This window comes from Mauremys reevesii, unplaced genomic scaffold (assembly GCF_016161935.1).
Source record: "Mauremys reevesii isolate NIE-2019 unplaced genomic scaffold, ASM1616193v1 Contig121, whole genome shotgun sequence".
Classification (NCBI taxonomy): domain Eukaryota; kingdom Metazoa; phylum Chordata; order Testudines; family Geoemydidae; genus Mauremys; species Mauremys reevesii.
In genome coordinates this window covers 64196-135495 of record NW_024100740.1, presented here as the reverse complement: position 1 = coordinate 135495, position 71300 = coordinate 64196, and the positions used below count along the sequence as shown (strand labels likewise).

Here is a 71300-nt window from a genome sequence, read left to right as displayed (position 1 = left end):
GGACCTTGGCTTGCCTCCTCCCAGACTTTTTCTAGGTCTATGTGCTCCATTTCATGGAATCATAGAATATCAGGGTTGGCAGGGATCCCAGGAGGTATCTAGTCCAACCCCCTGCTCAAAGCAGGACCAAACCCAACTAAATCATCAATAATATACTCACATCCAATGTTCTATATGATGACACAGCTCTCCCCACCCTGATTTTTTTTTCTGAAATGATGCCTGGGGTGTGGGGAGGGAACGCAGAGAAACTGAAAACGGACACGAACAGAGAGAAGGGCGAAAGTCCAGCCGCAGCCTGTGTGCACAGCGGTTTCCCTGGAAAAGCCAGTATTGCCTGAAGCGCGCTGTTAGCAAGAGAAGCTGTTAGCAAGAGACGCTGTTTCCTGCTGTTCTATTCCTTCTGCGTTGAGAGCTACAGGACTTTGCACGTTCTTGGTCAATCAGTAAAAACACAGCCAATAAATATATCCGTTACCAACCATGTAAATCCTGCACGTAGGCGGGGCGTTAGAGCAGGTGGCGCCTGCTAACCTGACTCGAATTTCTCCTCCCAACAGCTAGATCCTCAGGGCCCCAGACTTTGACTAGATGCTCTGGTCAAAACAGCTTTTGGGAGCCCAAAGCCGCTCCAGGTGCCGCTCTGGATCTTTAGATCTTTGCAAATTTGACCCTTCGGAGCCTTCTGTTTATTGGAAGACAATAGCAATTAGGCTTGTAATTACCTGAGTCGCTTTGGATACAGAGATTTGCAAAGGCGCCTAAGGGAGTTGGGCGCTTATTGCTCACTGGAGTTCCATGCCTCCTTTCTCCTGGCCCCTTTGAGGATCCCAGCCTGTAATTTAATTATCTGAGCTCCCTTCTCTTCCTGCCCAGGACTCTCAGAGTCGGGGAGGTTTCGGTTCAGCTCGTCCTGCATTTCCTCTCGCTGTGCCTCTCACGGCGCAGTAATACACCCCCGAGTCCTCCACCGCCACCTTGGTGATGCGCAGCGGGACGGACCGGCGGGAGGAGTCAATGGACAGTTCAAACCGCCCCGATGTCTCCGCTGAGTTGTAGCCAGAGATCACAGCTCGAGGGGCAGCTCTGGGGCTCTGATAGTACCAAATAACTCTGTCATAGGCAGCGACACTGTGGTTACAGGGGAGGTCAGCGCTGCCCCCCGCCAGCAAAGACAGCGCAGCAGGCTGAGAAACCTTCGTGTCCACCGCTCCGCCTGGGGAAAAAATAATAACAACAGAACATGAAAAATCCCCCAGACATAGACAGGGAAACTATCAACAGCAGCAGCAGCGTGAAGTGTCATCGAGAAGGACACCCGGACACAGGCGAAAATTAATAAATTAAGAGGGGAATAATGCCCAGAAATGCCACGTGGGAATCTGACTCACTGGAAACAAGGATCAGCACAAGCGTGGAGACCAGGGTTTTAAGCATCTTCTCTGTGGAGATTCGGTGTCTCTGCGCTTCTGCACGGAGCGGCTCCATTTTCTCTCCACTCAGGCACCCTTGCCCCCAGCCGTGTCAGAAGAAACGAATTAGGCCCTTTCCCCGCAGAGGGAAGCCGAGCTCTGTCTTCTGAGGGTTGAAGGAATCCGGGAACGCTGCTTCCGCTCCAAATTAAATTCTGATTCCTGGCGTCAAGCATCAAATCTCTCTGTGCTTGGTTGGTAGCTACCTTTCTGCTGCGCTGCCAAAAAGTCTGGCCGGGCCCGGGAGGGGGCGGGGCGGGGGGGGCGGCGTGGGGAGGAGATGGAGCGAGAACTAGATGTCTAGAAACACCAGAAAGTGGTCTCGTTTCTGGAGCGTTCCTGTCGGTGCCGCAGCGCCCTCTGTCGGGCTCTGGTGTGAACTGCACAGGGGTACGGGGGAGCAGAAGTGCCGGCTTCCACAGAGGAGTCGCGGTTTCTAAAGGAAGGAGAGTGGGGGAGGGGCTAGGTTAGTTTTGTTTGTTTATTGTTGCTATTGAAACGTGGATAATCTTACAGCTTTGAAGCCAGAGATATTTTGCATTCGGCTCCCTGGAGGGAACATGTTTTCCCACTGGAAATGTTTACTAACGAACTTTCCTTTAGAAAGTATATCCCATAGGGAGAAAGGGAAAGAAAATGAACGTGTATCTCGGATTTGTTGCAATCTAGTTACCACAATAAACACATATGGAGTGACTCTGGATTTACGCTGCTATTCACACAGCTGTCCCAGGATCTGCAGACCTGGGTTCCAGTCCCCAGCGCCTTATGATATGGCCCCCATTGACTCCACTGGGGCTCTCCCCATTTATAACAGCTGAGGGTGGGTCCCTTTGGCTACCAGGGATTTACACTGCTTTGCACCCGCTGGGGATCTGCCCCTGCAGCTCCTCCGCCAAGATGCCTGTCAGAGGATGAGGGTTTCTGCCCTGAGCCCAGCTCTGCCCGTGTCACTGTGCATCCACCGCACAGAGGTAGCTGCCTGAGTCCCCCAGCTGGGAGTCGGTGATGTGCAGGGAGCTGCGTTTCCCACTTTCCAGGTGCTCGCCTATGAACCGCCCCACAGAGACATTCTGATTAGAGCTCGCGGTCAGCAGATAGGTTGGCCCTTGCCCAGGCAGCTGCTGGTACCAGTAGAAGGTTCGGTAAGCACTGGTGAAGGAGCAGGACATGGTGGAGACCTTCCCTTCCCCAGTGACCAGCGACTCAGGGCTCTGAACCACTTGGGCTTCGCAGCAGGAGACTGGAGGGGAACAAAAGAACAGTTAAAATGTAGGCGAGGGTGCGTTACTTTGCCTGTCTACCTATCTGACCATTCTTCCCTATGTGCTATCTCCCCATCCTTCTCTCTGAAGCACCCTTCCGTCCATCCATTGTCCCATGCACCCCATCTCCCGCTACCTAGAATCTTCCCCGGTCTTGAAAAGCGGCAAGAAATGCTAACAAAGAACCCCAGGGCGATATGACTCTTTAAATAGATCAGACGAAGTTTGTCCCATTGGCAGCCCCTCTTTCCCATACATAGGTGCTGTAACTCTGAATCAAATAGAGCCGTGAACTGAATCAGATACGTCTTCAGTCGTTCCTAGTTCAATGTCCTACAAGCGAAGCAGCTGGCTTAGAAGAGCCCAGCGTGTTCTGAGCAGAAACTTACAGTACAAAGGAAGAAAGACCAAGGGGACTTTCAGCTTCATGATTCTCAGGAGGGATGAGATGAATTTCTGACACCTGTAGCAACCAGGAACTGAGATGCAATGGGTGCCTGCCTCATCTCTGCCTGATTTTTTTTTCATTCTCAGACACAGCATGTGACACACACACTAGCCTACGATCCTGTAGATGCCTCAGCTTGCTGACCTCAGCTGCCTTCTCGGAGCTGTACAATCACAGCGTAGAAAAATGCACCCAGCATGAGGCGATTCCTTGGGAATATCTGAACAGCACCATCTGCGATGAGGAAGGAGGGACTGTGATGTTACGAATATAATATCCCATTGAAAGTATGACACATGGTAGTTAAAGTGTTAAGCAAAATTCTGCAGGCTAAGTGACCCAGAGTCGACCTGTAGAGGCATGTGAGAATAGTATGCAAGTGATAATTTGAATTATTCAATGCTAGTTATAATAGAAAACCTGCATTGTTAAAGTAGCAGAATGGTAGGTGTTTACTCAGGTCTTGCGATGTAAACAAACAATTGTTGTCTGTTACTATCGCTTTGACTCAAGATCCAAAAGGAATATTAACATTTATGTTTACACTTTATTGAAATAATATTATTGTATATATATTTCTCTGAAGGTTGTGGTAACCTATATATGAACTGATTAATGGATCGATTACCCTATGCTAATTGCCAGTGATGTTAGGAAAACAAGGAATCGCATCAAAATAATATTTTATGCAGGACTGAATGGAGGAGAAGCTTCTGGAAATGTATACGGATCCTGGGACATGATCCTTTTAGTCTCATATCTGCTTGGATGCTCCTGGGGAAAGCTGCAAGCCACAAAGAATGAGATCCTAGAATTCCTGGGGCCCCATAATGGACATTGACTTAATAGCTCTGGACTGATCTGAAAAGAACTGTCTGCACTTACAAAGCTCAACGACTCTATGTATCTGAACCTCAAGAATTAAATTCAAGTTTGTATGTAAATTGATCTTTTAACCAACACTAAATCTCTTTTCTTTTTTAAATAAATTTTAGTTTAGTTAATAAGGATTGGTTATAAGCATGTATTTTGGGTAAGATCCAAGTTATAAATTGACCTGTGTGGGTGGCTGATCCTTTGGGATTGGGAGTACCTTTTATTTTATATAATGAAATAAGATTTTCAGAAATTATCATCATACCTTTGACATGTGTGTCTGGATGGAGGCCTGAGGTTGGGTACTTTAAGGGCACTGCATTGTTTGGACTTCTGAGTAACCAGTGAGGTAATGCAGAAGCTGTTTTGTGCTGGCTTGGTAAATCGAAATATTGGAATATCCACCAGCTTTGGGGGTTTGTCTGCCCCATTTGGGGTGCAGTTCACCCTGATTCAGTGACCTCAGTTGGCTCTCCTGGGCATCATTGTCACAGAGACCAGTGGCTATCATGCTAGCCAAGGCCTGGGTTCGTGTCCTTCCTCCACCCCAGGCATTCTGGGTGGCTTTGGGTAAATCACTCAGGGCCACATTTTTAAAGAGTTGCCCAGTGGGATTTTAAGATGCACCCAGGGCTCCTAATGCTTATAGATTTCAAAGGCTGTTTGGCACCAAGGCACTTCTGAAAAATCCCACTAGGTACCTAGAGCCCTTTAAAAATCTCCCTCTCTGTGCCTCAGATACCCAGCTGTAAAATGGGGGTAACAGCACTTTCCCACCTCTCACAGGTGTTGTATGGACCCATAAAGTGAAGATTGTGAGGTGGGTAGACACTCTGGTAATATAGCCAGAGAAATATCTAGTGCAGGCAGTTTTAGGCTGGAATGGTTAAAGATTTCTGAGGGAGTTAGTAGCCCAATTTCCCTTGAATTCCACTGGGAGTTGAGCAACTAATTCCTCTGGGCTCCTTTGAAAATATTTTAAAATGTGCTTTTCTCTCCCCCCTCCCCCCACCCCCATCCAAACCCTGCAGTATCTCAGCACCACACAGACATGAATGGATTTAGCCTGGGAGTTTCAAAGGCACCAAAGGGAATTAAGAACCCATGTCCTGTTGAATTTCAGTGAAGTTTGGCTACCTAGATCCTATAGGTCTCTTTGGCAACCCAAACCTCAGCCACACAATGGCACATTTCTTGAGGTTTTTATGAGGTGAAAGGGTCTAGCAATGGTTATTCTCAGTCAGGGGAAACGGGGCAGATTTTCAAATACTTCTGATACTAAGGAGGCCAAAAATGACCAGGTTTCAGCAGATAAATATATGTGTGTGTGTGTGTGTGTGTGTGTGTGTGTGTGTGTGTGTGTGTGTGTGTGTGTGTGAGAGAGAGAGAGAGAGAGAGAGAAGTTGTGTTTGATAATTTGAGAGTGTGTATTTGTGTTTGATCTGCATGTGAGTGAGTTTGGTATGTGTGCTAGCTTGTGTGTGCATGAGTATGTCATTTTGTGAGTGTGCAAATAAGAAAATTTGACATGTGTGTGAGTGAATGTGTGGGTGTTTGATGTATGTAAGAAAACCTTTGGTATATTTGTGATGCTGGGTGTGAGTGGCTTTGTGTGCATCAATTGTGAGTTCACAAATGTATGAATTTGATGTCTGTGAGAGAGAGGGAAAGAGAGAGATTTTATGAGTTTGTGTGTGTGACAGAGAGATTTCGGTGTGTGTCTTTGAAACACATAAGTAGTTGTATGTCCAAACAACATTCCAATGCCCAGGCTGAAATGAGGATGTGCCTTTATATTTGATAGTAAAACTGTGGTGAAAAACTCCTGCCCAATTTTTCATTAGTTCCTGCAGCTGTCAAATTGAAACGAAATGGCAACTAGATGGCAGCACATGATCACAAGCCCGGTTGCTTTCAGAACAGGGTATGCCCCATTTTTATTACATTTTCTTTTCAGATCAACCCAGCAGGGCCTGAGGCAGCTCTGCTATTTTGCTCTCGGTTTTAGGTGATGAGGAACCGTTCACTTTCAATGCAGATTATAGTTCCTTGTGATTTGAAATCACAGGCTGAGATTTTGAAATCAGGCTAAGGGAATTAGATGTCTGATTTCCATTCAAATTAATGCAGACTGAACATCCACATTGTGATTTCTGAAACAGCCTAAGGGATTTCAATGTCCAAGCTCTCTCTTGAATTTTAATGGAAGTTGATCATCTAAATCCTCTAGGCCCTTTTGAGAATGCCAGCCTCAGTATCAATTTGTAGAAGCAGCAAAGAGTCCTGTGGCACCTTATAGACTAACAGACGTTTTGCAGCATGAGCTTTCGTGGGTGAATACCCACTTCTTCGGATGCAAGCAGTGGAAATTTCCAGGGGCAGGTGTGTATATATAAGCAAGCAAGAAGCAAGCTAGAGATAACGAGGTTAGATCAATCAGGGAGGATGGGGCCCTGTTCCAGCAGCTGAGGTGTGAAAACCAAGGGAGGAGAAACTGGTTCTGTAATTGGCAAGCCATTCACAGTCTTTGTTTAGTCCTAAACTGATGGTGTTAAATTTGCAGATGAACTGGAGCTCAGCAGTTTCTCTCTGGAGTCTGGTCCTAAAGTTTTTTTGCTGTAAGATGGCCACCTTAAAATCTGCTATTGTGTGGCCAGGGAGGTTGAAGTGTTCTCCTACAGGTTTTTGTATATTGCCATTCCTAATGTCTGATTTGTGTCCATTTATCCTTTTCCTTAGAGACTGTCCAGTTTGGCTGATGTACATAGCAGAGGGGCATTGCTGGCATATGATGGCATATATTACATTGGTGGACGTGCAGGTGGATGAACCGGTGATGGTGTGGCTGATCTGGTTAGGTCCTGTGATGGTGTTGCTGGTGTAGATATGTGGGCAGAGTTGGCATCGAGGTTTGTTGCATGGGTTAGTTCCTGAGCTAGAGTTACTATGGTGCGGTGTGCAGTTGTTGGTGAGAATATGCTTCAGGTTGGCAGGTTGTCTGTGGGCGAGGACTGGCCTGCCACCCAAGGCCTGTGAAAGTGTGGGGTCATTGTCCAGGATGGGTTGTAGATCCCTGATGATGCGTTGGAGGGGTTTGAGCTGGGGACTGTATGTGATGGCCAGTGGAGTCCTGTTGGTTTCTTTCTTGGGTTTGTCTTGCAGTAGGAGGTTTCTGGGTATACATCTGGCTCTGTTGATCTGTTTCCTTATTTCCTCGTGTGGGTACTGTAGTCTTGAGAATGCTTGGTGGAGATTTTCTAGGTGTTGGTCTCTGTCTGCGGGGTTAGAGCAGATACGGTTGTACCTCAGTGTTTGACTGTAGACAATGGATCTTGTGGTGTGCCCGGGATGGAAGCTGGAGGCATGAAGGTAGGCATAGCGGTCGGTAGGTTTTCGGTATAGGGTGGTGTTAATGTGACCACCACTTATTTGCACCGTGGTGTCTAGGAAGTGGACCTCCCGTGTAGATAGGTCCAGGCTGACCTTTAGGACCAGACTCCAGAGAGAAACTGCTGAGCTCCAGTTCATCTGCAAATTTAACACCATCAGTTTAGGACTAAACAAAGACTGTGAATGGCTTGCCAATTACAGAACCAGTTTCTCCTCCCTTGGTTTTCACACCTGAGCTGCTGGAACAGGGCCCCATCCTCCCTGATTGATCTAACCTCGTTATCTCTAGCTTGCTTCTTGCTTGCTTATATATACACACCTGCCCCTGGAAATTTCCACTGCTTGCATCCGAAGAAGTGAGTATTCACCCACGAAAGCTCATGCTGCAAAACGTCCGTTAGTCTATAAGGTGCCACAGGACTCTTTGCTGCTTCTACAGAACCAGACTAACACGGCAACCCCTCTGATACTTAGTATCAATTTGGGAGTTCTTTTTCCAGGAATGACTCAGCTCTTGTGCCCAGGCGGTGATGTTTGCCCCTATGCAGAGAGGCCAATGCAAGCCCTAGATTACAATTAAGTCCATACACTGAAGTCTCAAGTGCAGATAAGTGTCAATCCAGGACTGAATTTCAGCTGGGATTTCCAAAGGAGCCTAGAGGAGTTAGATGCCAAGCATACATTGACTTTGAACAGAACTGGGGTCCCTAACTGCCAAGGAACACATCCCAGCCTTCCCCCCATGAGATATTAATAAATTCCTTGATTCATTGATTCTAAGGTGGGAAGAGCTAGTGATCATCTAATCTGACTTCCTGCATTAACAAAGGCCAGAGAATGATAGTTGGGATTCCTGCACTGTCCCAGCCCATGTCTTGTGGTTGACGTAGAGAAGAGACTCCTAGTCTTGATTTAAAGATTTCAGATGATGGAGAATCCACCATCTCCCTGGGTAAATTGATTCAATGTTTAATTACCTTCACTGTTAAAAATTTGCACTTTCTTCAAGTCTTTTAATTTGTTTCACTCCGGCTTCCAGACATGGGATCTTATTCTCCTTTCTCTTGTTCCATCTCCACGTTGTGGTGCTGCCTTTTCCCAGAAATCAGGTAGAGGTTTTCATCTCCAGGAAGCCAGCTGTGGCAGGTCTCAGTCCACTTCATAGCTCTCCCCCTCACACACCGCCACAAACCCCTTTCTTGCCTTTGGTCTTTTCCTAACTTCACCTGCGGGAGTCAGTTTCTTACAGTAGCGGAGAGGTGTCAGATTTTTGTTCAGGGCTCCCTATCAATTTCAACACTTTGTCTCTACTGAAAGCGCAGAAGTATATGGCCGCATCCCCCAACTCCAGAGCCGTGATCCTCAAACTGACGGAGCTTTTAGACTTCTCCAAATTGACAGACAATCTCTCCCCTGCCTCATTCCTCTTTGTTCCTCCAGAATATGGCTGAAAAAGGAAAATAAAGCTTTCTCCAGGGGGCTGTTTGTACCAATACAAATAATAGCTGCTAGTAACCGTTTCATAAGTGCAGTCCAGGGAAACGGACTCACGCTCCACCCCTGACACTGAAGGCTGGGTCTGAGTTACAGCATCTTCCATGCTGGAGCCTGGCGAAAAGAGAGGTTAGTCGGAGGATGCTGAAACTGAGGTCAGTTCTTGATTCTGAGATTTTTAAAGGAAATGTCAGGCTGACCTGAAGAGGTCATGTAGAGCCCCCCCCCCCACCTTCTGAGGCCATGAGACCATCCCTGACAGGTGTTTGTCTAACCTGATCTTCAAACCCTCCAACGATGGGGATTCCACAACCTCCCTACTTAACGTGTCCAGAGTTAACTCTCCTTATGGTTAGAAAGTTTTTCCTAACATCTAATCTCACTCTCCCTTCCTGCAAACTAAGCCACTTACTTCTTCTCCTGCGTCTGTGGATATAGAGAAAAACAGATCACCCGCCTCTTTATTTAGACTCCCAGAATCAATTGAAAATCAATTTCAATGGGATTTGGGCACCTAAATCCCGGCCTGAGAGCATCCCTTCTTGCAGAGGAAGAGGAGAAAGCTCTGTTTAAATTCTAAGCAACAGTAATGAAGGGGGAGGCACATGGAGAATCTTTCAGAAATGGGATTTGAAATCTTACTGAAAAGCAAAATCAGCACAATGGCAGAGCCCGGGATCGTGACTATCACCCCAGCATCTCGGACCATGGCCATCACTTCAGCAGCTTGTCTCTTCTGCAGGGCACTGCCGCTTTTCTCTCCAGCCAGCCTGGGAGAATCACGCAGGTGGCAGCTCCTGTCCTCCACCTGCAGCCCTGGGCAGAGAGAGGGGAGAACCCTTGTCTGAATGGTGAAGATTAGAAATCAGGCAGTGATGTCACAGCTGGGGGTGTGAGTGACTCCTGCGGCCAAGTATGACCCTCCCCTCCATTCCTCTCAATACCTGCCCTGCAGCTGAACCCATAGGTGCTGGAACTAAGGGTGCTGGGGAGAGAGGGGGCTGACGCTCCACCTGGCTTGAAGTGGCTTCCATCATATCCAGGTTTACAGTTTAGGTCAATGGTTCCCAGCACCCCACTGTGCACATTGCTCCAGCGCCCCTGGCTGAGCCCCCCACAGGCCTCACCGCGTATGAGGGGGCTGGCAGGAGAACTAGACCTTGGGAAACCGGTGGCTGGAATAAACCGGTGCCCTGTCTATAGAGAGAAATGCTGCTTGTGCTGCGGCGCCTTCTGGGAGACAACAGCCCAAACCGCAGAGAGACCCAGAGCCAGCAGAAAACTTGCCCACCATCTCTTTCCCAAGTGAGCTGCTCGTTCCAAAAGCTGGGAACGTTTTTCCCTTTGCTGCTGGTGGATTTTTCCATTGCTGCAAATGCTGGATGTTGCCATGTGGTCCAGAGAAGGGACTTTTCCCTGTAAAATTCTATTTCCTAAAGAAAAATTCCCCTCCAGGGTTTACCTGTTGTTTTTAATTTTTGTGGCCATAGGTTTTAAGGACTGTTAAGCAGGAAAGAACGGCACTAGGGACTCTTGGCCCTACATCTGCTTACCTCAGTGAATGTAAATCCACAGTGATGCCAATGAAGTTACTGCATTTGATAAGCAGTGCGGTCTGGTGGATAGCCCACTGGAATGGGGTTCAGGGTTGCTAGGTTCTATCCCCGGCTTGTGACCTTTGGAAACCCAATCCCCTACTTCCAGCCTTTCTCTCTCATCCATTGAGCTTGTGAGCTCTTTCCGAGCAGGGACTTTCTCTGTGTTTATGGACAACAGCTGGGGATCTGGTCCATTGACTCCAGATGAGCTATGATGCATCCACACCAGCTGGGGATCTCTGCACCTGCATCTCCTCCACCAAGCTGCTTTGTAGAGGATGAGGGTGTGACGGGTTGGATCACAGAATCCCCCTGGGACTGCCAACTGATGTGCTGAGACTACCTCTGGGCCCATTTTCCCTGCCAGTTTGGGACTTCAGAACCTTGTGTTCTTTAAGCCAGACATACTGTCCTGCTACAAACACAGACCCAGGTCTGAACAACATCCCACAAACTGCAGGCTTAACTGAAAGCAGGTTAAGAAGTGTTCCTGTCTCCAACACTCAGATGCCCAGCTCCCAGTGGGGTCGAAACCCCAAATAAATCCATTTTACCCTGTATAAAGCTTATACAAGATAAACTCATAAATTATTTGCGCTCTATAACACTGATAGAGAGATATGCACAGCTGTTTCCCCCCACCCCCTGTATTAATACATACTCTGGGTTAATTAATAAGTAAAAATGATTATATTAAAAACAAAAAGTAGGATTTAAGTGGGTCCAAGTAAAAACAGACAGAACTAAGTGAATTACCGCAAAATAAGATAAAACATGCAAGTCTAAACCTAATACAGTAAAAGTGATTACAGATTAAATCTTACCCTTGGAGATGTTACAGTAAACTTCTTTTATAGACTAGCCTCTTTCTAGTCTGGGTCCAGCAATGACTCACACCCCTGTGGTTACTGTCCTTTGTTCCAGTTTCCTTCAATTATCCTTTGGGGGTGGAGAGGCTATCTCTTGAGGGGTCTCTCAGGGGCTTAAATAGACTTTCTCTTGTGGGTGGAGACCCCCCTTCTCTCTCCTATGCAGAATCCAGCTCCTAGATGGAGTTTTGGAGTCACATGGGCAAATCACATGTGCATGCATGACTCAGTTCCTTACAAGTGGCAGCCATTGCTTATGTGCTACCTTGAATGTCTCCAGGAAGACTTCTTATGTGGATTGGAGTCTTCCAAGATCCATTATCAGTTAAGTGTTTCTTGATTGGGCAGGCAGCCCCCCATATTTTTGTGTGTGCAGTAACTCTTACTCAAACAGAGCTATAAACTGAATCAAATCCTGCTTCAGCCATTTCCGGTTCAACATCCCAAAAGTGAAGCAGCTGGGTTGGAAAAGGCCAGAGTATTCTGAGCAGAGACTTACAGCAGAAGTGAAGGAAGACCCAAGGGCATTTTCAGCCTCATGGCTCTGAATTGAGTGGTGTTAATTTATTGGAACTTAAGATATTCAAGGCACTGAGATACACTGGCTCCCTGTCTCATCTCTGCCTGAGTGTTTGTGCCTCAGGCTCATCACATGATACATAACCCAGGCCCAGGATGAGGTTCCATATCAGCCTCTGCTTGCTAGGCACCAAGCTGAACTGCCTGCTTGCAGCTCTGCAACCCCAGCCATAGGGACTCTTCCAGCAGCCTCATCCAAGAGAGTGGGAGTAAATTTAATGTGTGTAAGTTTGACTGTATGAGTGAATTTCGTTTGGATCAGTGGTGTGTGGTTGTGTCCAGAATATACTGGCTTATATGTCTAATTTATAGTTCAAATGTCCAGCATATTAGGATTTATGCTGACATTTGACATCAGTCTAGTAGAACAGTGCTGGAAAACTTCAGGACAATTTTGTACCATTTTTTGGTAGATGTGAAGGCTGAATGAAACGGCCATTAGGTGGCAGCACTACATTATGAACTTGCTCTTTTCTTCCAGACAAGGACAGGTCACAATTTTATTACATTTTCTGTACAAATTAAGACACTGGGTCCTCAAACAGTTCTATTGTTTCATTTTTGGTTTGGGATTATGGGGACCCTGCTACTTTCAATCCATTTTATATTTCCCTGTGATTTGCAATTTCCCACTGCAACTGTAAAGCCTGCCTAAGGGTAGGCAGGGTAATTAATCACTAAAATTAATGGGGATTGGACATGCAGGATGGGATTTCCAAAACAGACTAAGAGAGTTAGGTGCCCAAATCCCTTTTAATTTCAATGGGATTTGATCATCCTTTTAAAATTCTAGTATCAGTATAACTCCGGGAGTAATTTTTTTCACTTATGCCTAAACTCTTCTTATGATACAGTGGTGTTTGCCCTTATTCAGAGGGGCCAGCACAGATTAAATACATGCACTGAGGGCTGAAGTAAGACTTAAATGGTGCATAGGCCTTTTTGCTGATTAAATGAACAATTGCAGCTGTGATTTTCAAATGATCCATGGGAAGTTAGGCATTTAAATCCCTCTTGAGTTTCAATAGAATTTGGGTGCCTAACACCGTGAGGAGCCTGTGACAATTCCAGCCTCCACAACTAGGAATTTATTCAGCAGACTCATAGATTTGTAAGGCCAGAAAAGACCATTATGAACAGGTAGTATGCTCTCCTGTATAACACAGGCCAGATAATTTCAGCAGCTGCTCTGAACCAATTCCATAGTTTATGGCTCAGCTATAGTATATTTTTAAAAAGAGAAATCTAATCTGTGTTTGAAGCATCCAAGTGATGAAAAATTGACCACCCCATTAGATAAATTGAAAATTTTGCCTGTGTGATATATGAGGGGGATTAGGGGCAGCACCCTTGTGTAACTCCCAAGCCATTTTGTTAGCTACAGAATCCTCCTTAGCAGATGTACCTGAACTGCCTTACATGTAAAGGGTTAAGAGGTAAACTTAAAATGAGCTGTTTCAGAGTAGCAGTTATCAGAGGGGTAGCCGTGTTAGTCTGGATCTGTAAAAGCAACAAAGAATCCTGTGGCACCTTATAGACTAACAGACGTTCTGCAGCATGAGCTTTCGTGGGTGAATACCCACTTCTTCAGATGCAAGTGGTGGAAATTTCCAGGGGCAGGTTTATATATGCAAGCAAGAAGCAAGCTAGAGATAACGAGGTTAGTTCAATCAGGGAGGATGAGGCCCTGTTCTAGCAGTTGAGGTGTGAAAACCAAGGGAGGAGAAACTGGTTCTGTAATTGGCAAGAGTAGCAGTTGTCACCGGACCAGGGGAACCAATAGGGAAGCTGTACTCTTTGAAATTGGGGAAAACTGCCTGGGGTGTGGGTCTTTTGTTCTCTCTAACAGAAGCAGACAGGGTAGCAACATGCTGTAAGGTTTGGGCCAGGTATAAAAATCATCAGCATCATACCTAGAAACTACTCATTTGACACCACAGGTACGTAAGTAGATCAGGAATGTCGAGTTAGATGTGATTAGATTTAATTCTTCCTCTGTGCTAACCCCAGGTGCTTTTGTTTTGGCTTTGTTTGCTTGTAACCTTTAAGATGGACCTCAAGAAAGTCATTTTTGGTGTTCAGTCCCTAGCAGCCTGAGATTTCAGATATGTTTTCTTTATTTTTGCAATAAAATTTACCTTTTTAAAGAGCATGATTAGATTTATATGTCTCAGGAGGTAAAGAGGCTGTGCATATGTTAATCAGCTGATACAACAGCTGAGCTTCCCTTTTCTTTCTCAGCTGCCCCGAGGGAGGAGTGGAAAAGCCAAGATGCCTCAGAAAAATCTTCCCACGTGAGATTTTTCTGGATTGGTAAAAGGCAGTTTTCACTTGGGTGGTGGCAGCATTACAAGCCTGGAGTGGCCAGTATTAATTTGTGGAGTCCTTGCGGGCCCCCACCTTCTGCACTTGAAGTGCCAGAGTGGGGAATCAGCCTTGACAGCCTGAGTTTGTTCTGCCTCAGTTTCCAGCCACTGGATCTCTTTCTGATTTTCTCTGCTAGATTAAAAAACCCTCTGCTACCAGAAATCTTCTCCCCATAAAGGTCCTTCCGGCTCTTGGCTCTCATTCTGCTTTGTCTCCTTTCAGCTCTCCCCTTTGTGGTGAATTTCTGAGCACAGTTGTGGTGCTGATTCCCAGAAGTCAGTTAGAGGTCTTCATCTCCAGGAACCCAGCTGTAGCACTTCCCCCCCCCCCCCAAACACACACACACCTTTCCTGTCTATGGTCTCCTTCTAATTTTGCATGTAGGAGTCAGTTTCTTAGGGAAGAAGAAAGCTGTAAAATGTTTGTGCAGGGCTTCCTGTTAATCACATCACCGTGTGTGTCTGTAGAAAGCACAGAAGTACACTGCTGGGTTCCTCAGCTCCAAACCCATGATCCTCAAACTGATAGAGTTTTTGGATTTCTGGAAGTCCGCAGAGCATCTCTCCCCAGTCTCATTTTCCTTTGATCCTGTGGAATATTCGAAGAGTAGGAAAACAAGCTCTTCCGCCCGATATTGTTTGTACCAATACAAAGAATAATAGCTAGCGTCAGTTTCCTAAATGCAATCCAAGGTCACAGACCCACCCTCCACATCTGCCACTGCCGTCTGGGTCTGCGTTACAGCATCTTCCATGCTGGAGCTGTGACAAAGCTGGGGTGAAGGAGAGGTTAGTTGTAGAATGTTGCCATTGATTATCCTGATAACCTTCTTCATCACTGTTACCTTGGATCAGGCATGATTCCTTATTATTCTTTGCACAGCACCAGCTTCTAGGTGGAAACCATAAGAATCAGCTGCACATGGGATGTTGAAGCTGGTTATTGGCAAATATCTATTATTATTATTATTCCAACCCCACCATCAATTTTACTCAGATTCCCAGTGATTTCCATTGGAACTTTTTACCCATAGAAAGAATGGCCCAAGGACTGTGCAGCTTTGTTCATGGCCAATAGGTCCATCAATGGCTATTAGCCAGGCTGGGCAGGGAAGGTGTTCCTAGCCTCTGTTTGACAGGAGCTGGGAATGGGCAACAGGGGATGGATCACTGGATGATTCCCTGTTCTGTTCATTCCCTCTGGGGCACCTGGCACTGGCCACTGTCAGAAGACAGGACACTGGGCTAGATGGACCTTCGGTCTGACCCAGTCTGGCCATTCTTATGGCTCTCAACCTTTCCAGATTACCTGTACCCCTGAAAGGAATCTGATTTTTCTTGCATACCCCAAGTTACAACTCACCTAGTTGCTTAATAAATCAGAAATCAAAATACACAAGTTTCACAGCCACCCTATTACTGAAAAAAATCTTACTTTGTATTTTTACAATTAATGATAAAATAAATCAATTGGAATATAAATATCATTTACATTTCAGTGTATAGTATATACAGCAGTAGTAATAAGTCATTGTCCCTATGAAATTGTTTGTACTGTCTTTGCTAGTGCTTTTATGTAGCCTGCCCTGCTGTAAAACTAAATGAATATCTAGATGACCTGATATAACTCACAGGTCTTCCAGGGGGTACAACTGCATCTGATCCAGAACAAATAATCGAGACTTTCCTTTGTATAGCTTGGGTCTTTAATCTTGGCCGCATATAATAGGGGGTAAGAACATAAAAGCAGCCATAATGGGTCAGACCAAAGGTCCATCTAGTTCCTTTTTTAACCCTGCTATAGTCTTGGCCTTCACAATAGCCTCTGACAAGGAGTTCCGTAGGTTGACTGTGCATTGTGTGAAGAAATACTTCCATTTGTTTGTTTTAAACCTGCTGCATATTCATTTCACAGGGTAACCCCTGGTTCTTATGTTATGAGAAGGAGTAAATAACGCTTCTTTAATTACTTTCTCCATGCCAGGCATGATTTTATAGACCTCATTAATATTCAACCTTAGTCTTCTCTTTTCGGAGCTGAAAAGTTGCAGTCTTATTAATCTCTCCTCATATGGAAACCAGTATTTTAATGCAGGTGGTTTGGAGAGACTAGGAAGGAGTCATCAGACCACACCCAAGCCCAATGTGTGGTTTTAACACTCCCGAGCGGCTCCATTTATAACCTCAATGTGCACGACACTATCTGCAGCTGGGAAAGGAGGGTTTTTGTACAGTTCTGCTATGTGGCTCTGTCACTGTGCTCTCCACAGGGCGCAGTGATACACCGCACTGTCCGCCATCTCTAGGGCTGCGATGTCCAGAACTGTGGAGCTGTCAGCAGCCTGGGAAGAAAACCTCTGCTGGGCGAAATCTGCAGTGTGGCTGCGGCCGCTGTAGGATTTCGCTCCTCTATAGAGAATGTACTGCGGCGCTTGGTTCGGGTACTGACGGTACCAATAGAGATAGACATAGGTATCGCTGGTGGTGTAAGAACAGCTGAGTGTCACAGAACCTCCAACTGATCCAGACATTTCGGGTTCGTTGGATTTGACCGAGTCGCCCAGCGCAGAGCCTGAAAAAAGACAAACACATTCAAGAACATTTCCTTGGAGCTAACCCGTGGGAAAGATTCCACCTGCATTGCAGTTTCAGGAAATTTCAAAGCCGTCTAATGGGATTTAAGCGCCTAACTCCTTAGCTCAATTAACGTTATGAGCAGGGGAAGGGTTGAGGTTTAGCGCGTTAGGATTAAGGCGAAGGTATGAACAAGGGTTTAGGGTTACGGTGAGGGTGAACTGTTGTAGCGTTCGCGTTTTGGCTACAGTTCAGGGTAAGGGTTATGTAGAGATTTAGGGTAAAATGGGAACTGAGTGGCTAGTTTCCCTTGAAATCCCAGCCCAGTTACCTAGGCGACTGAATATCCAAATGCTGAGAAGAAAAAGCGTCTCCATAGTATCTTCTCTAGCGACCCCAGTTTCAAACGCGCAGCTACTGCCGCTGCCTTGGAGGAATATAAACGACCCGTCTGTCAGGGCAGCAACAACTGTGGAAGATTAATTAGAAACCAGCGCAGAGGAAGAGGGAGGAGTCTGAGGAACTCATCGGAGATCCAGGAAACACCGTGGATTGAGGTCAGGCAGCAGCTGACATATCAGTGTGCTGGTTGGGGAGGGGCGTGTTTGCTCTGGGACTCCTCCAGCAGATGGCGACGCTTTGTAATGTGAAGAGTTCGTGATTCTCAGCAGATAGTCTCGGGAATAGTGTTTTGCAATTAAATAGTTTCTAAGCAAATCTACCCAAAAATGCAACTGTCTCTGCAACAGGAGCATTGATTTGACTCCGGGAGAGTTGGTAGCTACAGCTTTACCCACCACTCAAAAATGGGTATTTACAACAATTTTTCCCCCTCGCCTATGTTACCCCCATTTCACCATAAATTAGCAATTTAACAGAATATTGTCCGTTTTTAAAGGAAATTTTTCATTCGCATTTTACCTCAATTTGTATTTTCAACAATAGGTCACTTCATCTACATTTGTACTCACCTTTAACCCTTGTTTTGCTACACATGATTCCCTCACAAACACTACACCGATATAGATCATTCCTGACGCCAGGAAAAGAGGTGTTAATAGCTTCCTAATTAAATATCAGACCCATTATCTTATGCAAGGAAGATGTTTAAATTAGCTCTTTAAATAACCATTTAACTTTTAAGGAGAGTTGTATATTTAAGCAGTGCAAATACTGTCTTCCATAGACTTTAAGGTCAGAAGGGACCATTATGATCATCTAGTCTGACTTCCTGCACCACACAGGCCACAGAATGTCACATACCCACTCCTGTATCAGACATGAGTCTGAGCCATTGAAGAACTCAAATCGTGGTTTAAAGACTTAAAGGTGCAGAGAATCCTCCAGCAAGTGACCAGTGCCCCACGCTGCAAAGGAAGGTGAAAAACTCCCAGGGCTTCGGCCAATTTTCCCTGGAGAAAAATTCCTTCCTGACCCCAAATATGGCGATCAGTTAAACCTTAAGCATGTGGGTAAGACTCACCAAACAGACACCCAGGAAAGAATTCTCTGTAGTAACTCAGATCCCACCCCATCTAACATCCCAGCACAAGCCATTGGGCATATTTACTGCTAGTAGTCAATGACGAACTAATTGCCCAAATTAAGCTATCTCATTATACCATCCCCTCCATAAACTTATCAAGCTTAGTATTTGAAGGCACTGCTACCCATTTTAATGCCTGTAACATCCCCTGCAGCAGGGCTGGAAGGGTTTTTGTACAGCTCTGCTGTGAGGCTCTGTCACTGTGCCAGACACAGGGCGCAGAGATACACCGCTGTGTCTGTCAGCTCCAGGGCTGCGATGTTCAGAGTTGTGGAGCTGTCATTAGCCTGCGAAGAAAACCTCTCCTGGGCAAAACCTGCAGTATCGCTGGCATAACTGACTTCTTTCGTTCCTCTCAGGAGGATGTACTGCGGGGCTCGGTTCGGATACTGACGGTACCAGTAGAGATAGACACCAGTAGTGTAGCTGGTTTCATAAGAACAACTGAGGGTCACGGTGTCTCCTTCTGACCTGGACACTTCGGGTTCCTTGGACCGGATCGAGTCACCCAGCACCTCACCTGCAACGAGACACTATGTTCAAGGGCAGCCAGATGCATTGGCAGGTCTAGGCTGGGAATTTCAAAAGAGCTCAAGGGGTTTATCTGCCTAATTTCAAACAAATTAAGGTTAGCGCAAAAAATTAAGGTTAAGGATAGCAAGGGCATTTGGATCTGAGTTAGAGTTAGGATCAGGGTTCGGGTTCTGGGTAGGATGCGAGTTGGGAGCCGAATTCCATGACGCTTTTTCCAAAAACCCAGAGCCCGGTTACCTAGTTGGCTAAAGAGGCAAAAGCTGAGAATGAAACGCATCTCCATGGTGCCTCGCAGCTGGACAAGCTGAGAAGTCGCTGCAAGAAGAATTTTAAAGGCAACGTCCCCGAGAGACTGGGAGAGGTTAGTGCGAGATCAGCCTAGCAGAAGAGGGAGGGGTTCGGGAAATGTGTATCAGACACAGGAAACCGGCTGGGTTCGATTCGTTGGCAGCTGAAGCACAGGTGAGAACTCGTGGGACAAAATCCTTCCTCTGCATTTCCTGGAAGACTGGTTTCTGACTTTGCATTTTTTTCTTATTCTTATAACCCCAACTTTGGAAAAAATAACCCCAACTATACATACAATATGAGGGGTGCTAATTTAGCTACAACAAATCAGGAAAAAGAAAAAAAGCAAACAGGATGTTAGGAATAATTAAAAAGGGGATAGAGAATAAGACTGAGAATATATTATTGCCCTTGTATAAATCGATGGTACGCCCACATCTTGAATACTGCGTACAGATGTGGTCTCCTCACCTCAAAAAAGATATACTGGCCCTAGAAAAGGTTCAGAAAAGGGCAACTAAAATGATTAGGAGTTTGGACCGGGTCCCATATGAGGAGAGATTAAAGAGGCTAGGACTCTTCATCTTGGAAAAGAGGAGACTATGGGGGGGATATGATAGAGGTATATAAAATCATGAGTGATGTGGAGAAAGTGGATAAGGAAAAGTTATTTACTTATTCCCATAATACAAGAACTAGGGGTCACCAAATGAAATGAATAGGCAGCAGGTTTAAAACAAATAAAAGTTCTTCACACAGCGCACAGTCAACTTGTGGAACTCCTTGCGTGAGGAGGCTGTTAAGGCTAGGACTATAACAGCTTTTAAAAGAGAACTGGATAAATTCATGGTGGTTAAGTCCATTAATGACTGTTAGCCAGGATGGGTAAGAATGGTGTCCCTAGCCTCTGTTCGTCAGAGGATGGAGATGGATGGCAGGAGAGAGATCACTTGATCATTGCCTGTTACGTTGACTCCCTCTGGGGAACCTGGCATTGGCCACTGTCGGTAGACAGATACTGGGCTAGATGGACCTTTGGTCTGACCAGTAGGGCCATTCTTATGTTCTTATTTTTATTGTCCTTCTTGTTGCTACTTGGTGAGAAGTGAATTAAACACATTGTGGGAAGATTTAAAAGCTCTGTGGTGTGTGTACTGGTTTTGTGGGTGTTGGTGTCTTTCTATTTGTCTCTATGTTTGTGTTTGCACATGCGCATGTCTGCATGCTTGTGTGTGTCGTGCCTTTGTGTATCTGTCCCATTGGCCCCACGCTGGTTTACTCCAGCTAGGAGAATCCAGCCCCAATGGAAGTACAGCTGATTGATACCTGTGGTGGACCTGGCCCAGTTGACTTCATCTGGCCCACAGTGGTTCACTGCAGTTGAGGAGCAGACCCAGAGTGGGTAAACTGAGGTTAATCTGGGGTAACACAATGGTGAATAAGGCCCAGGAGGCCTCGTAGGTGTCAGGTCGTGTGGTTTATACCAGCCCCATCATCTGGTTTAACCATCTGTCTGGGCTTGGGGATGCTACTCTGCAGTTGTGTTTCTCATGGTGAGAAAGCCCAGGGGGTGGGTTTTTGTACAGGGCTCCCTATTAAACGCCTCACAGTGTCTTCCCACAGAGCACAGAAATACATCGCCGAGTCCGTCAGCTCTAGCTCTTTAATGGTTAAACTGAAGAATTTTGAGGATTTCCTGAATTGTGCAGAAAACCGTCTCCCGGCTCCATTCTTTTTAGCATTACTCTCATCTATTTGGAAGAGGAAATCCATTGTTCCTGATCGTTGCTGTCTGTACCAAAATAAGTAATAATACTGGTATCCAGTGGAGAAAGTACACTCCAGGGTGACAGTCTGACCCCCCAACTTTGCCAGCTGCCCTTGTGTTTGTGTGACACTGCTTTGTCCCTGGCTGGAACCTGCAGGGAAGGAAAGAAATGCAGGAAAAGTTCACTTTAAATAAGCATGTAAACTGTCGCACATTTACAGCCGTTCTCGTGTGAGGAGAACAGAGTCCCTTTAAGACTCACAGCCTCCCAGAAATGGAAAGATTGTTTTTACGCATCTTGTACAAAGAGAATGATGCCGGCAAAGAATGCGGGATGGGTTTGACCCACGCTCTAGGTAAGGCAGCAGTGAAGCTGTGAATGGAACCTCGGAGTCCTGAGTCCTAATCGTCCATGCTCTACCCACTACAGCATGATCCCCACTCAGCACTGGCCATTGGACCCAGGAGTCCTGATGCTCAGGAGTCTAACTGCTCTCAGCCACTAGACTCTCCTCCTCTCCCAGAAGTGGAACTAGAAAGCAGGAGGCCAGACCCTCTCCTTTAACCCGCTAGACCCCTGCTCTCCTCTCTGAGCTGTGAGCAGAACCCAGTCATCCTGGCTTCTAATTCCACCCCCTGCTCAAACCCATTAGGTAACAGAAGTTCTAACTTTCGTTTCCCCTTTTAGCGGACACTTACTCAAAGATAGAAATGCTGTTGCTGTCCAAAGCAGGATTTCTGGCGCCTTCATGTTTAAATATATTGTTTCTAGATCTTCAGGGGCTCAAGCCACCACAATGATGGGTGAATACAGGAACCTGGATAGAATAGAAAATCTTATGGTGAAGTTTCTCTCACAGAATCAAACCAGAGAAATTAAATCTGTGGCAAGACCATTTCGTCCTCTCCTATAGACCCCAGTTGAAGGCTGTTTCCCTCATCATGTAACAGCTAATACCCTCTGGTAGCGTTTACCCCACCCGCTGTGGCTTTGGCTTTTTCCTGTCACGTGGCATCTTTCTAACTTCCAAATCTCTTTAGCAGCTCAGTAAGAGCAACTGTCTCATCTTCGCAGACAAGAGCCCAGCAAGAAAGCTATCACACACACACACACACACACAAAAGGAACTGTACATGGATCGCATTTCCACAAATCTGGTCAGGACCCTCCCTCCTCACAGCCCAGAGAAACTTTGTGTGCGGGGATCTTTCTCCAGAGTGAAGCAAAATTAAGCCCACTGACTCACGACCTGGGGATCTGGGCCGTTGACTCCAATGGCGAGGCAGCTGATTTATGCCAGTTGGGGTCTGGCCCTTTGAATCCAATGGAGCAACCTTGATTTGCACCAGCTGATACTTTGCCCCATTTACGCTACTGGAGCGAGGTCTGATTCCTACCTGCTGGGGTCTGGCCCCAAAAGCAGACAGAGCTATTCATGGGAATTGTGGTGTGACAGGTACTGACATTGGGCTCATGAGATTCTGGGTGTTTTGGGGGAAGTAGGGGGATTGTTCCTGGAAAAGGGTAACATTTCCACACAGTTAGTGCCCGTTCGGTTTCCATCACACCTGCATTGTTTGATTCAAACCCCTGCTTGAGGCTTGTGGTGTCTCTTTACACTGATTTCTATCTGAGCAAGTTTTGTCTCCGAGTCAAGGGAAAACTGAGCACTGGATTTTGTAAAGGCCCCTCTATTAACCCACCCGCAGTGGTAACCTAAGTCCCTCTCAGCTATAGCACAGAAACACATCGCCGAATCGCTCAGTTCTAACTCCACAATTCTCAGACCCACGTATTTCTCGGATCGCCTGAAGTCCAGTGAGAACCGGCTCCCAGCCCCGTTGTGCTCGCTCCCGACAGACCTTCGGAAGAGGTACTTCGTCTGCCCGCTGCTGTCCTGTTTGTACCAGTGTATGTCATAACCTGCATCTTCAGTCGAGAAAGTACAGCCCAGTGTGACAGAGTCACTTTGTACCCGGGTCAGCTGTCCTTGTCTCTGGGTGACACTGTTCTTCTCGGTACTTAGTCCTGCAAAAACAGTAGATGCAAATTCACTATAAAAATTAGCACAGTTGTGTCTGCTGTCCACTGAGGATCTCAGAACATTTCCTAATAGATGCTGGGTGTAGGGGACTTTTGTTCTTTCCAGCAGAAGCAGACAGGGTAGCAACATGCCGTAAGGTTTGGGCCAGGTATAAAAGTCCTCAGCATCATACCTAGAAACTACTCCTTTGAAACCACAGGTACGTAAGTAGATCAGGAATGTCTAGTTAGATGTGATTAGATTTAATTCATCATCTTGGGCTTGTGGATTCCTCTTTGCTAACCCCAGGAGCTTTTATTTTGTTTTTGTTTGCTTGTAACCTTTAAGATGGACCTCAAGAAAGTCATTTTAGTGTTCAATACCTAACAGCCAGAGTTTTCAGATGTTTTCTTTCTTTTTTCAATAAAAAATCCTTTTTTAAAGAATATGATTAGATTTCTGTGTCTCAGGAGGTAAAGAGGCTGGGCATATGTTAACCAGGTGATAGAGCAGTTGAGCTTCCCTTTTCTTTCTCCACTGCCCCGAGGGAGGGGTGGAAAAGCCGAGGGCCTCAGAAAAATCTTCCCAAGTGATTTTTTTCTGGATTGGTAAAAGGCAGTTTTCACTTGGGTGGTGGCAGCATTACAAGCCTGGAGTGGCCAGTATTAATTTGTGGAGTCCTTGCGGGCCCCCACCTTCCACACTGGAAGTGCCAGAGTGGGGAATCAGCCTTGACAGCCTGAGTTTGTCCTGCTTCAGTTTCCAGCCACTGGATCTATTTCTGACTTTCTCTGCTAGATTAAAGACACCTCTGCTACCAGAAATCTTCTCCCCATAAAGGTCCTTATGGTCCTTGCATCACATTCTGCTTTGTCTCCTACCAGCTCTCCCCTTTGTGGTGAATTTCTGAGCACAGTTGTGGCGCTGATTCCCAGAAATCAGTTAACATAACATAAGAACATAAGAACGGCCGCACTGGGTCAGACCAAAGTTCCATCTAGCCCAGTATCTGTCTACCGACAGTGGCCAATGCCAGGTGCACCAGAGGGAGTGAACCTAACAGGCAATGATCAAGTGATCTCTCTCCTGCCATCCATCTCCATCCTCTGACGAACAGAGGCTAGGGACACCATTCTTACCCATCCTGGCTAATAGCCATTTATGGACTTAACCACCATGAATTTATCCAGTTCTCTTTTAAATGCTGTTATAGTCCTAGCCTTCACAACCTCCTCAGGCAAGGAGTTCCACAAGTTGACTGTGCGCTGTGTGAAGAAGAACTTCCTTTTATTTGTTTTAAACCTGCTGCCTATTCATTTCATTTGGTGACCCCTAGTTCTTGTATTATGGGAATAATTAAATAACTTTTCCTTATCCACTTTCTCCACATCGCTCATGATTTTATAGACCTCTATCATATCCCTCCTTAGTCTCCTCTTTTCCAAGCTGAAGAGTCCTAGCCTCTTTAATCTTTCCTCATATGGGACCCTCTCCAACCCCCTAATCATTTTAGTTGCCCTTTTCTGAACCTTTTCTAGTACCAGTATATCTTTTTTGAGATGAGGAGACCACATCTGTACACAGTATTCGAGATGTGGGCGTACCATTGATTTATATAAAGGCAATAATATATTCTCAGTCTTATTTTCTATCCCCTTTTTAATGATTCCTAACATCCTGTTTGCTTTTTTGACCGCCTCTGCACACTGCGTGGACATCTTCAGAGAACTATCCACGATGACTCCAAGATCTTTTTCCTGACTTGTTGCAGCTAAATTAGCCCCCATCACATTGTATGTATAGTTGAGGTTATTTTTTCCAATGTTCATTACTTTACATTTATCCACATTAAATTTCATTTGCCAAATATTAATATATTAAGTCACATAAATATAACGGAGATAATGAGGCATCGGGCTTGGTTTGCACAGCATGGTGGGTATAACACTACACAGAGGTAGAAAAGGAACGATCCTCCCAGACATGGGAAGAGTAGAAGGAACTGAATTTGGCAGAGAAGTTCCATAAAAAGGGTCGGGTAGAAAAACAGCCTCTGAGACTCTCGGTGTGTGGGAGCATTTCGATCACTTCTTGTATTGCCGGAGATGCAGCTCTGCCCCAGTGTGGGTCTCAGAGCACAGTGATACATGGCTCTGTCTTGAAAGGACACAGCCTCGATTTTCAAGGGAACCGTCTTATTATGATCGACCAAAACTGTTGAGAATTTTCCAAAGGTGAACGAGTTCTTCTGAGCAGAAGATTTATAGGCTGTCAGTATATGCTGGGGCGGTTGGTTCGGATACTGGCGGTACCAGAAGAGATACGGGCTGCTAAAAGTGGTGGTGAAATTACATTGTAATAATACATCGTGTCCCTCTGAGACTGTCACTTCCAGAGGAGACTGAAACACAGAATCACCTTGAACAAAATCTGTAAAGGGAACAAAAGGTAATTAAAGAACTTTCCTTTTTCTTTCTACTATGTCTGTAATTTCAACAACATTTTATATAAAAAAATGGTGTCGATAGTTAAGCCAAGTATTGTGTTGCAAGAGGGCAATGATTTCCTACCGAAAATTTGGATGAATTTTGTTGTGCTAGTTCAAATATTCTGTTTTTCTTAAATATTTTGTGTGCCCATAAGGAACTGGGTGCCTCACTCTCTTAAGTCTTTTGAAATCCTACACTGTCATAATATGCATCTTTCACCCAGGAAAGCTCATGCTCCAATACTTCTGTTTGTCCATAAGGTGCCACAGGACTGCTTGTCCCTTTTGTCATAATAGCAATGCTGTAGGTTTTACATTTTATAAAACCTTAAATATGTATAAATTCAGCCAAACTAAACATTTCTCACCTGAGTAATGAAGAAGAAAATAGAAATGTAGAGCCAAGCAGTAAAGCATTTTGCACCATAAGGTTATCTTCGCTCTTTTTCTGGGAGTTTTTACTTAAATTCTTCCTCCTTGTTTTATAAACTGTTAGTTCTGGATTTCAAATGTAGATCTGCTCTTTCTGTTAGTTCTGTGGATTTCAAATGTAGATCTCTTCTCATCCCCGCCGTCTTATGATGCTGAAGTCACAAGGGAACTTCTCAGTTTCTGACTCAGCTATTGTTAGTGAAATGTCTCATGCAGTGTTAAATGTCACCATGTGTGAGTCAGGGGCGCCCACTAGTGGATGTAAGAAACCATGCAAGAAAATATCAAAAGCCAGCAAGAAAGCCATTTCAGAAACCGTTCTGAGACCACAGTCTTATTTTTAAATGGAATTTCTCATGTTGCTCTAGTTCAACTACAAAGGATGGGCTACAAGTACATAAGAACATAAGAATGGCCATACTGGGTCAGACCAAAGATCCATCCAGCCCAGTATCCGGTCTACCGACAGTAGCCAGTGCCAGGTGCCCCATAGGGAGTGAACCTAACAGGCAATGATCAAGTGATCTCTCTCCTGCCATCCATCGCCACCCTCTGACAAACAGAGGCTAGGGACACCATTCCTTACTCATCCTGGCTAATAGCCATTTATGGACTTAACCACCATGAATTTATCCAGTTCCCTTTTAAACGCTGTTATAGTCCTAGCCTTCACAACCTCCTCGGGTAAGGAGTTCCACAAGTTGACTGTGCGTTGCGTGAAGAAGAACTTCCTTTTATTTGTTTTAAACCTGCTGCCCATTAATTTCATTTGGTGACCCCTAGTTCTTGTATTATGGGAATAAGTAAATAACTTTTTCTTATCCACTTTCTCCACATCACTCATGATTGTATATCCCTCTATCATATCCTCCCTTAGTCTCCTCTTTTCCAAGCTGAAGAGTCCTAGCCTCTTTAATCTTTCCTCATATTGGACCCTCTCCAAACCCCTAATCATTTTAGTTGCCCTTTTCTGAACCCTTTCTAGTGCTAGAATATCTTTTCTGAGATGAGGAGACCACATCTGTACACAGTATTCGAGATGTGGGCGTACCATCGATTTATATAAGGGCAATAATATATTCTTAGGCCTGGTCTACACTAGGACTTTAAATCGAATTTAGCAGCGTTAATTCGAATTAACCGCTCAACCGTCCACACCAGGAAGCCGTTTAATTCGACCTAGAGGGCTCTTTAGTTCAAATTCGGTACTCCACCCCGATGAGGGGAGTAGCGCTAAATTCGACATGGCTATCTCGAATTAGGCTATGTGTGGATGCAAATCGAACTTAGTAGCTCCAGGATCTATCCCACAGTGCACCACTCTGTTGACGCTCTGGACAGCAGTCCAAGCTTGGATTCTCTGACCAGCCACACAGGAAACGACCCGGGAAAATTTGAATTCCTTTTCCTGTCTGGGCACTTTGAATCTGATGTCCTGATTGGACATCGGGGCGAGCTCAGCAGCACCTGCAACAATGCAGAGCTCTCCAGCAGAGGAGTCCATGCAATCCCAGAATAGAAAGAGGTCCCCAGCATGGACAGACCGGGAAGTCCTGGATCTGATCGCTGTGTGGGGCGATGAGTCTGTGCTTTCGGAGCTGCGCTCCAACAAACAGAATGCAAAGACCTACGAGAAGGTCTCCAAAGCCATGGCACTCAGAGGATACAGCCGGTATACAACGCAGTGCCGCGTGAAAATCAAGGACCTGAAACAAGGCTACCAAAAAGTCAGAGCGGCAAACGGACGCTCCGGAGCCCAGCCCCAGACATGCCGCTTCTACGAGGCACTGCATGCCATTCTAGGTGGGTCTGCCACCACTGCCCCACCAGTGACCGTGGACTCTGAGGATGGCATAGTGTCGACGGGCAGTTCCTCGGCGATGTTCGCCGATGGGGAAGATGAGGAAGGGTTTGTGGAGGACGACGCAGGTGACAGCACTTACAATACCGCTTTCCCCGACAGCCAGGATCTCTTCATCACCCTCACAGAGATCCCCTACCAACCCTCCCCGGCCGTTAACCCGGACTCAGAATCAGGGGAAGGATCAGTTGGTAAGTGCTATAAACATGGAAACATTTATTTTTTAAAAAACAGGAATAAAAACTATATAAAAACTATATAAAAACTTTTCCATATAAAACTATATAAAAAGAAGGTCCACACATATAGGGATGGAACAGAAATCCTCCTGGGACACTTCCACGAAGCTCTCGTACAGGAGCTCGAAAAGCCTCCGCAGGAGGTTCCTGGGGAGAGGTGCATTATTTGGTGCTCCGTGGAAGCACACTCTTCCACGCCAGGCCATCCTAACGTACAGCGGAATCATTGCCTCCACCAGCATGGCAGCATACGGTCCTGGTCTGTGCAGGGATTCTAGCAGCATCCTCTCTCGCTCTCTCCGAGTGACCCGCCTCAGGGTAATCTCGTTCAGCGACTGCTGCATCTAATTAGGGCAATTAGTGTACTGTTACTATTGTGAATGCTTGACTTTTACTTTGCATAGCAATGACCTTCGTTTAACAGCCACGTGTTGGAGGCCGCAGAGGAAAAGCATACAGTGATCTTTCCCGGGCACAGCCGCGAGGGGCTGGAACAGGGTCAGACTTTATGCTTTCCAGATTGCCTTCAGCGGCAGGGCACAGCTATCCATTAACTGTTAAGCAGCCTATAGTGTAGTGCTTACCAGGCCTGGCTGCTACACGGATTCAGCTGTACCGCCCCGCTTGTCTGATCTCCTGTGCAAGACCGCAGCCAATGAAAGCGTATTCCGAAATCTCGAACTTGTCCTGAGAGCTCGTGAGACTAGGTGCCCTGTATGGTCTTGTTCACAGAAACTGAGTAGACTGTGTTCAGTGTTCGCAAACATGTATCTTTTCAAGGAAATCACTTCCTTTTTCCCATCACACACCTGCGGCTCTTTCACGAAGTGCCCCGGCATCCCCCTCACAGAGGCTGGCGCAGATTAGGCGGCGAAAGAAAAAGACTAGGGACGACATGTTCTTCGAACTGATGGCCTGCTCCAGAGCCGAGGCGGCCGAGCAGAGACAGTGGAGGGAGACCCTATGTCAGCACCAGCGCTCACACAGCGAACGGGAGGACAGGTGGTGGCAGGAAGACCAGCAGGCGACTCAAACGCTGCTTGGGCTAATGAGGGAGCAAACGGACACGCTCCAGCGCCTTGTAGATGTTCTGCAGGACCGCATGCAGGAGCAGAGAGCCCCCCTGAACTGTAACCGCCTTCCCCTGCCACAAAGTCCTGTCCCCCCCTCACCCAAAATCACAAGAAGGAGGGGCGCTAGGGGCCATGAAAACTGTCACTCCACCCCAGCAGAGCGCTCATGTACCAAACAGCTCTCATGCCATAAATTTTGAGAAGTGCTTCCCTTCCTGGATCATCCAGTCCCAAATCCAAGTTTCATCCCCCCACTGTGTAGTTGAGTATTAAGAGTAGTTTGTTGTTATTCACTGTTTCCGTCACGTTTTCCTTGTCAGAAGACTTTGTGTGAAGGGGGGGAAGGGGTTTTTTAATTGTATAGGACAGCCTCCATTACCAGGGTACAGACTTGGGGGCAGGATCAACAGCAGGACACACACAGACTGCAGTCACTAGGCACCAGGGTCAGTCTGTGAGGTGTATGCTGCCCCAGGGTCCTAGCGCCTGCCATCCACAAATGGCAAGGCAGGCTGCCCTTACCATGCCCTTCCACCCTAGCCACGAGCCTCTCCGATGCCCTGAGCCCCAGCAAGAGCCCTCATCCACGGACACATACTCACCCTTCCCACACACCCCTCACCCCTTCCTACGCCCCAACCCCCAGCCCAGAGCCTGCATCCAAACTCCGTCCCAAAGATGGCACCCCTCACCCCTTCCTGCAAACCCACCCCTTCCTGCACACCCACCTGCAACCGTCCTCCCCACAGAGACCGCTGTAGGAGCAGGAGCCTGTCATTCCTCTAGTGTAGAAGCGGTCTGTACATCAGTGCACACCGTACCCACCACAGTCTGCGTCCATGTTTCAACCCTTGAACAGGAATTCATAATTAAAGAAAACTTTATTAATAATCAGTGTTCCATTAAATTTATTTTAAAACGTGTGTTGGAAGGGGGGAAACCTGGAGAACGGGGTATGTAACCGCAGATCGAAGTCAACAGTCACTGAAACAGGCTCAGGTTCAGCTTCTCTGTAAATCAACTGGAGAGTCATAGGTTACCCTGCTCTCTGAGGAACCTATCTTTCAAAGCCTCCCGGATGCACAGCGCTTCCCGCTGGGATCTTCTATCAGCACGGCTGTCTGGCTGAGCGTAATCAGCAGCCAGGCGATTTGCCTCAACCTCCCATCCCGCCATAAAGGTCTCCCCCTTGCTCTCACAGAGATTGTGGAGCACACAGCAAGCAGCAATAACAACGGGGATATTTTTTTCGCTGAGGTCCGAGCGAGTCAGTAAGCTCCGCCATCTCCCCTTGAGACGTCCGAAAGCACACTCCACCACCATTCTGCACTTGCTCAGCCGGTAGTTGAAGAGTTCCTTCTCACTGTCCAAGGTGCCTGTATAGGGCTTCATGAGCCAGGGCATTAGCGGGTAGGCTGGGTCCCCGAGGATCACTGTAGGCATCTGCACATCCCCAACCGTTATTTTGTGGTCCGGGAAGAAACTACCTGCCTGGAGGCGTTTAAACAGACCAGAGTTCCTGAACACACGCGCGTCATGAACCTTGCCCGGCCACCCGACGTAGATGTTGGTAAAACTTCCCCTATGGTCCACCAGTGCTTGCAGCACCATAGAAAAGTAGCCCTTTCGGTTAATGTACTCGCTGGCCTGGTGGGCCGGTCCCAGGATAGGGATGTGAGTCCCATCTATAGCCCCACCGCAGTTTGGGAATCCCATCGCGCCGAAGCCATCTATGACGACCTGGACGTTTCCCAGGGTCACTACCTTTGAGAGCAGTTGCTCAACGATTGCATGGGCTACTTGAATCACAGCAAGCCCTACGGTAGATTTGCCCACGCCAAAGTGGTTCGCTACTGACCGGTAGCTGTCTGGCGTTGCAAGTTTCCAGAGGGCTATGGCCACTCGCTTCTGCACAGTCAGGGCTGCTCGCATCCGGGTGTCCTGGCGCTTCAGGGCAGGGGACAGCAAGTCACAGAGTTCAAGGAAAGTGCCCTTACGCATCCTGAAGTTTCGCAGCCACTGTGATTCATCCCAGACCTGCAGCACTATGCGGTCCCACCAGTCCGTGCTTGTTTCCCGGGCCCAGAATCGCCGTTCCACACCATGAACTTGACCCATTGCCACCATGATCTCCACTGCGCGGCGTACCCTGCTTTCTGAGAGGTCTGCGCCACTCTCCTCACCGTGCTGCCGGAGCCTCCTCGCCCGATTTCTCAGCAGCTGACTGTGGAAGAGGTGGACGATAAGGTGCGAGGAGTTGACAACGGCCATAAGTGCAGCGATGATCGCAGCGGGCTCCATGCTCGCAGTGCTGTGGCGTCCGCACTGTAACCGACCAGAGAAGGGCGTGAACAGATTTCCCGCCGGCGCTTTCAGGGAGGGAGGGCGTGATTGATGGTTCAATGATGACAGTTACCCAAAACCACCCTCGACACATTTTTTCCCCCAGCAGGCATTGGGGGCTCTACCCAGCATTCCAATGGGCAGCGGGGACTGCGGGAACTGTGGGATAGCTTCCCACAGTGCACCGCTTCCAAAGTCGACGCTGGCCCCATTACTGTGGACTCAGACAGTCGAATTAGTGTACTTAGTGTGGATACACAAATTCGACTTCATAAGGTCGATTCCACAAATTTGAGTTAAGTAGATTCGAAATAGTCTTGTAGTGTAGACGTACCCTTAGTCTTATTCTCTATCCCCTTTTTAATGATTCCTAACATCCTGTTTGCTTTTTTGACCGCCTCTGCAGACTGCGTGGACATCTTCAGAGACCTATCCATGATGACTCCAAGATCTTTTTCCTGACTCGTTGTAGCTAAATTAGCCCCCATCACATTGTACGTATAGTTGGGGTTATTTTTTCCAATGTGCATTACTTTACATTTATCCACATTAAATTTCATTTGCCATTTCGTTGCCCAGTCACTTAGTTTTGTGAGATCTTTTTGAAGTTCTTCACAGTCTGCTCTGGTCTTAACTATCTTGAGCAGTTTAGTATCATCTGCAAACTTTGCCACCTCACTGTTTACCCCTTTCTCCAGATCATTTATGAATAAATTGAATAGGATTGGTCCGAGGACTGACCCTTGGGGAACACCACTAGTTACCCCTCTCCATTCTGAGGATTTACCATTTATTCCTACCCTTTGTTCCCTGTCTTTTAAGCAGTTCTCAATCCATGAAAGGACCTTCCCTTTTATCCCATGACAGTAGGAATCGTTGCTAAGAATTCTGTGTTATTTAAGTGTCTTCTAGGGGGGCTGGGCTTAGAGCAGGACCTCATTGTGACAGGCACCGAACAAACACAGAATTATAAAAGCGTCACCGCTGTCCTAAAGACTTCTCACCTGTCTGGATGAATTGCTGCTGTGTTCGTTGGCAGGTAATTGTAATCACCCTGACATCAGTACACGCTCTGCAGTTAGTTATCAGTCACCTTCATCCAGGGAGCATTATAATTCACTCCCTGCGACTTCACCACCATTTTAGGGGATTTCCTTATTATTGGGACAGAAGGGATTCCCCAGTGTTTGTGGTGGGTGCTGATAAACAAGCTATTGTTATAACTCACTATAGCACTTAGACACGCCAATGAAAAGCCGAGGGGAATTAGGCACCTAACCTGGTAAAGAAATTTTGAAAATCCCACCAAAGAGCAGATTTTTGTGGTATTTGGATGTATAGCGATGTAGATAACAACTGTCTGCCTGTTAACATGCTTAAAAACCTTTTATAAACCTAACCTAGGTGCTTTCCTCTTGGGGCAGTGGGTCTCAACCAGGTGGGCACAGAGACCTTCCAGGGGATACATCAACTCATCTAGATATTTGCCTAGTTTTACAACAGGCTACATCAAAAGCACTAGCCAAGTCAGTACAACCTAAAACTTTGCACAGACAAAACTAGAAAGTGAAACAATTTTTTTCAGTAATAGTGTGGCTGTGACACCTTTGTTTTTTTATGTCTGATTTTGTAAGCAAGTAGTTTTTAAGTGAAGTGAAACATGCAGGGCAGCTCCAGGGGTTTTGCAGCCCCAAGCAGAAACAAATAAACAAACGAAAAAGCCACGATGGTGATCAGCAACAATTCATCCGTAGCTCCACCGCACCACTTTCTTCTTTGGTGGCACTTCGGCAGCAGGTCCTTCCCTCTAAGAGGGACTGAGGGACCCCGCTGCCGAATTGCTGCTGAAGAGCCTGACGTGCCGCCCCTTCCCCTTGGCCGCCCCAAGCACTTGCTTGCTGAGCTGGTGCCTGGAGCTGGCCCTGGAAACTTGGGGGTCCCCAAGAGGAATCAGACTCCTGAAAGGGGTACTGTAGTCTGGAAAGGTTGAGGGACACTGCCTTAAGGGGTGGGTTTAAAGACATTTAGGCACCTAGTGGGATTTTAAAAAGCAAATGGGTGTCTCAATCGCATTGATTTCAATGGGTGTTAGGTGCCTAGATATTTCTGAAAATCCCAGGAGGCACTTAAATACCTTTTTTAAACCCGTCCCTAGGTGCCTCTCTGCATCTTTAAGCAGCTAAAACCTTTAAAATCTCGCCCCTAGTAATTTGCCCAGGTTTCTGTGGGTGAAACAGAATTTAACCATATTCCGACCTCATCCGGAAGCTTTCCTGCAAAGGAGCAAGATGTGGGGCTGGGACTGCCAGGGCAGGCTCTAGGCACCAGCAAACCAAGTGGTAGACGAGGGCCTCATCCTCCCTGATTGAACTAACCTGGTTGTCTCTAGACTGGTTCTTGCCGGCATATTTATACCTGCCTCTGGAAATTTCCACCACATGCTCTGAGGAAGTGGGTATTCACCCAGGAAAGCTCATGCTCCAGTATATCTGTTAGTCCATAAGGTGCCCCAGGACTCTTTGTCCCTTTTTACAGATCCAGACTAACATGGCTCCCCCTCTGATCCCTGTCTGTAATTGCCTGTCACTTAGAGCAGAGCTGTATCTCTACCTGAGACTGCGGGGCTTTGGGGACTCCTGTCTCTGGTCTCTTTCCAAATTATGCAGGGCTGGTGAATGGGAAGGGAGGGAGGGGTTTGCACAGCTCTGCTCCGGGGCTCTGTCACTCTGCCCACTGCAAGGCACAGAGATACACCGCTGTGTCCGCCAGCTCCAGCGCTGTGATGTTCAGAACTGTGGAGCTGTCAGCAGTCTGGGAAGAAAACCTTTCCTGGGCAAAACCCACATTTTCCCTATAATCACCGTATTGCTTCGTCCCTCCCCGCAGAATGTACTGCGGGGCTCGACAAAACGCATGCCCATTGTCAGGGGCGGCTCTAGGATTTGTACCGCCCCAAGCAGGGCGGCACGCCGTGGGGGGCGCTCTGGTGGTCGCCGGTCCCGCGGCTCCGGTGGACCTCCCGCAGACATGCCTGCAGAGGGTCCGCTGGTCCCGCAGCTCCGGTGGACCTCCTGCAGACGTGCCTGCGGAGGGTCCGCTGGTCCCGCGGCTCCGGTGGACCTCCCGCAGACGTGCCTGCGGATGCTCCACCGAAGCCGCGGGACCAGCGGACCCTCTGCAGGCACGTCTGCGGGAGGTCCACCGGAGCCGCCTGCCGCCCTCCTGCGGGACGCCGCCCCAAGCGCGCTTGACACGTTGGGGTCTGGAGCCGGCCCTGCCCATTGTTCAGGGGACTTTAGTCTGCTCTGAGTCACAAAGAGGTGGTGAAAACACAACAGCGAAGCAAGGGGATTGTTGGCTGAATGTTATAAACCGACCCACGTGCCACCCTGAAAAGTCGAGAGGGGCGGGTCTCCCCAATGCCCAAACCCAGAGGAAATTAGAGGAGGGGAGTGGTGTTTGATAATGATTTCTATGGGAAACCGCCTCTGTTTGGTGGCTCTTCCGCCCACCCCCAGCATTCAAAAAGTTGTGTTTGTAGCTGTGACTGTCTCTATGCAGTAGATAAAATGTTTAGACATGAAATGGACTTTGCCTCACCAGGGAACCAGAGAGACTACCTTGTGTAAGAAGCTGGGCAAACAGAAAGACTGATGGACATAGAGAGTTGGATTGATCGTGGATGGAGGCTGATTTCAGAGGACCTGAAACGTTTCACAGCAGCTAAGAACGGGCCCAATAGAGTTAGACCAGAGCTGCGGTGATGGGTCAGAGATCAGAACCTCGCCCCGTGTCTTTTACAGCATGTTTCCAGCTGCAGGAAATCCTGGTACAATTTTTCAAGTTTTGTGGGGTGATTTGTTTTATTGACAACACATATTTTCATATAAAGGTTGTAAATTCATGCATATATTAATTTACATAACTATAACTGAGATAATAATGCATCAGGTTTGGGAAGAGCAGAAGGAACTGAACTTGGCAGAGAAGTTTCATAAAAAGAGTCGAGTAGAAAAACAGCCTCTGAGACCCTCGGTGTGTGGGAGCACCTTGATCACTTCTTGTATTGCCGGAAATGCAACTCCGCCCCAGCGTGGATCTCGGAGCACAGTGATACATGGTTCTATCTTGGCGGGACACAGCCTCAATCTTCAAGAGAACTGTCTTATTAGAGTCGAACAAAACTGCTGAAAAGTTTCCAGAAGTGAAGATGTTCTTCTCAGCAGGAGATTGATGCGCTGTCAATAAATGCTGGGGTGGTTGGTTCGGATACTGATGAAACCAGAAGAGCTGCTGAAAGAGGTGGTGAAATTACACTGCAAAGTGGCGGGTTGCCCCTCTGAGATTTGCATTTCTGCAGAACACTGAAACATAGAATTACTTTGAACAAGACCTGTGGAAAGAAAAAACAGTTTTACACAAAAATCTCTGATGATCTGATGTAGAAACTGGTTTCCATTTTAAAGCAAAGTATCTCGAAAGGAAAGCAAAGTTCTTTCTATTAACTCATACAGTTATCTGGTTCAGAGAATCTAGTTTTCTTTAAAAAAAATGTGGGATTTTCAAAAGATCTTTAGAAATGTGGGTGCCTATTTCCCCTAGGCTTCTTTGAAAATTATAGGCTGTTATAACAGGATTTTTGTAGCTCTTAAATACAATATATGAAATAAAAATGATCATTTATCTCACCTGACATCACGAGTAGAGGACAGAAGGTAGAAGACCATTTTGCAACTTGAAATTATCCTCCTTTTTGCTAGACCCTTTATCCAATTATAAATATAGTTCTTCCTCCTGTTTTGTTTATTAAAAGAAAATGTATGCTGTAAAAGAGTCCTCTCTGTGACTTCCCGCCTTCCTTCTCCTCTGTATGAAACGAGAGTCCCGAAGAAGATGCTATCCAGGGGAGTGATCCGTCCCCTGTCTTCCAGTCCCAGGTTCTGGCAGTCAGAGGCTTAGGGACTCAAAGAGCATGGGGCTGCATCCCTGACCATCCTGGCTACTAGCTATCGATGGACCTCTCCTCCACGAGCCATTCAGATATTTCTCTAGACGAGGGGAGGGTTATTTACACATGGAGTTTCTCACGTTTCTCTAAAGGGATCATCAGTTATTGATTTGGTGCAGGCGTCATTGAGAGAAATGTTCTGGCCCCTGTTATGCAGGAGGTCAAACTGCATGTGCATAATTCTTCCTTTTGACCTTGAAAATCTGTGTAACTCCGTGTTACTTGTCTCCAGAAGAGGTTATTTTAGGAACTCGGTTATTCCTACAAGCCATTCCTTAGTTACAAGAGTCTGCGGAAAGTGTTTCATTACTTCCTAAGGGAAAAAATAATCTTCTCACTAGATTTCACCATTTAAAACCTGCTTAGTGTAAAGTACTGTCAGTATTAGTGGTTGTAACTCTGCCATAGCCAGTCCCAAGCCGGGTTGGAAAAGCAGGAGAGTTGGCATCAGGCTGGCAGCCAGCCATAAAACTTTGCCAAATAAATCCATGAAATGAGTCCTCTATAAGCCTTATATGTAGGCTTGGAAGAATTCGATTTTAGCAGTAGAAGTAAAAAATGTGGATTTCACCATATGCCAGACAAGCCCGGGTACAAGTACTTCCCTTGATAACCCTTTGCCTCGCTGTAAAATTCAGTTAAGAAAAATTCTGCTTGGAAATGTACTGGGGTTTGATTTAAGTCTGTTTACTTTGACATATGAAATGTTTCAGTGGTCACATCGATTTAACTTTTTTGATCTCCGAGTCTTCTGTCATTAAATAATTGTGCAAATCGCTCAAGTTCTGCGATAAGTGCGAGGCATGAGGAAGAGGAGCACTGTGGGTACGTCTAAACTCAGCTGATATCGGGGCCCCATTGTCCTGGGTGCTGCCCAGACACTGGTAGAGACAGACCCTGCTACGATTAAACATTTGGGCTGGGATTTAGGAGCCCGAGGAAGGGCTCCATTCAGTCACAGGTATTTATGGATGCATGTATCCATTTGTTTTGATGGGTGGCATCTTCAAGAGACCTGCAGGCATTCGTGTGTGTGTGTGTGTGTGTGTGTGTGTACACATTCTGTAATCTATCTGCGAGATGTTGACAGGGATGACAGCACCGAGCTGTCTGAGCTGTGGCCCAGCGCTACATCCCTCACTGGGGGCGAATGCTGGGTCCTGGAGATGCGCTCTCTGGTCCCTTGTCCATGCCGAGCCCCTGAAGGTGAAGGGAAGGGCACGGTTTTTGTACAGCTCTGCTCCGTGGCTCTGTCACTGTGCCTGCTGCAGGGCGCAGAGATACACCGCGGTGTCCGCCAGCTCCAGGGCTGTGATGTTCAGAACGGTGGAGCTGTCAGCAGCCTGGGAAGAAAACCTCTCCTGGGCGAAACTTGCGGTATCACTGAACGTGCTTCCTTTTGCTCCTCTCCGCAGGATGTACTGCGGGGCTCGGTTCGGGTACTGACGGTACCAGTAGAGATAGACACCGGAAGTGTAGCTGGTTTCATAAGAACAGCTGAGGGTCACGGAGCCGCCTTCAGCTCCAGACATCTGGGGTTCCCTGGGCTGGATCGAGTCACCCAGCACCGCACCTGCAACAAGAAATAAAATATTCTTGTTGTATGCAGTCTGAGCGCTCACCACGATAACCTTAGACAGGCAGATTGAGCGAGAGGAGATAGGGGGCAGAAAGAGACTGCAAAGAGAGGGGGAGAGAGATGGGAATAGGGAGGCGGTGTGTGTACAAAGAGAGAAAGAGAAAGAGATTCTGGAGCAGTGAGGCAAATTCTACGACTAACTACCTGGATATAGAGTGAAAACAAAAAGGCCGAACATCAAACGTTTGCTCATTGTGTTAAGGAAAGTGGCTCCGATTTCAATTCCACCCTGAACCCTTCAGCCCTGAAGAGACAGCATCCTTCCTGAATGTTACAGACTCGCCCAATTTCTTCAGCCACTGGCCTAATGAGGGGCGTATGTAGAACCCAGAGCCCTTCCTAGCCCAGGGGAAATGAGGCGTGGTTGGTTTCGCTTCTGAACAACGTTCTCGCCTTCCTCACCCCTCCTTTAACGTGTCTTGATTTGCTGGTAAGTGCGACTCTGTTTGCAGGCGGTTACATTAAGTAGGAAGCACAGTGACTGGTTGTACATAGAGTAAATTACACGTCGGAGAAATCTAGGACCCCACCTCCCTACGACCATTTTCTCAACAATTCTTGGTTACTGGTGCACAGTGAAGAGAGAGTCCCACGGATTTTTTTTCCCAGTAGAAATTGCGCCTCTAGCTTTCGTGCCTCGGAAAATCCCCGCTTCCACAAACATCACATTTAAATATCCAATGGACAAAGGCTTCAAAGCATTCCCTGAATATCCAGAAAAACAAGGAGGAGTCCTGTGGCACCTTAAAAACTAACAAATAAACTTATGCCCAAATAATTTGTTAGTCTTCAAGGCGCCACAGGACTTCTCGTTGTTTTTGCTGAAACAGACTAACACGGCCACCCCTCTGAAACCTGACTATCCTGGTATCTGAGTTGGTGTAGGTATCCCCCTTCCGGGAGTCCTCTAGGTTATTGAGAACCTGCCACCAACCCTCCAGATGTAAAATTTTTAGGATTGTTACAAACAGTGGGGATCTGTGTTCAACTGTGACTGGGCAGAGAGGGGGACAGAGAGATGGGTGGGAGTACAACCATTTCATTAAAATGGAAAGGACTTCAGTCTTGCTGAGAAAAATGCAAATCTATTTTCGTTTGTTTTGAGCTTTTGTTTATCTGAATTGGGTTGTGCTGGATTCGACTGGGTTTGGTGTGTGTGTGTTGGAATGGGTTGAGTTGAACCGGGTTTCGTTGTTTTGTATTCCTTTGGTTTGGGCTGTAATCACCCGAGCTGGGTCTGGGGTTGAATTTCATTGAGTTGGGTTACGTCTCTTTGGATTGGATTTGATTGGATTGTGTTGAGATCGGTTCAGCGGGATATAGGGTTCAGCCAGGCTGGATTGATTGAGGGTCGGTTTGGACTAAAGTGGGCTCAGGTGTATTGGATTTCAAGGGGGGCGGGGTGCGTGAATGCATGGCCATGCGTCTTGCAGCCTATCGGTTACACGTGTATTGACAGAGTTCTCTTCTCTAGAAGTGCCAGACTTGTTTTCATAAACTCGTTCCCTGATCTATGTCATTACAGGGGGGAGGCTCCTGAATATATGAAATTATATTAGTGACAACATATTATTGAAAGTTAAATTAAATTGGAGCCCCTGTTATAGCACTTGCCACTTATGCCTTTTCAATAAGAAAAGTATTTTAATCCAAAGAATCTTCATTAATAATAAAAAAATCAGAGGGATATACAGTAGGGCAAAGTGCAGGAACTAAAGTTTCTTACGTTTAACAAAATATCAGGGAAAAAACATTTTATTTTAAAGAACAGATTTTACAAACACCTGTCAAGGATGATCCATGTACATTTGGTCCTGCCTCATCACAGAGGGCTGGACTAGATCGTCTCTCGAGGTCCCTTCCAGCCCCCTGTTTATACGATTCTATCATAGTGTGGTAAACAACCCCCCGCTCACTTATTGTACGAGCGGAGGTGCAGTTCTCCCCCACTGTGGGTCTCAGAGCACAGTAATACACAGCGCTCTCCTGGTGAGAAACAGCCTCAATCTGGAAGGGAACCGTCCTATTACCCATGTACAAAGATGCTGAGAATTTTCCCTGGACAAGCGTCTGATCCGGAGCACCAAATTTCGCTTTAGTCAGTATATGCTGGGGAGGCCGGTTCGGATACTGCCGGTACCAAAACAGATACGGGTTTGTGTCAGCGGTGGTGAAATTACAGTGTAAAGTTACACTTTGTCCCTCTGAGACTCTCACTTCTGGAGGAGACTGGTCCACGGAGTCACTTTGTGCAAGACCTGTGGGGGGGGAGAAAAGCTTTAAACATCGATCTATGCGTGTCTAGAACTTCTAAACTCAGTGCCACTTGGACCCCTCACTCCCTTGTGCTCCTGTGAAAAGTTCAGCCGGTATCGTCGGTCTGAATCACTCCTCAGAAACATCCCTTCTTCCTCCCAGCAACCTGATGACTTAGCTTGTGATGCTAATCTGGCTGTCTCTTGGCAAAGGAAAATAAAATTCCTCCTACGATTTCTTTGTTCAGAGACCTTTATTTTTTTCTTTGTAAATGCCTTTACTTCAAATGAGTGTTTAGTCTCACCTGACTGTGGAAGCAGAATCCAGAGCTGTACAGCCACGTACAAGAGCATTTTGCAGCTTCAGGTTATCCTGGTGTTGTTACTGAGATCTGCCCCTAGTTATAGAATATCTCCTCCTCCTCCTCCCCTGTGTTTTTGAAAACGATCATTACTGTCCTAGAGCTGAAACCTGCTTCCTCCGTGAACTTTCTCTCCTTCCTCTCAGCTTGTGACGCTACACAACGAGGCAAACTCATTCAGCTTCTGGTTCCAAGTTACTGTACTACATATATAAAATGGAATGTAAAACATGGATGATGTGAAGGTGTAGCGCGCCCTCTAGTGGATGTAAAACAACAATGAAACACGCAAGAAAACCATGCGCTCATCTAGGATATTTCATCTGGGGTCTCTCTTCAGAGGAGTTTTGAAAACGAGGCCATTCTTTCGTGTCTGAATTAGGGGAGAGTTGCCGGTTTTTGCAAGTTACCCCCAAAAGATACAAATTAATCTGCCTTTGAGTCCATGCTCTGCTACAAATTTCCTGAGTGACTTTTGACGAGTCATTTAGGGTCTGATTATTATAGGTACTAAGGTGCTTAATGAAGCAAAATAGAGGCTTACTGGTATTTAAAAAGCTACTAGATGCTTAACTCTCATTGAATCCCTCTAGGCGCCTATCTTCATCTTCACACGCTTAAGGGCTCATTTCAAAAAAGGACGTAGGCACCTAGGATCAGGCCTTTCTGGTATTCACAAAACCCAGGTTCAGCTTCCCCCAAGCCCTGTAGTGGCCTAAAATCTCTCAGTGCCTATTTTTTTTCAGTAAAAGTTTTTTTTTGAGGCGGGGGGGGGGGGGCTTGTTTTATGTTTTTGCATCTGAGGATGCGCACTGCCAAGACAGGACGTGGAGGCCTAAACCCCCGAGTTATTCCCAAACTGGAGGAATATGGGTGATTCTGCACCTAACTCACCCGCTGGGTCCTGCCCAGTAAGTGTGCCCAGACCTCGCCTATCGGATCAGCCCCCATAGGCAGTTTACACACAAGCTGGGAGAGAGGAGGAGCCCCTCCCTCTTTCCATTTATCCCCGTTTTTAGCGCACTCACCTGGAATGTAGGAGACCCCTGTTCAAGTCCCCCACTTCCGTCTGAGAGGGAGCAGAGATTTGAGCAGCGATATCTGTATCCTTGGCGGTGAGTATCCCAGCTGCCGGGCTATGGGATAGTCGGGGGACGGGGGAGGCTCCCTCAACTGGCCTGAAAGAGCTATTCCCCTGTGAATAAAGACTGGAAGAGTCATAGCCGGGGTGGGGGAGGGAATAAGTCTGTAGCCTGGTGATGAGAGCACTTACTGGGGAGGTGGGGGGCCCAGTGCCTCTGCTCCAATAGACTTTTCAAATAACTTATCCACAATAGAACAGCTTCAGTAGAAGACACTGAGGTTCCCCCTTCCCCACCAGAATGCCCCATAGCCCAGTAAGTACCTTAACTATCAGGTTAAACGTTACAAGGGATCCCCTCCTTCCTCCCCCGCAGCTTAATGGCAAGAAAAGGTTTGCAAGTGAGACTCTAGAGAGGTCTTTCCCTACAGCCCAGATCTAGGCACCTATCTCCCCGAGAGAGGCAGGGCTTAGCACACACCACTCAGCTTGGTATCTCCCTGTTGGCTAGTTTAGGGGAGGAGCTGCCTGCCTGCTGGATTTTGTGGATCCCATTTGAAGGTGTCTGTCTCTCCCAGCTCATGGTATATGTCAGGGATCGGCAATCTTTGGTGGTGGTGGGGGGGTTGTTTACCTGCCGCGTCCACAGATTCGGCCCCATACCAAAGGTTGCTGATCCCTGGGATAGGGAGCCTGGATTTTGTGGATCCCATTCGAAGGTGTCTGTCTCTCCCAGCTCATGGTATATGTCAGGGATTGGCAATCTTTGGTGGTGGGGGGGGGGGGGGTTGTTTACCTGCCGCGTCCACAGATTCGGCCCCATACCAAAGGTTGCTGATCCCTGGGATAGGGAGCCTGGGCACCTAACTTGAGTTTTGTGAATCCCAGAAATTTTGTAGGCACCTAAAAGCATGTTCAGCTTCACCGCACCCAAGTTCCTTGGTGAGCTCGCCAGACAAACCTTCTAGAAACCTCACTCGGTACCTCACTTTCCCCGTGTATGATAAAATGGGTGCAGTAACACGTCCCAGCATCCCAGTGGTGTTTGTGAGACAAGTGCAGTAATGTTTGTGCAGTGCTGAGATTACACTGGGATACGGACCCGGCACAGAGACCCCAGAAGCAGGGAGAGGTGGTCAGTGCAGTTTAGGGCAGTGCAAAGGTAATAAAAACCTGATCTTAATATTAATCTGAACCCAAAATCTCAATCGTAAACCCTAAATCAGAATCCTAATGCTCTCCATAACTCCTCACTCTGACCATAGCCAACACTCGAATCCTAACCCCAAACCCTAACTTCTCCCTAACCATGATCTAAAGCCTAATCATAAATCTCACCCTAAACATAACCTCAGCCCCAGCCTTCAATCTAACCTAACTTTAAACAGTAATCCTAAAACTAACCCCTTCATCTAACTTTCTTCTAACCCTAATTATAAATTTAACCCTGACCCTAATCTTAAACATAACCCCGGTCCTAACCAAAACACTAACCTTAAAAGGTCTAAATCTAATTTCCACCCCCTAGCTGCTGACTGTGCTCCAACCCAGAGCATTAATCCTAACCCTAATCAACCCCAATCACGCAAATACCTATAACACTACATTCTAAGCACTAGGTGTCATAAATAAACAGATCAGGGTTAAGGTCTCTTTTACCTGTAAAGGGTTAACATGCAGTACCTGATGACCACCTGACCAGAGGACCAATCAGAGACAAGATTATTTCAAATCTCTGTGGAGGGAAGCCTTTGTGTTTTTGAGAGTGCTTTTTTGGATCTAAGAAAGAACAGTCATGTCTCCAAGTTCTCCTGGAGTAGTTTCTACTAATTAATAGTGAGTATTAATTAGAAAGGCAAATTAGTCCTTTGAGTTGTTTTCTATATTTGCAATTGTGTGTTTTGCTGAAGGAAATTCTTTATTCCTGTTTGCTGTTACTTTGCTTTCACTGAGAAAGAAAGGGGGAGGGAGGATTCTCTCCAGAGATTGATAAGTTTAGACCCTGTATTGTCTATCTTGAATTACAGAGACAAGTTACTTTCTTTTTATTCTTTAATAAATTCTTTTCTATTCAGAACTTGTTTGGTCTTTCCTTGGGTGGATTCTCAGGGAAAGAGAAGGGGGAGGTATCCCTCTGTAGTTAGATCCCGGTAGCTCTCCTAGGAAAAGGGAGGGGGGAGGAAGCAGGGGGAATGGTTTATTTCTCCTGGGTGTAAGAACTCCATGGATTTGGGGCTCTTGGAATCCCCTAGGATTTTGGGGAAGGACTGTGTCTCAATCCACATATCTGATTGAGTGGTGGCAGCTTACTAGATCTAAACTAGGATTTTAGTTTAGAGGGAAACCAAGTCAGGTCCCCACATTGGAGCCCAACAGTTCCAAGTGGGGGTGAGACTATGACATGGTGGGCAGCGGTGAGGATTTTTTCTGAACCAGAGAGCCATTGCTATTCTCTTCTCCTAAAGCAGGACTGCAGGTTAGGAGGGAGAGAGACCCCGAAGGCAAACAGACACAGGTTTTCTAACTGGTATTGTTAGAGGCAGTTTTTTTTCCAGCTGGGCTAAGCTGAAGGGAGCTATTCTCTTCTTCTAGAGCAGGAAAGCAACCTGAGAGAGGAGGAGGAGTTTACAAGTATTCAGTTTCTAACTGGTATTGTTAGAAGGAATCTTCAGCCAGGTTGGCTGGAGGGAATTGAGTTTCCAGCAGGCTTTGTTGGAAGCAGTTTTTCTTTTGGGTTGCTTGGACAGGCAGCTTAAGGAAAAGGGAGTTTTAAAGCAGTTTTTCAGGGTTAAAAGAAATCTTCAGCAAGTTTGGCTGGAGGGAATTAGTTTTTCTAACCAGGCTTTTCTTACAAGAAAGACCCCATACTGAGAGGGTACTTAGCAATTTGCAAAAGACAGTGGCAAAACAGGTTTTTCCACCTTCTTGAAAGCCAGGAGGGGGAGGTTTTTTTTTGTTTTTTTTTTTGGAAACAGATTTTCAGCTGGGTTTAGCTGAGGGAGATAAGGTTTTCTAACGGGCTGTGTTAGAAAGGAATTTTTTTTTTCTTTTCTTTTTTCTCCTTTTTCTTTCTGTCCGCTTAAAAACAGCTAGGGAAGAGGTGTAAGTTTTTCTAACAGGCTTTGTTAGAAGGACCCCACTGTGAGGTACTTAGCAAGTGCTAGAAACAGGACAAACCAGTTTTTTTTTTGGTCTTCTCAGTATATCAGCAAACAGCAGCTACACAAATGCAAATACAAAGTTTTTGTTTCTTTTCTATTCAGTCTCTCCGGGAATAGAAAGGGGTAGGAATTGGGGTAAACAGTTCACTGACTGCAGAGGGGTGTGGCCAGCACCAGAAGGCACTGTTCCCCATCCCAAGAAATTTCCCACCTACATGGCAGGTGAGGACACTGAGGCCTTCTTAAAAATTTTTAAAAGGACCTGCCATGGGTACAGCATCCCTGAAGACCAGTACAAGGACTGGTCAGGAAAGTGGACTTTTGCTGTCTATGACAATTATTCCATCCCCATGCTACTGGGGGAAGACTTGGCCAACCATGTGCAGCTGGCCAAGAGGGGGGGAGTGGTCACCCGCAGCCAGGCCAAACAAGCAGGCACTCCCATCCCTGTTCCTGAGCCATCCACCAGGACCCGGTCTGTGTTACCAGACACCCAGACAGAGGTGGTGGAACTGGATCCCATGCCAACAACTACAGCAGCCATAGTACATCCAGTCCCAGGACCGGAACTGGAAGAGCAACCAGCGGCAAAACCAGCGCCAGCACTGACGCCAGCGCTTGCAGCTCCACCGCCAGGGAGCGCCAACGGGCCTGAACTGGCAGAAGCAGCAGACAACTCTACCCAAGAGGCTCAGCCAGAGCCTGAAATATCACCTTGTGCACCAGCGGAGAGCAGTTCACAGTCAATGGAAACAACCTCATCACCTACATCACTTCCAGAGGGACCAAGCCCAAGTCCACAGTCTAAGGAGGAACTAGTGTCTCCAGCTTCAAGGAAACAGTTCCAGACTGAGCAGGAAGCCGATGACAGCCTTAAGACAGCTTGGGTGGTGGCACGGAGCAACCCACCGCCTCTCAGCTCTTCTAATCAATCCCAGTTTGTTGTAAAACAAGAACTTTTATATAACAAGATTCTTTCTGGTGGACACCAGAAAGGCCAGCATCCTCAAAAACAGTTGGTAGTTCCAACTAAGTACCGGTACAAGCTCTTAAGCTTGGGCCACGACATCCCAGTGGTCATTCTGGGGTAAACATAACCAAGGACAGGTTGGAAAAGTCCTTCCACTGGGAGGGGATGGGCAAGGACGTTGCCAAGTATGTCCGGTCAAATGCATAAAAAGTGTTCTTCAATGTCAAATACCTTGTTGTTTACATACTTAGTAGTATATGTAATAGTGCATGTGTTTTGTTAATCTGTTTATTTTAAAGTTCTAGAAGGAAATCACCGCCAGTGTGGTTCCCCCACTGTCTGCGATTTGGGGGGCGTGTCATAAATAAACAGATCAGGGTTAAGGTCTCTTTTACCTGTAAAGGGTTAACATGCAGTACCTGATGACCACCTGACCAGAGGACCAATCAGAGACAAGATTATTTCAAATCTCTGTGGAGGGAAGCCTTTGTGTTTTTGAGAGTGCTTTTTTGGATCTAAGAAAGAACAGTCATGTCTCCAAGTTCTCCTGGAGTAGTTTCTACTAATTAATAGTGAGTATTAATTAGAAAGGCGAATTAGTCTTTTGAGTTGTTTTCTATATTTGCAATTGTGTGTTTTGCTGAAGGAAATTCTTTATTCCTGTTTGCTGTTACTTTGCTTTCACTGAGAAAGAAAGGGGGAGGGAGGATTCTCTCCAGAGATTGATAAGTTTAGACCCTGTATGGTTCTATCTTGAATTACAGAGACAAGTTACTTTCTTTTTATTCTTTAATAAATTCTTTTCTATTAAGGACTTGTTTGGTCTTTCCTTGGGTGGATTCTCAGGGAAAGAGAAGGGGGAGGTATCCCTCTGTAGTTAGATCCCGGTAGCTCTCCTAGGAAAAGGGAGGGGGGAGGAAGCAGGGGGAATGGTTTATTTCTCCTGGGTGTAAGAACTCCATGGATTTGGGGCTCTTGGAATCCCCTAGGATTTTGGGGAAGGACTGTGTCTCAATCCACATATCTGATTGAGTGGTGGCAGCTTACTAGATCTAAACTAGGATTTTAGTTTAGAGGGAAACCAAGTCAGGTCCCCACATTGGAGCCCAACAGTTCCAAGTGGGGGTGAGACCATGACACTAGGTATAGTCATAGTAACATTTAATCCTTTACTCCTAAATGTAACCCAAATGCTACCCAGGGTTAGGATGGAAACAAGGGAGGGGGTGCAGAATAAAAAAGAGATATTGTAAGTACTAAAGCATAGAGATTACATGCTGAGTTCCTGACACCAGAAGTCTCAGCTATTTCAGTCCTTTGTGTTTCTGTCAGTCAGGGAGGTTTTTGTACAGCTCCCCAGGTGGCTTTGCTCACTGTGTCTCTCATGGCGCAGTAATAGACTGCAGAGTCACTCACTTCGCTGGAGTTTTTCTCCAGGTGGAAGGATTTAGAGTCTTTCTCGAGCTTAGCAAAGAACCCTCGCCTGCGTCTCTTCTCCTCCTCGTCCGAGGCTTCATATTGTGTCAGCAACGGGCGAGGGGCTTCATGGGGATACTGCTCGTACCAGAGGAACATAGGAGTAGACCCAGAGTAATCATAGGTGCAGTGGAGAAGTACGTGTTTTCCTTCCTGGATGGGAATGGTGCCTGTTGGTTGCATTACTGAGTCTCCATAGGTCCTTTCTGCAAAGGAAAATAAAATTTTAAATTGATCAGGGCTGGAAGTTTCATAGTATCGTAAGGCATTTGGGCTCCCAAACTGCAGTGTAGATCGGCTCCTCACTTCGTTAAAACCCTTATACAAATTTCAGCCAAACATAACATGAAACATTTTGCTAAGTGTTCCTCATTTCCAAAGATCTCCTTCAATTTACTACAGTTACCTACCCCCCATCCTTAAAAATTGTGTCCAGATTCCTTTTATTCTTAAACTATTTACGTCAGAAATAAAGAACCATTTACACATGAAGGAATCCCATCTCCTTTTCATTTTGTCACTTGAATAATTTTCTGTGTCCTTCATGTTGCATCTCTCTCAGCTCTCCGTTTCATACCGAGGCATCGACAGATTGGAAGAAAAGAAAAATGGAACAGAATGTATTGGCCACTGCAAAAAATATGACTTATAAAATGCAAAACCATAAAATAGTTCAAGTTCCCAAAACAAACTATACTCACTTGAACAAACGATTATCAAAACCATGAAGGAGAAAGCGAGCGGCATGGCCGTTTTAATAATTTGTTGTTTAGTAATCTTGCAAAATCTGCCCTTTTCCACATCCACAGCTGTGTCCTTTTCGTTCCCTGGTTCATAGAAGAGCAAAGACAAAAGTTTGCTTTGGATGTGACGCCTTTGAAAATGATTTATCTCTGCTTTTGCAAAAGCTTAGCAGCTGTGCTAGCGGTATGCTTGTCCCTCGTCTGTCTGCAATACCCCTCGAACGTTTTTTTGACAATGTCTGAGGAGAAGAGTTACAGGAGGAGACTGCAGAGGCCAGGAAAGGAAATACTCTTTTGTGTCACAGACAAACGGAATAGGTTTTACAGGTGTAACAGCGCCCCCGTGTGTGCTAATCTGTTAACCAGTGGGGAATATTTCTCAGGATAGCTGGAATACTTCTCCCTCTCTGGACTCCACATTGGAAGTAGTAGAGAGGAGTTTTTATAGGATCACTTAGTTTTACTCACAATGAAAACTGAAGGGTCAATTAAAATATTATCTGAGTGAGTAAAGGAAGTAAACTTCCTGCTCCAGGGTATAAAATATTGTCACATGAGTGGGGTGGGGTGTAGAAAGTAATTTTCCCTAAGGGCAGGTTCCCCCATATCGATCCAGCAAAGGGTCCCTTGTACCTTCCTCTGAAGCATCTTGTACTGGCTACTTCTGGAGACAGAATACTGGACTAGGTGGAGCCTGATCCCCTATGATCCTGTGTTTCCCCATTTCCTTTTAAATTGTGAGCAACAGTGCTCAACCTTGACCATAATCTTAAATCCTAACTCAAAATCCTAACACTAAACCTAGGTCCCAATCCTGCTATTAATTCTGAACCTTTATCCCAAGACCTTGCCCTAATTCCCCCAGAACCATAACCTAATGCGAAATCCTAATCCTAAACAGAACACCAACCTTAACCTTAAACCTAACCTAATAATTGCCACAACCCTCACCTTAACCCTAGCGTCAGCTGTAACACTATCCTTGCCTAACCCTAGTACCAAGTCCTAACCCTAATCCAAAACTCTAACCCTACTTTCCCCTAAACCTATCCCTATCCCTAATCAAATATTTAACCCTAACACATAATGGAACCCCAATCCTCTTCTAATCTTACCTCTAGCCCAGGGATCAGCAACCTTTGGCACGTGGTTCACCAGGGTAAGCACCTGGTGGGCCAGGCCGGTTTGTTTACCTGCCACGTCCGCAGGTTCAGCCGATCACAGCGCCCACTGGCCACGGTTTGCTGCTCCAGGCCAATGCAGGAAGCTCTACATCTCTCGTCCAGGTGGTTTCTTTAGAGCGCTGCATCTGTGCAGTTTCTGCACACTAAGTGGCTTGGCAGTGTGTACACCTCGGGAGTTACAGCTGCTTTACTGCACACAAACTTGCCAGTGTAGACGGGGCCTTAGCCTAGGTCCAGCAGTTCATCCCCTCCCCCTTCAGCTACAACCCTTTTGTTTCTTGGTGTTTTCAAGTATCTCTTTGGGGTGGGGAGGCAGAGCTAAATCAAGCCAAAGACAATGATTGTTTTCCTCCCCCGCCTTACATAGAATTTCCATAAGGCAGGACCCCTTTGTTTGATTCTCCCCTCCCCTGTGGAAGAGTTTAGCAGTCCAAGATGCAGGTAGGTATCAGGTGATCAGGTCACCGGATTCCTTCGTCCATGAGCCAGTAGCATTATGGAAGGAAGGCCAAGCCTTTTCACAGTCTATCACGGGAGTGGCCAACCTGAGCCTGGGAAGGAGCCAGAATTTACCAATGTACATTGCCAAAGAGCCACAGTAATACGTCAGCAGCCCCCCATCAGCTTCCTCCACCCCCCGCTCCCAGCACTTCCCGATCAGCTGTTTCATGGCGTGCAGGAGGCTCTGGGGGGAAGGGGGAGGAGCGAGGGCACTGCAGGCTCAGAGGAGGGGATGGGAAGGGGTGGAGTGGTGGCAGGGCCTGTGGCAGAGCCAGAGATTGAGCAGTGAGCACCTCCCTGGCACATTGGAAAGTTGGCGTCTGTAGCTTCAGCCCTGAAGTTGGTGCCTATACAAGGAGCCGCATATTAACTTCTGAAGAGCCGCATGTGGCTCCGGAGCCACAGGTTGGCCACCCCGGTCTATTGTATTTGCTGATAGGCCATTTGCACTGTCTAGATTTTCCATTGTAGTCCCTGAAATGTCAGCAATGGGAGTGACCCAAAGGAGCAAATATGAAATACAGATACACAGGTCAATATTCCTGATTCAGATACAAAAAAATGACACATGCATACAAATGGGATAATCATGTTCAGTAAATCTTAACCTTTCCAATGATACCTTACATGAGCCATCTTGCATCAGTTATGGCATTTTCATATCAAGCATATTTTCATAACGCACATGAATGATTATATCACACTGGGGAACAGAGGCCCCAAACAGTGTGAAATGTCAGCCTGAACTAATTCAAGGGTTGACTCTCACTTGATCCATCCTCTTCTTGGTATGGCTGATGTAAATGTAGAGCAACAACTATAATTTCAGCAAAGAGTCCTGTGGCACCTTATAGACTAACAGACAAATTGTAGCATGAGCTTTTGTGGGTGAATACCCACTTTGTCGGATGCATGAGACATTATAATTTGACATTTAAATGGCGAGGCCAGTTAACTGCATCTGGACTAGCAGAGTATATGGCTCTGATGCCTCCTTCCTATGTGTGAATCGGGCATTGAGTTGTTATATTTATTCCTGACATAATTGGCATCACAGAGACTTGGTGAGACAATACGCATTATTGGAATATTGGTATAGAAGGATACAGCTTGCTGAGGAAGGACAGGCAGGGAAAAAAGGGAGGAGATGTTGCCTTATATATTAAGAATGTATAAACTTGGACTGAGGTTGAGATGATAATAGGAGACAGACTTGTTGAAAGACTCTGGGTAAGGATAAAAGGGGTAAAAAATAAATGTGATGTCATGGTAGGGGTCTAATACAGACCACCTAACCAGGAAGAAGAGGTGGATGAGGAGTTTTTCAAACAACTAACAAAAACATCCAAAGCACAGGACTTGGTGGTAATGGGGAATTTCAACTACCCAGGCATCTGTTAGGAAAATAACACTGCAGGGCACAGATTAGCTAAGACGTTCTTGTAATGTATTGGTGACATTTTTTTGTTCCAGAAGGTGAAGAAAGCAAGTAGGGGACAGGCTGTTCTAGACTTGATTTTGACAAACAAGGAGGAACTGGTTGAGAATTTGAAAGTGGAAGGCAGCTTGGGGGAAAATGATCATGAAATGGTAGAGTTCATGATTAAGGGTATGTCTACACTATGAAATTAGATTGATTTTATAGAAGTTGATTTTTAGAAATCGATTTTATACAGTTGATTGTGTATGTCCCCACTAAGCACATTAAGTTGGTTGAGTGCATCCTCACTACCATGGCTAGAATAGACTCACGGAGTGGTGCACTGTGGGAAGATATCCCACAGTTCCTGCAGTCTCCGCTGCCCATTGGAATTATGGGTTAAGCTCGCAATGCCTGATTGGGCAAAAACATTGTCGCAGGTGGTTTTGAGTACATCATCAGTCTTCCCTCCCTCCATGAAAGTAACTGCAGACAATCATTTTGTGCCTTTTTGCCTGGGTTAGCCATGCAGACGCATGGTAAGCATGAAGCCTGCTCAGCTCACTGCTGCTGTTGCGAGCATTGTAAATACCTTGTGCATTATACTGCAGTATGTGCAGAACCTGGCTAAGAGATGGCAGCACAAGGTCTATTGTGATGAGGACATGGACAAAGACGTTCCTGAAAGCATGGGATGCGGCAATTGGGACATCATGGTGGACATGGGGCTGGTTGATACAGTGGAACGCCAGTTCTGGGCCCAGCAAACAAGCACAGACTGGTGGGACCGCATAGTGTTGCAGGAATGGGATGATTCCCAGCGGTTGCGAAACTTTCACATGCATAAGGCCCCTTTCCTGGAACTTTGTGAGTTGCTTTCCCTCACCCTGAAGCACAGGAATATCAAGATGAGAGCAGCCCTCAGAGTTGAGAAGCAAGCGGTGATAGCCCTGTGGAAGCTCGCAATGCCTGAACTGACAGCTACTGGTCAGTCGGGAATCAGTTTGGAGTGGGTAAATCTACTGTGGAGGCTGCTGTGATCCAAGTAGCCAATGCAATCACTGAGCTGCTGCTATTAAGGGTAGTGACTCTGGGAAATGTGCAGGTCATAGTGGATGGCTTTGCTGCAATGGGATTCCCTAACTGTGGTGGGGCGATAGATGGAATGCATACTCTTATCTTGGCGCCGGACCACCTTACCAACCAGTACATAAACCACAAGGGGTACTTCTCAATGGTACTGCAAGCACTGGTGGATTGACATCAACGTGGGATGGCCAGGAAAGGTGCATGACGCTTGCATCTTTAAGAACTCTGGGCTGTTTGATCAGCTGCAATAAGGGACTTACTTCCCAGACCAGAAAATTAATGTTGGGGATGTTGAAATGACAATAATTATCCTTGGAGACACAGCCTACCCCTTGCTCCCATAGCTCATGAAGCCATACCCAGGCAGCCTGGACAGTAGTATGAAGCAGTTCAACTATAGGCTGAGAAAGTGCAGAATGGTCGTAGAATGTGCCTTTGGACGTTTGAAAGCACGCTGGCGCAGTTTGCTGACTAGGTTAGACCTTAGTGCAACCAATATTCCCATTGTTATTGCTGCTTGCTGTGTGCTCCATAATATCTGTGAGAGTAAGGGGGGGACGTTTATAGTGGGGTGGGAGGTTGAGGCAAATCACTTGGTTGCCTATTTTGAACAGCCAGACACCACGGCAATTAGAAGAGCACAGGTAGGCGAACTGTGAATCAGAGAGGCTTTGAAAACCAGTTTCATGACTGGTCAGGCTATCATGTGACAGTGTTTGTGTTTCTCCTTCATGCAAATCCAGCCCCTTTGTTGATTTTTAACTCCCTGTAAGCCAACCAACCTCCCCGCTTTGATCACAGCTGGCAAAGGAAATAAAGTCACTATTGTTTTGAAACCATGCATTCTTTCTTTATTAATTTAAAAAAAGGGAGATAACTGATAAGGTATCCCAGATGGGGCAGGGTGGGGTGCTGGAGGAGGGAAGGACAAGGCCACATTGCTTATTGTAGCCACACTACAAATCAAAACTGCTTGAATGACAGCCTTCTGTTGCTCGGGCCATCCTCTGTAGTGGAGTGGCTGGGTGCCGGAGCCTCTCCCCCTTGTGTTCTTGGGCATCTGGGTGAGGAGGATGTGGAACTTGGGGAGGAGGGCAGGAGGTCGTACAATGGATGCAGTGGTGGTATGTGCTCTTGTTGGCTTTCCTATGGGTCCAACAGACACCTGAGCATGTCCGCTTGCTCCCCCTTTAACCTCAGCATTGCATCCTGCCTCTTCTCATTGTGGTCACTTAATGCTTTCCTGGACTCAGCCACTGAATGCTTTCATGCATTCAGCTGTGCCCTATCAGTGTAGGAGGACTGCATGACCTCGGAAAACATGTCATCATGAGTGCGTTTTTTTGTTTTTTTGTTTTTTTTTGCCTTCTAGTCTGCGATAACCTCAGGGACAGAGATGATAGGAGGAGCATAGACACATTTGCATCTGTGGGGGGATAAACAGGGAGAGTAAAATTTAAGATGATACATTTCTGAGAACAAAAGGGAGACGCTTTCACAGTGAATCAAGCAATTCACAGCAGACAGCACATGTGCTTTAGGTACAAGGTGACATGTTGCCTTTTATATTGAGTGCCTTTCAGTATGGCGACACATCACACACTTCTGGGCAACAGAATTTGGTTTCCAGGCAGCTATGGTAAGCCAAAGGGTACGTGAGTTTGGCTTCTAATGCCTTGATAACATGTGGGAATGTTTTCAAACTGCAGTGTCCTCCTTTCCCATAGCAAGGAATCCCAGTTGGGTTTCACATTTAAAAGGAGGGGCTGCGGTTTTCAGGTGGATGTGCAGCACACACCTTCCCCCACCCCTCTGAGTGGCTATTTGGGATGATCCCTTTTAGCCAAGTGTGATGGAGTAGGAACTGTCTGTGGGGGGGATGGGAGAGCAGGGGGTGACTTTAGATGAGGGACAGGATCTGAGCCTGTAACCTGAGCCAGGCAGGGGGGAGGGGGGAAAAAACCTTTGCCTGGAAAGCTGGACAAAGGAGGGAGCCTGCTAGAGAGGGTTTGGTCAGTTTCGGTTTTGGGATGGGTAGTGGAATTCAGGGAATCCCAAGCTGGGATCCAAGCACCCTGAACCCCCAGAAGGACCAGATTGAGGGGTCCTGATTGTGCCTACAAGCTCTGCTGTAGACTGCATTCCTGTTGTCCAATAAACCTTCTGTTTTACTGGCTGGCTGAAAGTCACTGTGAGTCCCAGGAAGAGGGGTGCAGGGCCTGACTCCCCCATACTCCGTGACACCAAGCACAAACAGCCCAGCATGAACGGGGTCCTTTTCCTGTTCCCTTACAAAAATTCCCCTATTTCAACCAGGTGACCATGAATGTTATCACTCTACTGAGGCTAACACAGAAAAATATAGACCAAATGTTGCTTGAATGTGACCAAAACCCAAAACCCTTCGCTTCCATGCTTTGTGCTGCAATGATTCCAGAATACTTGCTACTGGCTTGGTGTGGTAAAGTGTCCTAGCGTGGAGGATGAAATAAGGCAGCCCTGCCCAGAAACCTTCTGCAAAGGCTTTCAGATACCTCCAGGAGAGCTTCATGGAGATGTCTCTGGAGGATTCGTGCTCCATCCCCAGACATATGAACAGACCTTTCAAGTAGCTGTACTGGCCATGAATGCATCCCAGTTCTTCCGGGCAAATCAAACATTAAACACTATTGCTTTTAAACCCTGTACTGTAGTTACAAATGTGCACTCACCAGAAGTGCCTTCTTCTCCGCCTTCACAGACGGGGATCCCGCTGCCTTGGGAGGGTATTGGTTCCAGAGTGATGAAAAGGCCCGGCTGCCCGGGAGAACGGATTCACTGCTTGCCTGCTGCGCATTCTCCTCCTCCTCCTCCTCATCCACAAAATACTCCTCCATGTTGCATGAGGCTCCTCCCTTGCAGGTGTCCATGGTCAGTGGTGGGGTAGTGGTAGGATCCCCCCTAGAATGCCATGCAGCTGATCATAGCAGCAGCATGTATCAGGCTCTGACCCAGAGAGACCATTTGACTCCTTTGTCTTTTGGTAGGCTTGCCTGAGCTCCTTGACTTTCACACGACACTGCTGTATGTCCCTGTTGTAGCCTCTGTCCATCATGCCCTGTGTGATTTTGGCATATATATTAGCATTTCTTCTTTTTGATCAGAGTTCTGCCTGCACAGATTCCTCTCCCCATACAGCAATCAGATCCAGTGTCCCCGGTTCATTCCATGCTGGAGCTCGTTTACGATTCTGGGGGTAGAAGTTCTGCTGAGCTAGCCATGCTGACCAAACAGGAAATAAAATTCAAAAGTTCCCAGGGCTTTTCCTGTGTACCTGGTTAGTGCATCGGAGTTGAAAGTGCTGTCCAGAGCGGTCACATTGGAGCACCCTGGGATAGCTCCCGGAGGCCAATAATGTTGATTTCCAGCCTCACAACCCCAAATTCGACCTAGCAAGGTCAATTTTAGTGCTACTCCCCTCACTGGGGAGGAGTACAGAAGTCGATTTTAAGAGCCATTTAGGTCAAAGGAACAGGGTGCTTGTGTAGACACATTCATTATAAAATCGACCTAACACGGCTAAATTCCATCTAACCCTGTAGTGTAGACCAGGGCTTGGAAAGGGCAGGTAACGGCAGGTGGGACACTGCCAGAAGAGGGCACTCCTGGACTGAGAGAACTAATTCCTTAGGACGACCATCAGGAGGCGCCGCCCCTGTGAGTCTGAACCTCTGTCACACTCTTCTACCTATTCTCATGTTTAATAGCTGCAAAACCTGACTCATGTTACGGAAAGGGATTTATGTGGGCAGTTCTTTGGCTAGTGGCCTCTGTTGTTAAATGCCTTAAGCCCCCGCCCCCCAGTAGTGTTCTAAAGAAGAATTATTTTGGTCAGTTCTTTTTACGAGTTCCTTCATGCAAGCTCCAGCTTCATTATTCACTCATGCCCCAGACATTTCCATCTTTTCTGGGTATCTTGGGAGATAAGAACATGTTCAGCTTCCTTAGTCATTTATTTCAAATTGCACCTAGTATTTCCCTGAGGAATAACCTTTTCAAAGCATTAAGATGTCTGTCTAACTGCAGTAGATTTTCAGATTTCAGATTTATATGTTAAGGTAGAAATAACATTTGAGTAGAAAGTTCATAGTTTGGCCCTTAAATTGTAGCTTTCCAATGAACAAGTCTTGTTTAAACTGGTAAATGGTTGGTGGAAATTCATTATCATGTTAGCCAATGACCCTTTGGAATTCATTGGCATAAAATATATAAGTGATGTCAACAGTTTACCAGGCCTTTAAAAAAAAGTGAGATGATTTTATGGATAAATTTAAGAGTTTCCCTAATGAAGACTTAAAAATTGAAAGATGGATAAACTTTACATCTCAGACAAACTGATATTTGTCCAGGTTTAGGGGAGAAACACCCCTATCAGAGATAATCCCATAACAACTACACATTGGAAGGTGTCTTATCCCTTCTGCTGGTACCGCTGGTAGAAGATAGTCAAAGAGCGAACACTCTGTCCTGATCCAGTATGGTAAATCCAGTGTTCCTATCTTCCCAATTTCTACCTCATTCCATTTTTGAAGCCTTCACATAGGAGACACCAGAGGAGTTGCAGGAGGAATGAATTGTAATTCATTTACAATGTCACATAATTTAATGGGTCAGAGCCTCCGTTGTTGCGAACTGGAGTAGATCAACTGTTTCCTCTGAAGGGCACTGCTTCAAAACAAATGAGAAACTGGACCATTTTTCAGTGGAGCTATGGCCAGTTAAAACCAGCTTGGGCTCTGCCCCATTCACTCCAGGGGAGATAGGCAGGCAGATTTCCACCACCAGGAATCTGGCACATTCACTCCATAGTTGCCACACAAATGTATATCATTTGGTCAACTAGGCCACAAAAATCTGTGTCCCATCATCTTCCCCTAGTGGTTTTTTGTGCAGCAACCCTGCTGGGTGCAATCACTGTGTTGCTCATGCCACAGTAGTAGACAGCAGAGTCGCTCAGTTCACTCGAGTTTTTCTTTAGGTGGAAGCTCTCCTGTTTCTCGGGTGTGGCGGAGAATCCTCGCCTGCTCTTTCTCTCCTCCTCATCTGATGTTTCATACTGTGTCAGCAAGAGGCGAGGGGCTTCATTTGGGTACTGCTCGTACCACCAGAGCGTGGGAATCGGGGTGTTGTCATAGGTGCATTTCAGCAGCACTGGTTCCCCTTGGGATACAGTCACTCCGTCATCAGGTTGTGTCACTGACTCTCCATTAGCCCCTTCTGGAAAAAAATAGAAGTTTACGTAGAGACAGGGATGGCTCTTGGCTTGAACTTGCAATGTTTATCTACCTCCCAAGCTTTCAGATGCTGGAGGGAGGGAAAGATTTATAAACAAATGGTTACAGAAAGAAAGTAGGGCTAACTCCGTATCGCCTGGAACAGGATGCAACTGCACTTCAGTTATGGCCATTTACACCAGATACCATCTGGCCCCATACAGAGCTGAAATGGCCCAGACACGCTACTCACCCAGAGCTGGAAGTAGTGTAAGAACGGACACCCAGGGGAAGAACATATTTCAGGGATGAAGTGGGATGGAACCTTCTCCCCAATCCCCACAGCCCAAGAAGGAAGCTTCTTCCTCTCCTTCCCCAGCTGTGAGGAGGAGCTGGGAGAAGGAGGTTTTACTCAGGGAGATGATGCCTTAAATACATAGGCAGCTTTTTTTTTTTAATGGCGCTGGTCTCCTCTGCTGAGTGACTGCGGTGCTAACCACGCAGCCAGTCCGGTGCTGCCCCTGCACTCGGCTCTCTGGCTGCTGCACAGAGCTGGAGAGAAAAGGGGAGGAGAAATTGCGGGGGGATCCGAGACCACGTTAAACAGCGGGGCTCTGAACTACCAGCCTGAGACAGCGCTGCCTGGGCGGCGAGTCGGTGATAGAACAGCGGCCCCTTGTGGGGAAAGTGGAGGAAGTTTTGCTAAGTAGCTCAGTATTTTTTCTTACTTTTACTCCAGTCGGACTATCCCGTGTTCAGTTAATGCAAAATCTGGCTGACGTCGTGGGAAAGGAATTCGGGTCAATCCCGCAGCTGGAGTAAATCAGTGTAGTTCCTGGAAAGAAGGCAAAAAACGGTTGTTTGCTCTTGCTTTCAAGGTGGGAGCGGAGAGTGACGACATGTACCCAAAACCACCTGCCACAAGGTTTTTTCCCCATCAGGCATTGGGAGCTCAACCTAGAATTCCAATGGGTAGCAGGGACTGTGGGATAGGTACCCACAATGCACCATTCCCTGAGTCGATGCTACCCACGGTGATTTCCCTACACCCCCCCTGAATTTTCCCAACACCCCCCCCCCCCAGTTTTGTGAGCTAGTTACATACCAATTTAGTGACTGTTTGGAAATCTGAATTTAAACTGAAACATTAATACACACTTTAAAAGCTTATACAGTGTATGATAAAATATGTGTATCTGAAAAAGTATAATAGATTTGAAAAGTATGAACATAGACTAGCTTCCTTGCTTCCTTATACAGCTGTTTTTTATGACAGTGTCAGTGCATTCATTTCGGTGATGTTGGCCAACCTAATAATTTCAAATGATGATTTGTAAGCAAAGTCTAAATGACTTCTCCCTGACAGCTAGTGATGAGCTGGGGGCTAAGGCTTCAGGGACAGATTATATTTACATTCACACCTAATCTACCTAGGTATCCAGCAAACAGAGCTGTGTTGTCCAAGTGATAGATTTTGGCTGGGGTTGGGTTACAAACCACTTGAATGTGGGGGGAAGGGGGGATGAAATGTTGTTCTTATTGATGAATAAAGGGCAGTAGAACTGTACTTAGTCTGTGATGTGGAACTTAGTCAACTTGTGGAACTCCTTACCTGAGGAGGTTGTGAAGGCTAGGACTATAACAATGTTTAAAAGGGGACTGGATAAATTCATGGTGGCTAAGTCCATAAATGGCTATTAGCCAGGATGGGTAAGAATGGTGTCCCTAGCCTCTGTTTGTCAGAGGATGGAGATGGATGGCAGGAGAGAGATCACTTGATCATTGCCTGTTAGGTTCACTCCCTCTGGGGCACCTGGCATTGGCCACTGTCGGTAGACAGATACTGAGCTAGATGGACCTTTGGTCTGACCCGGTACGGCCATTCTTATGTTCTTATGATTTGAAGGCATCTAGAGAGAGGGTGGGGAACCTGTCCCTCTCCACTGTTTAAAGACAGAGCTGATTAGGCTCCATAGATAGTCTTTTGTTTTGTTAAGTGACCACTGCAGCTGAAATCACTGACAATCAGGTCTAAGTGCTTAGTCCTGTTGTGGGGACAGTGTTCCTGTGGGGACAGTGTTTTTGTGTAAGAGACAGCCCAGACTGCACTAGCAGCGAGGTTCCCGCACTGAGGGCTCAGCTGAAATCACTGAGAGCTGGTGGAACCTCAAGAGACCAACTCGCAGAGGTCACTGTGGTAGGTGACAGCAGAAGGTCACTGTGCAGGGCCATTGGCAACAGAATGGTGGAGTGAACGGTGGCACAATGAACAGCCATGGCCAGAGCGAATTGTGCCTTTTTGTCCCCCACCTGGAAGGTGTACTCACGTGAAAGCACCTCTGAACTCTGAGTCTCCACTGACCAAGGACAACACCGGTGAGTGGAGTGCGGTGGAGGGAAAAGTGAGGGGCACGTTAAATAAACATTTGTTTGTTGGACTATATTTTAGTCACTTTGCTCCAGAATGCTAGATTTGTGACTGGGAATGGAAACTTATATAAATATGTTTCCCAGTAGGCCAAGATTTTTAAAATGCAGTATTTGCCAAGGTTGTTATCTCACATTGTTGCTATCTTGGGAGGTCATTATGCTGGGGAGTTTCTGTACTAAATGTAGTAAGTGCAGGCCCTGATAAAGGCCCAGTATGAGGCCTGAGGCCTGAACTAAAGTAATGAACAAGACTTTGCTAACATAAAGCAAAGTTAAGCTGTGAGCCAGAGGTAGGCCCTGGTCACAGAAGCTGGCACGGAAAGGGCTGATGCTGCATTCACCTAGTATAAACACAGCACTAGAACACACTATACTGAAACATTCCATAGATAATAAAAGGACAGGCCGACCCATCCCAATGACAGGGGCAAAAGGGTAAAATGATGGATAGAGTTGTTTTGTTCGAACCAACATGTACAAGGTAGAAGGCGGCACCTTAATACGTAGAAGGGTTGTAACTTGCTACGTAGAGAGGTTGTACCTCAATACGTCAGGTGTGATGTGGAACTTGTTTGTACCTCTGTATAAGAAGGCATCCCTGGGGAGGTGCCTTTGTCCGGCCGTAGGGGGAGTGGAAAGTCCCGCCACTAAGCCGGGTCCTTGCCAAGAGGCACTCTCTCGCAGTACGCCCGGTAGACTAAGTAATCTACGGGGACCCTGCACGGGTGTCCGAGGTCGCAATAAACCTAGCCCGATGTGGCTTTGCATCTTACTGGACTCTGTGGTCATTGGGGATTCTCGTCGGGTCTGCTGTGTCAGCTTCTGCAGAGCTGGGGCAGCACACAGAGGGACTCACACACGCAGCCGAGTGATATCAACAAGGAGACAGCAGAGCACCACACCGGTACCGCTCTGACAACACTAAACATTTTTATTATAATTAATTTTTACATAAGAATGGTCATACTGGGTCAGACCCGTGGTCCAGATAGCCCAGTACCTTGTCTTACAACAATGGTCAAGGCCAGGTGCTTCAGAGGGAATGAATAGAACAGGGAATCAGCAAGTGATCCATCCCCTGTCGCCCACTCCCAGCTTCTGGCAAACAGGCTAGGGACACTCAGAGCATGGCGTTGCATCCCTCTCATCCTGGCTAATAGCCACAGATGGACCTGTTCTCCAGGAATTTATCTAGTTCTTTTTAAAATCCTGTTATAGTTTTGGTCTTCACAGCATCCCCTGGCAAAGAGTTCCCTGGGTTGACTTTATATTGTGTGAAGAAATACTTCCTTTTGTTTTTTTTTAAATCTGCTGCCTATTAATTTCATTGGGTGACTGCTAGTTCTTGTGTTATGTGAAGGATTAAATAAAATTTCCTTATTCACTTTCTTTGCACCAGTCAAGATTTTGTAGACCTCTATCATATCCCCATTAGTCATCTCTTTTCTAAGCTGAAAATTCCCAGTCACTTTAATCTCTCCTCCTGTTTCATACCCCTCATCATTTTAGTTGCCCATCTCTGTACCTTTTCCAATTCCAATATATATATTTTTAGGATGGGTGACCAGATCTACACACACTATTCAAGGTGTGCATGTACCATGGATTTATATAGAGGCAATATGATATTTTCTGTCTTATCATCTATCCCTTTCATAATGATTCCCAACATTGTTTGCTTTTGTGACTGTTGCTGCACATGGAGTGGATGTTTTCAGAGATCTACAGTGCTCCTGTTCTTTTTAAAAAAGCAAACAGAATCACTGAGTGGATGTTTTCAGAGAAATATCCACAATGATTCCAAGATCTCTTTCTTGAGTGTTAACAGCTAATTCAGACTTCTTCATTTTGTATATATAGTTGAGATTGTTTTCCAATGTGCATTACTTTGCATTTATCAACATTGAATTTAATTTGCCATTTTGTTGCCCAGTCACCCAGTTTTGTGAGATCCCTTTGTAGCTCTTCGCAGTCTGCCTGGGACTTAACTATCTTGAATAGTTTTGTATCATCTGCAAATTTTGCCACCTCACTGTTTACCCATTTTTCCAGATGAATATGTTGAATAGGACTGGTCCCAGTACTGACCCCTCAAGGATACCACTATTTACCTCTCTCCATTCTGAAAACTGATAATTTATTCCTACTCTTTGTTTCCCATCTTTTAACCAGTTACTGATCCATGAGAGGATCTTCCCTCTTACCCCATGATGGCTTACTTTTCAAAAGTCAATTTAAATTAAATACATTTTTTAAATTATATATTTTTTTTAGAAATCTAGATCTGTTATGTGTTTTGGTGTAACTTGTATTTTCCTTATGTTAAATTTGGATTATCCTAACAAAACATTTACTTTATTCACTTTCTTCACATCAGTCAAGATTTTATAGACCTTTAGCATATCCCCCCTTAGTCGTCTCTTTTCTAAGCTGAAAATTCCCAGTCATTTTAATTTCTTCTCCTGTTTTATACCCCTAATCATTTTAGTTGCCCATCTCTGTACTTTTTGCATTTCCAGTATGTCTTTTTTGGGATGCGGTAACCAGAGCTGCACACAGTATTCAAGGTGTACATGTGCCATGGATTTATATAGAGGCAATATGATATTTTCTGTCTTATTATCTATCCCTTTCTTTAAAAAGCAAAGGTTTCAGAGTAGCAGCCGTGTTAGTCTGTATTGCAAAAAGAACATAAGCTTTCGTGGGCTACATCCGATGAAGTGGACTGTAGCCCACGAAAATTTATGCTCAAATAAATTTGTTAGTCTCTAAGGTGCCACAAGTTCTCCTGTTCTTTTTAAAAAAGCAAACAGAATGTTGGGAATCACTGACTGCCGCTGCACACTGAGTGGATGTTTTCAGAGAAATATCCACAATGATTCCAAGATCTCTTTCTTGTGAGTGTTAACAGCTAATTCAGACTCCTTCATTTTGTAAGCATAGTTGAGATTGTTTTCCAATGTGCATTACTTTGCATTTATCAACACTGAATTTCATCTGCCATTTTTGTTGCCCAGTCACCCAGTTTTATGAGATCCCTTTGTAATTCTTCGCAGTCTGCCTGGGACTTAACTATCTTGAATAGTTTTGTATCATCTGCAAATTTTGCCACCTCACTGTTTACCCATTTTTCCAGATCATTTATGAATATGTTGAACAGCACTGGTCCCAGTACCGACCCCTCAGGGATACCATTATTTATCTCTCTCCATTCTGAAAACTGATAATTTATTCCTACCCATTGTTTCCCATCTTTTAACCAGTTACTGATCCATGAGAGGACTTTCCTCTTACCCCATGATGGCTTACTTTTCAAAAGTCAATTTAAATTAAATACTTTTTTTTAAAATGTATATATTTTTTAGAAATCTAGACCTGTTATGTATTTTGGTGTAACTTGCATTATTCTTATATTAAATTTGCATAATCCTAACAAAACATTTACTTTATTCATATCTCTTTTATATATCTCATTGGTCCTGACACCCCCCCTGTAAATTCGAACACCCCCCCTAATTTCAATTCCTGGGGAAACCACTGCCACGGTATTAAGGACTCACTCTACCGACCTAATGCACTTAGTGGGGACATGCATTATCGACTGTATAAAATCAGTTGCTAAAGATCGGCTCCTATACAATTGACCTAATTTGTAGTGTAGACATGCCCATATAAGTGAGCGTGCCAGGATAAATAAAGCTTGGGATGTTATTAGAGATTTTAAACAGAAACTTTCAGAATTTACTTTAAAAGGACTTAAAATTTGGAAGGTGAAATAAATCCTTCTTCAAGACATAAATCAATAGAGATAATTACACAGAGCGAGGGGAAAACCTCCTATAAGGGAAGTTACTTCATAACTACTCACTCTAGAGCGCCTTTCACCTGCCTGTGAAGTTGCTGGTAGTAACTACAGTCAGAGCGGAAATACTGTGTATGACGGCTGTCTGGTCTGCTCCACACCTGTAATTTCAGTATTCTGCCTTTCCCGACTTCACTTCAATTTCTGGATCACAACATTTCTTAAACCAGCAAAACCTTCACACAGTAGACACAAGGGCAGTTATGGGAGGTAGAAATTGTTGAAAAATTATACGAGATTTATATTCTGTTTCCTCTAGGAATATGGAACATTTCAATTTTTAGAGACCCCAATGTCCTATTTTAATGGCTCAGATCCTCAGCTGATAGGAACCAGTGCAGCTCAGCTGACTCCTGTGCAATTCCTCACTGATTTTAAACATTTTGAGGAACTGGATCATTTGCTTCCACTGAGCTCCGCCCAGTCCCAGCAGCCTGGGATCTGGCCCGTTGACTCCTGTGTAGCTCTGCACATTTACACCCTGGCGATGGGATTCACTGACTCCACTGGCGCTCTGCAAAGTCTGTTCCTCTGGGGCTCTAACCCACACATCCTTAGTGCCGCCTCCTCTTCCCCCCGCGGGTTTCTGTGCAGCGACTCTGCCGGGCGCAATCACTGTGTCGCTCATGGCGCAGTAATAGACGGCGGAGTCGCGCAGTTCACTGGAGTTTTTCTTCAGGTGGAAGGTCTTCTCCTGTTTGTCGGGTGTGGCGGAGAACCCTCGCCGGCTCCTTCTCTCCTCCTCACCCGATGCTTCATGTTGTGTCAGCAAGAGGCGAGGGGCTTCATTTGGGTAGTGCTGGTACCACCAGAGTGTGGAAGTAGTATAGGAAGTGTCAAAGATGCATTTCAGAAGCACTGGTTCCCCTTGGGACACAGTCACTCGGTCATCAGGTTGTGTCACGGACTCTCCATTAGCCCCCTCTGGAAAAAAATAATAAGGTGCTTATATCGAGCTCTACACGGCTCTTGGCTTGAACCCGCAATGTTTATCTACCTCCCAAGCATCCAGAGACTGGAGGGAGGGGAAGGTTTATAAACAAATGGTTACAGAAAGAAAGTAGGGCTAACTCCGCATCGCCTGGAACAGGATGCAACTGCACTTCAGTTACGGCCATTTACACCAGATGCCACCTGGCCCCATTCAGAGCTGAAATGGCCCAGACACGCTACTCACCCAGAACCGGAAGTAGTGTAAGAACGGACACCCAGGGGAGGAACATATTTCAGGGATAAAGTGGGATGAAAACTTCTCCCCACAGCCCAAGAACGAAGTTTCTTCCTCTCCTTCCCCAGCTGTGAGGAGGCGCTGGGAGGGGCGGGGGAGGTTTTACTCAGGGAGGAGACGCCTTAATACATAGGCAGCTCCCTGCTTACTGGCGCTGGTCTCCTCTGCTGAGTGACTGCGGTGCTAACCACGCAGCCAGTCCGGTGCTGCCCCCGCCCTCGGCTCTCTGGCTGCTGCCCAGAGCTGGAGGGGAGGGGGAGGAGAAATTGCGGGGGCGGGGGGGGATCCGAGACCACGTTAAACAGCGGTGCTCTGAACTGCCCGCCTGAGACAGCGCTGCCTGGGAGGCGAGTCGGTGATAGAACAGCGGCCCCTTGTGGGGAAAGTGGGGAACATTTTCCCTAAACCGCTTTCCAGTCGGACTATCGCATGTTTAATAGCTGCACAATCTGCCTGATATTATGGGGAAGGAATTCGGGTCAATCCCGCATCCGGAGTAAAGTAGTGTAGCTCCCCTGGGATGAATTGAGCTACACCAAACCCCTGTATAGCTAGCTAAACTGTACTGAAGAAAAGATTATGGTCTGAAAGTGCAGGAAGGATTCACAATCAAAGGTCACACAGGGCACAGACGTGGCTGCACTATTCCTGTCTTTTTAGGCCAGTTTTTACATGTTTTGTATGCTGATAAATCCCAAACACGTCCTTTCTCTATCATCTAGCCCCGTTTAGAACTGCCGAAAGGCATGTGTGCATTTACAGATGTTTTGGCTTAATTCTTCAGACATGTCCCGGCTATTTCCATCTTATTCCAAAATTTAATCAGAAAATAAGGAGTTGTTCAGCTATCTGGTAAATCTCATCATTTGCTGTAAATCTATTCCATTTAATACCTAATAGTTTCCTGCTTTATTGCCTTTTGAAAACATTTCACGTCTGTTTGTAACTGTGCGGATGTCCAGCTTTCACATTGACAGGTTTAAGTGGAATAACATTTGAGTTGAAGGTTGGTCGGTTGGTCTGTAAGTGGTAGATGTTCGTTGAACAAATCTTATATAAACTGGTAAATGTTACATGGAAATTCATTATCAAGTAAGCCGACAAGCCTTTGGAACTCACTGCCACCAGAGATACCAATGAGGGCAGCAGCGTGGCAGGATAAATAAACCTTGGGACATTATTAGATATTTCTAAAAAAACCCTTTCAGAATGTACTTCATAACTACCCACTCTAGAGCGCCTTTCACCTGCCTGTGAAGTAGCTGGTAGTAACTACAGTCAGAGCGGAAATACTGTGCTTGACGGCTGTCTGGTCTGCTCCACACCTGTAATTTCAGTATTTCTACCTTTCCCGACTTCACATCAATTTCTGGATCACTGCATTTCGGAACCAGCAAAACCCTCACACAATAGACACAAGGGCAGTTATGGGAGGCAGAAACTGTTAAATTCTGTTTCCTCTAGGAATGTGGAACATTTCAACTTTGTAGAGACCCAATGTCCTATTGTAGTGGCTCAGATCCTCAGATGATATGAACCAGTGCAGCTCAGCTGACACCTATGCAGTTTCTCACTGATCGAAAACATTTGAGGAACTGGATCTTTTACTTCTATGAAGTTTCAAGAGTTTGGGATCAGGCTCATTGACTCCAATGGAGCTGTGCATATTCCCACACCCTGGGGATGGGATTCACTGACTCCAATGGCCCTGTGCAAAGTCTATTCCTCTGGGGACCTAACCCACACATCTTTCGTGCCGCTTCCTCTTCCCCCAGCGGGTTTTTGTGCAACGACTCTGCTGGTTGCAAAGTGGCCATGTCTACACAGGCAAATTAAAGTGCTCTAACTCGCTGGCTCACGAGTGTGAAAAAAACACATCTTGAGTTGTCATAAACATACAGCTAAGGGTGGCCTAAAATCCCTCCTTTACTTGTAAAGGGTTAAGAAACTCAGATAACCTGGTTGGCACCAGACCAAAAGGACCAATAAGGGGAGAAAATACTTTCAAATCTGTGGGGGAAGGTTTTTGTTTTGTTCTCCTCTTTGGGTGTTCTCTGGGAGCCAGAGAGGGACCAGGGGTAGGGAAAACATCTCTTAAAACCCTGCCTGAAATAAGATCTAGGATTACAAAATTGTAAGAAAAGCAGGGAAAGGCGTTAGATTATCTTTTGTTTTAGCTTGTGAATTTTCCCTTTCCTAGAGGGAGGTGTATTCCTGGTTTGTTTGTTTGTTTGTTTGTTTGTTTTGGGTGGTTTTTTTGTAACTTTAAAGTTTTGCCTAGAGAAAAATTCTGTTTTGAATCTGATTACCCTGTAAAATTACCTTCCATCCTGATTTTACAAAGGTTCTTCTTTATTTTTTCTTTATAATAAAGTTCTGTTTTTTAAGAATGTGATTGGTTTTTAGTGTCCTAAAAACCCAAGGGTCTGGTCTGTGCTCACCTGGTTTACCTATTTGGTTGGTAGATTATTCTCAAGCCTCCTCGGGAAAGGGGGTGAAGGGGATTGGGGGGATATTTTAGGGGAACAGGAACTCCAAGTCATCCTTTCCCTTAAATCTTTGTCCAGCTCACTTGGTGGTGGCAGCAATACCATCCAAGGGCAAGAAGGGATTTGTGCCTTGGGGAAGTTTTAACCTAAGCTGGTAGAAATAAGCTTAGGGGGTTTTTCATGCAGGTCCCCACATTTGTACCCCAGAGTTCAGAGTGAGGAGGGAACCCTGACATGAGTGCAGCAAGTTCGACTGCTTTAAAGCGCTATGCTGGAGGTGGAACTTTCTAGTGTAGACTTAGGCTGTGTCTACATTTGCAGATGTAGAGCACTGGGGCTTAAAGCAGCCCTCAGAGGCCTGGTCTACACTACGCGTTTATACCAAATTTAGCAGCGTTAAACCAATTTTATGCTGCACCCGTCCACACAACAAAGCCCTTTATATCGATATAAAGGGCTCTTAAAACCAATATCTGTACTCCTCCCTGATGAGGGGAGTAGCGCTCAAATCGGTATTGTCATGTTGGATTAGGGTTAGTATGGCCGCAATTCGACAGTATTGGCCTCCGGGAGCTATCCCACAGTGCACCATTGTGACCGCTCTGGAAAGCCATCTGAACTCGGATGCACTGGCCAGGTAGACAGGAAAAGCCCCGTGAACTTTTGAATTTCATTTCCTGTTTGGCCAGCGTGGAGAGCTCACCAGCACAGGTGACCATGCACAGCTCATCAGCACAGGTAACAATGCAGTCTCCTGAGAATCGACAAAGAGCTCCAGCATGGACTGCATGGGAGGTACTGGATCTGATCGCTGTATGGGGAGAGGATTCCGTGCTAACAGAACTCCGTTCCAAAAGACGAAATGAAAAAACATTTGAAAAAATTTCCAAGGCCATGATGCAGAGAGGCCACACCAGGGACTCAGTACAGTGCCGTGTGAAAGTTAAGGAGCTCAGACAAGCCTACCAGAAAACCAAAGAAGCAAATGGAAAGTCTGGGGCAGGGCCAAAAACATGTCGCTTCTATGCTGAGCTGCATGCAATTCTAGGGGGGTCCGCCACAACTACCCCACCCCTGTCCGTGGATTCTGAGGTGGGGGTGGTAATCGCAGTCACGGCTGAGGATTCTGTGGACGGGGAAGATGAGGAGGAAGAGAAGGACGAGCTTGTAGAAAGCACACAGCACTCTGTTCTCCCCAACAGCCAGGAGCTTTTTCTGACCCAGACGGAATTACCCTCCCAGCCCTCCCAAGCAACTAGCCCAGACAATGAAGCCATGGAAGGGAGCTCTGGTGAGTGTACCTTGTAAATATAAGACATGGTTTAAAAGCAAGCGTTTTTTAATGATTAATTTGCCCTGAGGACTTGGGATGCATTCACGGCCAGTACAGTTACTGGAAAAAGTCATGTCTGGGGATGGAGCGGAAATCCTCCAGGGACATCTCCATGAAGTTCTCATGGAGGTACTCCAAAAGCCTTTGCAGAAGGTTTCTGGGCAGGGCAGCCTTATTCCGTCCGCCATGGTAGGACACTTGACCACGCCATGCATGTAGCAAGTAATCTGGTATCATTGCATGACAAAGCCTAGCTGCGTATGGTCCCGGTGTTTGCTGGCATTCAAGTAACATCCGCTCTTTATCTTGCTGTGTTATCCTCAGGAGAGTGATATCGTTCATGGTAACCTGGTTGAAATATGGGAATTTAATTAAGGGGACAGAGGTGGCAGTTCCTACTGGGCTGTTTGCCTGTGGCTGAAAATAAATCCTTCCTTGCAGGTAGCCAAGCAGGGGGGGGGGGGGGTGATTGGCGCTGAGCTTTTTCGCATTTGGCTAGCAGGGATCTTCCCTGCTACCAGCCATGCGGTCGGTGGGGAGGGGGGTGTTTTGCAGTGATCTTCCATGATACCAGCCACGCAGTGGGGGGAGGGGTAAAGCGATCATCCCAGATAATTGGATGCGGGGGTGGTTTCTGCTGCTGCATGTTAACAGGAAAGAAGCAGCACTGAATGGGCTTTGCTTGCTATTTCGTAAAGGAGGTCGCTGGATATATGAAGGCTGCAGAAGCCGAAAGACAATGGCTTACCATGACCGCATGCAAGCCGAATTCTGCTGCCCGGACCTGCATCTGTGAGATCTCTAACACCAGAGCTGCAGGCACTCAATATTAAGATGCAAAATGCGACCTTGTAGTGAAATCACATGTGCTATGTAAGGTGAATAGTGTTGTTCACCGTGAAAGAGTATAACCATTGTTCTGTAAAATGTATCTTTTAAAATACTTCTCTCCCTTTTTTCCCTCCCTCATGCAGCTGCAAATTTTTCAAGCCTCCCTACTCCATCCCGAAGGCTATCTCAGATAAGGTGGCAGAAAAAAAAGACACGAGATGAAATGTTCTCGGAAATCATGGAAGTGACCCGCAATGAAAGAGCTCATCTGAATGAGTGGAAGGACATGGTATCAAATTACAGGAAAGATGCCAGTGAACGTGAGGACAGGAGGGACTCTTGAGATGAGAGGTGGCGGCAGGAAGATCAGAGGTGTAGGCAGGAAGATCAGCAGTGGCGGGATGCAACTCTGGGGCTGCTGCGTGATCAAACTGACATGCTCCGGCATCTGGTGGAGCTTCAGGAACGGCAGCAGGATCACAGAGTGCCGCTGCAGCCCCTGTATAACCACCCTCACCATGTTCCACATCCTCCTCACCCAGACGTGTAAGAATGCATGGGGGGAGGCTCCGTGCACCCGCCCACTCCAGCCCCGTGGACAGCCCAACCAAAAGGCTGTCATTATTGTGAAATTTTTTTAATGGCCTTTTCCTTCCCTCCTATTCTCCTCCCAAACCACACCTGGGCTACCTTCTCAGTTCTCTCCCTCTTTTTATAATGAATTAATAAAGAATACATGATTTTTCAACGATAGTGACTTTATTTCCTTAAGCAAGCTGTAATCGAAGGGGGAGGGTGGGTTGCTTACAGGGAATGAGTCAATCAAGGGGGGTGGGGGTTCATCAAGGGGAAACAAACACAGCAGTCACACCCTACCCTGGCCAGTGATGAAGCTCGTTTTCAAAGCTTCTCTGATGCGCACCGCTTCCTGGTGTGCACTTCTAATCTCCCTGGTGTCTGGCTGCGCGTAATCAGCGGGCAGGTGATTTGAATCAGCCTCCCACCCCGCCATAAAGGTCTCCCCCTTACTCTCACAGAAATTGTGGAGAACACAGCAAGCAGCAATAACAATGGGGACATTGGTTTGGCTGAGGTCTGAGCGAGTCACTAATGTCCGCCAGCGCGCCTTTAAACGGCCAAATGCACATTCTACCACCATTCTGCACTTGCTCAGCCTGTAGTTGAACAACTCCTGACTACTGTCCAGGCTGCCTGTGTATGGCTTCATGAGCCATGGCATCAAGGGGTAGGCTGGGTCCCCCAGGATAACGACAGGCATTTCAATATCCCCAACTGTTAATTTCTGGTCTGGGAAGTAATTCCCTTGCTGCAGCCGTTTGAACAGAGCTGTGTTCCTGAAGATGCGAGCATCATGAACCCTTCCTGGCCATCCCACATGGATGTTGGTGAAACGTCCCTTGTGATCCACCAGTGCTTGCAGCACCATTGAAAAGGACCC

The 71300-nt window shown here is 46.4% G+C and overlaps 1 protein-coding gene and 6 gene segments (V, D, J or C); all 7 read right to left on the bottom strand.

The window, feature by feature from the left end:
• Nucleotides 1-2152: 2152 nt before the first annotated feature.
• Nucleotides 2153-3292, bottom strand: LOC120392882. The segment is given in 2 exon segments: nt 2153-2715; nt 3127-3292. Coding segments are annotated over 2 exon segments (447 nt in total).
• A 13317-nt stretch (nt 3293-16609) lies between these two features.
• LOC120392900 lies at nt 16610-17583 on the bottom strand. The segment is given in 2 exon segments: nt 16610-16929; nt 17263-17583. Coding segments are annotated over 2 exon segments (366 nt in total).
• Nucleotides 17584-18674: 1091 nt separating this feature from the next.
• Nucleotides 18675-19353, bottom strand: LOC120392899. The segment is given in 2 exon segments: nt 18675-18997; nt 19249-19353. Coding segments are annotated over 2 exon segments (369 nt in total).
• Nucleotides 19354-37788: 18435 nt separating this feature from the next.
• On the bottom strand, nt 37789-38402 carry LOC120392898. The segment is given in 2 exon segments: nt 37789-38108; nt 38319-38402. Coding segments are annotated over 2 exon segments (369 nt in total).
• An 8933-nt stretch (nt 38403-47335) lies between these two features.
• LOC120392896 lies at nt 47336-48458 on the bottom strand. The segment is given in 2 exon segments: nt 47336-47685; nt 48181-48458. Coding segments are annotated over 2 exon segments (396 nt in total).
• Nucleotides 48459-57319: 8861 nt separating this feature from the next.
• On the bottom strand, nt 57320-57989 carry LOC120392895. The segment is given in 2 exon segments: nt 57320-57672; nt 57922-57989. Coding segments are annotated over 2 exon segments (399 nt in total).
• A 6281-nt stretch (nt 57990-64270) lies between these two features.
• On the bottom strand, nt 64271-65264 carry LOC120392894. Its single transcript, XM_039517548.1, has 2 exons — nt 65138-65264; nt 64271-64884 (listed from the first exon to the last, which is right to left on the bottom strand). Exons 1-2 carry the CDS (start codon nt 65181-65183, stop codon nt 64271-64273), a joined length of 660 nt encoding a protein of 219 aa, XP_039373482.1. The 5' UTR covers nt 65184-65264.
• Nucleotides 65265-71300: the final 6036 nt, after the last annotated feature.

Excerpts from the sequence above, each read along its gene's own strand:
- LOC120392894 (XM_039517548.1), bottom strand. The coding sequence starts at position 65,183 with ATGTTCCTCCCCTGGGTGTCCGTTCTTACACTACTTCCGGTTCTGG. Across the intron at positions 64,885-65,137 it reads TACACTACTTCCGGTTCTGG|AGGGGGCTAATGGAGAGTCC; the intron begins GTGAGTAGCGTG and ends ATTTTTTTCCAG.